The sequence below is a fragment of the Sminthopsis crassicaudata genome, chromosome 1, assembly GCF_048593235.1.
Source record: "Sminthopsis crassicaudata isolate SCR6 chromosome 1, ASM4859323v1, whole genome shotgun sequence".
Classification (NCBI taxonomy): Eukaryota; Metazoa; Chordata; class Mammalia; order Dasyuromorphia; family Dasyuridae; genus Sminthopsis; species Sminthopsis crassicaudata.
In genome coordinates this window covers 273016169-273088257 of record NC_133617.1, presented here as the reverse complement: position 1 = coordinate 273088257, position 72089 = coordinate 273016169, and the positions used below count along the sequence as shown (strand labels likewise).

The following is a 72089-nucleotide window of genomic DNA, read 5'->3' as shown; positions in this document are numbered from 1 at the left end:
TTTCTTTCTTTTCTTTCTTTCTTCCTTTCTTTCTTTCTTTCTTTTCTTTCTTTCTTTCTTTCTTTCTTTCTTCTTTCTTTCTTTTCTTCTTTCTTTCTTTCTTTCTTTCTTCTTTCTTTCTTTCTTTCTTTCTTTCCTTCTTTTCTTTTCTTTCTTCTTCTTTCTCTTTCTTTCTTTCTTTTCTTTCTTTCTTTCTTTCTTTCTTTCTTTTCTTTCTTTCTTTCTTTCCTTTCTTTCTTTCTTTCCTTTTCTTTCTTCTTTCTTTCTTTCTTCTTTCTTTCTTTCTTTCTTTCTTTTCTTTCTTTCTTTCTTTCTTCCTTCCTTCCTTCTTCCTTTTCTGTCTTTCTGTCTTCCTTCCTTCCTTCCTTTCTTTCTTTCTTTCTTTCTGTCTTCCTTCCTTCCTTCCTTCCTTCCTTCCTTTCTTTCTCTTTCCTTTCTTTCTTTCTTTCTTTTCTTTCTTTCTTTCTTTCTTTCTTTCTTTCCTTTCTTTCTTTCTTTCTTTCTTTCTTTCTTTCTTTCTTCTTTCTTTCTTTCTTTCTTTCTTTCTTTCTTTCTTTCTTTCTTCCTTCTTCCTTCTTCCTTCCTCCTTCCTTCTTCTTCCTTTCCTTCCTTCCTTCCTTCTTTCTTTCTTTCTTTCTTTCTTTTCTTTCTTTCTTTCTCTCTTTCTTTCTTTCTTTCTTTCTTTCTTTCTTTCTTTCTTTCTTTCTTCTTTCTTTCTTTCTTTCTTTCTTTCTTTCTTTCTTTCTTTCTTCCTTCTTCCTTCCTTCCTTCCTTCCTTCCTTCTTCCTTCCTTCCTTCCTTCCTTCCTTCCTTCCTTCCTTCCTTCCTTCTCCTTCCTTCTTTCTTTCTTTCTTTCTTTTCTTTCTTTCTTTCTTTCTTTCTTTCTTTCTTTCTTTCTTTCTTTCTTTCTTTCTTTCTTTCTTTCTTTCTTCTTTCCTTCCTTCCTTCCTTCCTTCTTCCTTCCTTCCTTCCTTCCCTTCCTTCCTTCCTTCCTTCCTTCCTTCCTTCCTTCCTTCCTTCCTTCCTTCCTTTCCTTTCTTTCTTTTCTTTCTTTCTTTTCTTTCTTTCTTTCTTTCTTTCTTTCTTTCTTTCTTTCTTTCTTTCTTTCTTTCTTTCTTTCTTTCTTTCTTTCTTTCTTTCTTTCTTTCTTTCTTTCTTTCTTTCTTTCTTTCTTTCTTTCTTTCTTATCTAGGTCTCTGCCCTCCTGTATTACTGCCTTATTGTGGTGAAAGGACTTACACAGTTCAATGAAACTATAAACTGTGACATATAAGGTTACCTAAGATCATAGTAGAATATTCTGACAAAAGATGATCCACTAGAGAAGGAAATGGAAAACCACTCTAGTATCTTTGCCGAGAAAACTCTATGGACAGGATTCAAATGATAAATGATATGGCACTGGAAGATGAGTCTCTCAGTTGGATAGTGTACAAACCATTACTGGGTAAGATCACAGCACAGATATAAGTTGTTGTTGATGTTGTCTCTTATACTCAAAGAGGAATAATAATATAATTTTTGGGTCAAGGTACAGTGTATTAACTGTTGTTGATTAATCCAAAATGAGCTCAGAAGTCTCTACTACAGATTGGGTACAAGTAATCTGTTTCAACATTTTAGATGGAAATGGTCTCTAATTTTGTATATCTGCATTTCCTTTGTACTACTATAATTCTGCTTATCGGAGCTCTAGAAAGAACGTTGTTGGGTCATTGCAGAAAGGATACTTAGTTGTGGACATAGCTGGTGACAAAAGAAAATTTTGTTTCTGTAAAGGTCTATATTGCATAGGAACCTAGGATATAAGATCTATGAATAAAGAGTAAGCTGCAGGTGGTCAAGCAAGAAATGGAAAGGTTAAACACTGATATTTCAGTAAACTTAATGAATAGAAATGGGTGAATTTAATTCAGGTTAATTATATCTACTAGTACAAGCAGGAATCTTTTAGAAGAAATGGGGTAGTTTTTATAATCAGTCAAAGGGTGAGAAAAACAGCCTCAGAAATGACAGTGGTGTCTGATCCAAATTGTTCAACAATACAGTAATAGAAAGTTAAGGAGGACAAAGTTTCTTAATTCTATGAAGACCTAGAATATATTTTTGAAATAACATCAAAAAAAGATATTACATTCATCACAGGGGATTGAAATGCTAGGAAGTCAAAAAATAATTGGAATAACAAGCAAGTTTGGCCTTGGAATACAAAATGAAGGAAAGCAGAGTCCAATAGAAGTTTGTCAAGATAACCAGCTGGTCATAGCAAACATTCTTTTTCAACAATATAATAGTTGACTTTACATGTGGACAGTGCCAGATGGTTCATATTGAAATCAGTTTTACTTTGCAGTCAAAGGTGGAGAAATTCTATACAATCAGTTAAGACAACATTTGAAGCTGATTTGGCTCACATTATGAGCTTCTTATTGAAAAATTCAGACAATTTGAAGAAAGTAGAGAAAACCATCATTCCAAATAGGCATGAGCTAAATCTTTTATTAATATGAAATGACAATGATGAATAGACTTAAGGGGTTAGATCTGATAGATAGAATACCAGAAGAATAATGGACCTCTAGAGATTCAAAAAATATATAGGAGGCAGCAACAAAAAATCCCAAATAAAAAGAAGATAAAGAAAGCAAAATGACTGTGTGGTAAGGTTTTATAAATAGTTGATGAAAGAAGGAAAGGAAAATGAGAAATGGAAAGACAACTGAAAGTAGAATTCCAGAGATTAGCAAAGATAAGGTTTCCTTAAATAAGCGATGCAAAGAAATAGAAGAAAACATTAAACTGGAAAAGAAGTTTCTTCAATAAAATTAGGACTATCAAGAGAATATGTAAAAATGGGCATAATAACAGACAAAATGGTACAGATTTAACAGAAGTAGAAGAAATAAGAAGAGGTGGCAAGAATATACAAAACTGTATATTGTAAAGTCTTAATATCACTGATAAATATGATATGATTACTGATCTAGAGCCGTATATCCTGAAGAATCAAATCAAATGGGTCTTAGGAAGCATTGCTAACAATAAAGCTAATGAAAGTGAAGGAATTCCAGCTGAGCTATTTAAAATCCTAAAAGATGATGAACATAAACAACTAATTGGTTTAAGATTAGAAAAAGAGTATGATAAAACCTTATTTATTTAACTTATATGTAGAGTACATGCCAGGTTGGATGAGTCAAACACCAGAATTAAGGTTACCAGGAGAAATGTCAGCAATCTCAGATGTGCAGATGATACCACTCTGATGGCAAAAGTGAAGGAGATAAAGAAGCCTCTTGATGAGGTGAAAGAGGAGAGCACAAAATCTTGCTTAATGCTTAATATTTTAAAAAACCCAAACTCTAAGATTATGCCAATTGGTCCCATAGTTTCCTGGCAAATAGAAGGAAAATATATGGAAGCAGTGTTAGATTTAATATTAATAAGTAATATTTTTACATTCAAAGATCATTGCAGACAGTGACTGTAGACATGAAAGTAAAAGATGTTTGCTTCTGGGAAGGAAAACTGTGACAAATCTGGATAGCATATTAAAAAGGAGAGATATTAACTTGTTGACAAACTCCATATAGTCCAAGATGGGGTTTTTTAATAGTAAAGTATGATTGTGAGAATTGGACTATCCACCACAGAATTGATGCTTTCAAATTGTGGTGCTAGGAGCCCTTTGGACAGCAAGGAGATCAAATCAGTAAATATTTAAAGAAATTAATTCAGACCCCTTACTGGAAGAACAAATAGTGAAGCTGAAACTTAAGCATTTTGGCCACATAATGAAGAGACAGGACTTGTTGGAAAACACCCTGAGGTGGAAAAGACTGAAGAAAAAAAGGGGATGGGGTTAACAGAGCATGAGATAGATAGATAAGGCCATGGAAATAAAAAAAAATCTGAGTTTGGAGACCCTTTGGAAGAAAGTATAGGATAGAAGGGACTGACATGCTATAATCTCTGGGATCATGAAAAGTTGGATACGACAATGAATGGACAATCTGTGATTTCTGTTTTGTAGGTAATTCCTAGTGTCGGAATTCCCTTTCCCAATTCAAATTGACAGTTGTCTTTCATATAGTCATAGAGTCTCCTGAGTCATCATGGAATTAAGTGACTTGCCCAGAGTTACATTAGTTATATGGGTTGGAGCAAGATTTAAACTTATACTTTAAAACTCCAAGTCTAGCTTTCTATTCATTATAAAGCATAATTTCTTAGTACCATAAGTGGTAAGCTGAAAGTATTTTTAAAAGCTTTAATGAAAGGAACTTTTATATGTCTTTTATATAAGAAAGGGTTCTGATGCTGTAAAAACTTATATTTGAATAGATTTAAACAAATAGTTGCTATTCAAATATTGCTTCTCAGTCTCTGACATCCCACATTTATTTCTTATGGTTTTGTTCCATCATCAGACTTTCTGACTCATCACAAAAATTTTGAGATTGACTGAAGAGCTGCTTGCAGTGCAAAGCCCACTCAGTAGAAAACTATTGAAAATGATTGCAAAGCATTTTGGAAAAATACAATCATAAGCAGTAGTAATAGGCAGCAAGCCTTTTCTGCACCATTAAACAACCCCCATTAATCGACACAGATTCTAGCTTCTCATTCCAAACAGCTCTGCTGAGCTTTATGAGACATTTCTGTTTCCCAATGTGGAGTCATTTGCTGGGAACCACTATACCCATTTATAAGTCAGGCATTAACAGAGTCCTTGGTTATAGGCAAGTGGACAGAATATGATAATATATATAAGAAATTCTGAAAAAAATGTTGTTGACAATATTATATCAAGATCAATTTTGATGGGCGTGGCTCTTTTCAACAATGAGATGATTCAGGCCAGTTCCAATGATCTTGTGATGAAGAGAGCCATCTGCACTCAGAGAGAGGACTGTGGAAACTGAGGGTGGATCAGAACATAGCATTTTCACTCATTTTGTGTTTGCTTGCATTTTGTTTTCTTTCTCATTTTCTTTCCTTTTTGATCTGATTTTTATTTTGCAGCATAATAATTGTATAAATATGTATATATCTTATACATGTTTAAAATGTAATTTTAAAAATTATATTTATTTATTATTATTATTAGGAAAAAAAGGAAAAAATGTTGTTAAGCCATCACTAGAGGAAGTTTTATAGGGGCAAAAAAAAGTATAGGATTCCATACTTTGGAGTCAAATGAAGCTTCTCTAGTGATTGAAATGACTAGATGGAGAAAGTAGAGACAGGTCATAGCAATAAAATAATTAAGCAATACTATTCCTGTCACCAAGTCAATGTGACCTTACTGTATTTCTATCTATAGCTATGGAATTTTTCTCCAGATTATACTCTGGTAGGGAAGATATCATACTAATTTTATTCAGATTTTACCCATATAAAACATATTAAGGAGTGAAAGGGGACCTTTAAATATTTTTTTCCTAAATTCTTCATCCTTCTTGACTAGAGATTTAATTCAATTCAGAAAACATTTATTAAAACCCCATAATGTGCATAATATGATGATAGGCATTGGATATAAGGATGAAAATAATTTATCTTGCCCCTAAGAAATTTATAACATTTGGAAAAATAATTTATCTTATCCCTAAGAAATTCATAACATTTGCAAAAGGTGTGGAGAGTAGTAAAGAGCATAGTTGCAGGAATCCTGGACCAAGTTCTTTTACTCCATCCTATGTTTCCAGGTTCACTTTGTAAAGCTCCAGGGTAATTTGAATGGAAGGATTGAAGGTAGAAAGCATTTATTATACATAAATATGTATTTATTTAATGTATACAATGGCCTGTTGCCTCATGCTTACAGCCTCAGATAGAATTCACATACCGGCCTTTTTCTTCTCTAAAATAGATGCTTTATAAAGATTATTTCATTCTATTATCACAACTCTGGGAGGAAGGTGCTATTATTATTATTTCCCTCTTGTAATTAAGGAAACTGAGGCAGAGTGATTTGTCCAGGATGACACACTTAGTGGGTATATAAGGTAGGATTTTAACTCAGTGCTGACTTCCAGCCCAATGCTCTATCACTATATCAGTTACCCATCTCTAATCTGTCCCTAGAACTAACAGGATTCCTGCAACTATATTCTTTACTACTCTTCACAATGTTGCAAATGCTATAAATTTCTTAAGAATAACATAAATTATTTTTCCAAATGTTATAAATTTCTTAGGGATAAGATAAATTGTTTTTCAAATAGGAGTACAACTATTAAGTAGGTCTGGGCACTTCCCAATTGGGGGCACAAAGAGTAGTCAAAAAGATATGGTGGACGAATATGGCTAAGTTATAGATCACAGAAGATCTAAAGATTCCTTGAATTCATGGTCTGGTCCACCAAAGGAGAGCAAAGTCCTTGTGGGTCTGAAATGATGTAACTTCTGCAGTTCAATGGTGAGCCTGCAGATGGCAATAGTAGTTTAGCCGAGAAGTGTAGTTGGCAGCTCATTGGAGAAAGGGGCTAGGCAGATGACATCAGCATCTCCTCTGGGTGTTCAGAGGGAATGAGGGGTTCAGTTGGGATGCAACACTGGGAGTACGCTAGGCTGCAAGAGTCCCACTAGTGATATGGATATCTGTGGGAAGGTGTGGTTGTATGTAGGAGATGTTCTTTTTTAATTACTCTGATATTAGGCTATGTTTTGAATTAATCTATCCTTTGGTTTCATCTGGTAAAAGGGAAATATTGCATGGGAGCTTGTGAGCTGTGGTTTTGAACAGATGCTGAGTGCAAGAGTTCTTGGAACCTAACTGGGTCATGTAGAAGGGGGCAGATCTAGGAGAAGTCAAGATAAAACTAGAGGAAATTTGGGAGAAAGGAATCTATTTTAGCTGGGAAGAACTTCATGGACAAGGTGGCAGATTTTTCAGTCAGTCATTGAAAGAAGAAAAAAGATTTCCACAAATGCAGATGTACACATTATGTGTTATAGTGCACAAGCAATGGCTTATAGGAAAGCAAAACGGCAGAAGAGATCAGGATGAGATTGAGGAAATAGTTCTATTTCCTTGGAATTGAAGGTATGGAAAAGAAAAATAGGAAATGGAAGTAAGGCTAGAAATATAAGTTGGATTCCAATTATGGAGGACCTGAATGTCAGTATAGTGACATTTATCATAGAGGCGACACAGAGGCAGTCAAATGTCCTGTTTCTCTCTCTCTAAATAATGTATATTTTTCTGGATTCTTTCCCTCTGCCTTTGGGTATAGATACATTCCTAGTTTTAAGAAGCCATCATTATCCTTCAGCTGTGATTCTTTTGCTCTTGTCTGTTCCTAAGGTAAAAATTGCTAGTAAGTGAAAGAGCTGGACTTTAATCATAAATATGTATATATAAACATGTATACCTATATTGGATTTAACATATTTTTCAAACATGTTTAAAAATATAGTTAAAATTATAAATATGTAATAAATAGTTATGATCTTTTAATTTCATATCTTGGAAGTGGGTTATGAACTCATTTTTTGGTTTCAACATCATATCTCTCAGATTGGCTAAGATTATAGGAAAAGATAATGATAAAAGGTTGTAGGGGATGTGGGAAAACTGTGACACTTATGCATTGTTGGTGGAGTTGTGAAATGATCCAACTATTCTTGTTAAGGGACAGGTCAATTCACTGAGAGCCTCCACAGCTGTGGATCATAACATCTAAAGGAGTTACAGGACGGCCTTTGCTGACACAACTGTTGAGATAAATTGGAGGCAGAGGGAAGGGGAGACAGGACAGAAAACACAACAGCCTCTCAGTCAGAGAGGTCAGAGAACAGCAACCGCTTTTCAGTCTTCTTGTATCATCCACTCACAAGAGGGTTGGATCTTCAGCAGCCACTGTCAGGTGGCTCCCAAGTATTCCAACAGCTCCCATGTATTACAACATATTCTGAAGAACAATTTGGAACTACGCCCAAAGATCTATAAAACTCTGCATACCCTTTGATCCAGCAGTGTCTCTACTGCGTCTGTATCCCAAAGAGATTATAAAGGAGGAGAAAGGACCCACATGTACAAAAAATGCTTGTACAACTCTTTTTGTAGTAGTAAAGAATTGTAAATTGAGATACCCATCAGTTGAAGAATGGCTACATAAGTTATGATATATGAATGTAATGGAATCATTGTTCTATAATAAGCAGGATAATTTCAGAAAAGTCTGCAGACTTATATGAACTGATCATCATGAAGTGAGCAAAACCAGGAGAACACTGTACACAATAACAACAAGATTATGTGATGATTAACTGTTATATACTTGACTCAAATTACTTGCTGTTTTGGGGAGGGAGGAACAGAAGGAACAGAAGGAGGAAGAAAAAAATTAGAATTCAGAATCTCAAAGGCATGAGGAATGAGTTGGGAGCTGTCTTTGTATATAATTGAATTGAATTAAAAATAATAATAAAAAAAGATTAATAATACCACCTAATAGAGTCATTGTGGAAAAAAAAATCATTGATGATAATGATGATAATGTTGGGACAAAAGCCAGATCTCAGAAAATCAGTGGTAATTCAGGTATATGAAACCAAAGTGAAATAGGACTTTAAGGTTTATACAATACTTTGTTAAATTTTCAATATAGTATTTATACCTCAAAATTGGGGCTTGATGTATTATTTTGTCGATTGTTGATTGTTTATTTAAAAAAGTAATAAACATATTGATCATGCAGATTACACTTAAAAGCAGATTATGATCAGGCATTTTGGTTTTTGTTTCAGAGAGTCAGTTGTTAAATATTTGCCAACACATCACTACCAACATCCCTGTGAAGTAGTTAGAACAAATATTTTTTATCTCTGTTTTACAGATAAAGAAAATGAGGGACTCTAATAAGTTAGATGACTTGTGCAAGGTTACACAACTCCTAAAGATCAAGATCAGAATTCACATCTGACTCAGCATTCAAACCAATACTATCCTGTAATATACAGTAGAATAAGTCAGTTACACAGTGCTGAATTAATGATGCCATAGCATTTCATAGTGTTTGGGATATAGGTGCTTAATAAGTAACAATCAACAAAATAATACATCAAGCCCCAATTTTGAGGTATAAATACTACTATACCCAAAGGCAGAGTGAAAGAATAGAAAATCAAGTTAATAGAAAAGCAAAAACAGTTGAAGTTCTTTGGCCTAACTAATAATCTGCATTAAATAAAACTTTAAGGTTTATACAATACTTTTTTTTCACAATGACTTTATTAGGTGGTATTATTAATCTATTTTAATTAGTCAACATGCATTTATGAAATAGCTATTATGCATCAGGCAAAGTGCTAAGTGTTAAGTGTATATATATATATACATATACATATATATACATATACATATATATACATATACACATATATATATACATATACATATATATATACATATACATATATATACATATACACACATATATATATATATACATATATATATACACACACACACACACATATATATATATATATAACTTTGCTTTCTGCCTTAAAGGCTCTAACAGGGAGGCAATATAAAGATAATTATGTCCACATAACATGTATACAGTGTAAATAGGAGATGATCTGGGGGAAGACAATGGTGGTGGAGTTAGGTGGAGGAAGGAAACTGTTGTGAAAACCTTCTGCAGAAGGTGAGGATTGAGCCCAGTCAAGAAAACCTGGAGATGAAGGAGTGTAGAGAGGATCTTGTAAGGGCAGACCCTGAGAAATAAGATAATGGAGCTGATGGGGAGTTGTGTTTGGAGATAGCAAATAGGCCTTGGTACCTGAGAGGAGAAAAATATGAAGAAACTCGGGGAGAGTTTAAGCAGTGCCAAGCACAGAATTTTATAGATAAGGAAATGACAATGACCAAGGTGATACACATAACTGTTGAGTGATCTAGGACTGAAACCTTTGTTCTCTGACTTCAGATACAAACCAGCTATTCCACTCTAAGAATACAATGAAAAGTTCTTTAATAATTTTTTAAGAAGAGGAAGAATGATGATATAAGGGGATAATTTCCAGGTATTTGTCCAGGTAACTCTTTCCCAGGTAATCAGATGACGAAATTAATGAATGAGAGTTTAAAATGCTAATAGAAGACTTAAATAAGATACCAGAAAATGCTTCCTGATATTTGTTTGATTATTTAAGTCTGACTCTTTGTGATCCTATGGACCATAATTGATCCTATGGACCATAGTCAAATAGGCTCTTTTATCCTCCACTATCACTTAGTCTGTCCAAGCTCCTGTGTGTTGCTTCCATGACACTATCTATTCATATCATTCTTTGCTGTCACCTTTTCCTTTTGCCTTCAATTTTTCCCAGTATCAGGGTCTTTTCCAATAAACCTATTTTCTTATTATATGGCCAAAGTATGAAGCTTAAGTCAATATTTGACTATCCTGTGAATAACCTGAATTTAATTTCTTTAAGTTAAACAGACTGATCTTGTTGTCCCAGAGACTCTCAAATTTTCTCCAGCCCCTCAATTTGAAAGCATTGAATTCTGTGGCACTTAGCTTCCTGTGTAGTCCTGTAATGTTCTATTGTCTCCAGAAACTGCAGATCTCTCTCTAGGAGGAGATCTGCTGTCTCAACTCTGTCCTAGAGTAAACTGACTCCAGGCTCAATGTTGTCTTCTTTTATCCTCCCAGAGAATGGGCGGGTGAGAACTCAGAGGCTTGTGGGAAAATTACTTCAACCAATGAATTTGCTCCTTTTAAAGGTTGTGTAAATTCATTTTCATATGTAAACTCCTCCTCAGAAGTTCAAAGGAGTAAACTCCCCTTAAAGGCAGGAACCAAAGGTGTGAACTAGAGAATTGTTAAGTACTGACTTAGCACTTAGTAAGAACCTAATATCTCCCCCTTTCTTTTGATTTAGAACATAGGGTGGTCATGCCCTTGAAACATAAATCCATCAATATGGGAGGTATTACACATAATTACATAAATTACATAAATACATAGTAACATAATACATGCTACAAGTGATGTAACAATAACATGATCATAAATTGAAAATTTATGAATGTCTATAAGTCCACTGTCCATTAGTCTCATCTTGTGTTAGAAAATCCAATGATTCCTGCTGCTTTTAAAGTTCTTTAACAGTCTTCTTATTAGCCATGCTCTTTCAGTGTCAGATGTTTCTTAGATTTTCTCCTTTGTTTTGAGGTCTTTCTCTTTTTCTGTCTCTCTCTGATGGACAAGGCAAATACGACTCATTGGCACCCATCTGATTCCTTCTCCATCTGAAGAAATACAAGCAAACCCTCTCCCCCAAGCAGTTAATCTATCTGGTCCCTTCCATTCACCACTTTCTGGGTCTCTCCACATCACCTGGCGATTATCTAAGGACAGTGGAGCTGCTTGCACTGGTCATTGCCCTTCTGGTGGGTTATAAATCCTGTCTGCTGGAGCCAGTGCATCTTTGTCAAAAATTAGAAAATTAATGGTATAGAGAATTAAATTTAGAAGTTCTCTAGGGTTACCTGTGGCTCCTCCTTTCTTTTGTTTTTGGAGGAGTGTCTTAATGTCTCTGTTTCTTCTCTCTACTATTGCCTGACCTTGTGGATTGAAAGGTATGCCAATGGTATATAAAATCTTATACTGTGCACAAAAGTGTGCAAAATGTTTAGAAGAATATGCAGGTCCATTATCTGTTTTTATTTCTTGTGGCACACCCATAATTGCAAATGCTTGGATAAGGAATAAAGTGACCACTTGGGCTGTCTCTTTTGCTGTTGGCACTGCAAAAGTGAAACCACGTGGATAAAAGACAGACAACCAAAAGCTTTTTAGTGGGTCACACCCATTTGCCAGATTTCATTGGGTCTCAAACCATGAGGATTCTTCCCTGGAGGGAGTGTAGGAGAGTGGAAAAGAAGGCAAGCTGTACAGCTTTTTACTATGCTCCTAGCTTCCTCTCTTGTGATTCCAAATTGTAAATGTAAAGCTCAAGCAGGCTGATGATAATTAAAATGAGATTCTTGAGATTCTTGTGCTTCCTGAAATAAAGGACTACTGGCTAACATGGTTAAAAGGCTATCTGCCTTTGAATTTCCATCAAAAATAGGACCTGGAAGTCCACTATGTGAGTGGACATGCAAGATATAAATCTTGCCTAGATGCTTTCTCACTTGCTCTTGAAGTTCCTTAAAGAGCTGATAAATATTAGAGGTTGCAAATTTTATCTGGGCTGTGGCAATTCTTTGTACTACACCTACTGAATAGGCTGAATCAGTAATTATATTTACGTCTCCTGGGTAATAAGTAAGAGCTAGCATGATAGCAAACAATTCATTCTGCTGAGTAGACTGAAAAGGAATCCTGACTACTCTCTTTATGGTTAAATCATGAGAGTATACAGCACAAATATTTTCTTTGGAGGCGTCTGTAAAGATTGTTGGTCCTTTAAGAGGAACCTTAGAAATCTTTTCTTCAAAAATCCATTGCCAATTATGGAGTAGCCGGGTTATCTTTAATGGAGACCCATGTGCAAAATTTGGAGCTGTGGCAAATAAAATTTGCCATTCTGGGATGGTCTCACAGCATACATTAATTTGTGTGTTAGTATAGAATGTGTATATTTTTTTCAGGACTTATCCCAGATAATTGTATTACTCTCTTAATGGCCTTTAATAAAATTCTAGCCACAAGCATTGGGTAAGGAGTAAGGCTTTGTTCTGGTTGTGCTGGGAGGTTCACCCACTCAATCACACTGTCTCCTTGATGAAGGACTGCTGTGGGTGCCTCTTTTGTAGCAAAAACTTATATTTCCAAGGGTTTTTGAGTGACTCTTTCAACCACATTGGATAAAGCCAGTTCAACTTCTCTTAAAGCCTCTTGTGCTTCTTTTGTAAGCTGGTGTGGTGAATTTAAAGCACTGTCTCCCCTTAAAATGTCACATAGAGGTTGCAGTTGATTGGTAGTTAAGCCTAACACTGGACACATACATTGGGTATCTCTTATTAATTTTTGGAAATCATTTAAGGTGTCCAACTTCTCTGTTCTTAAAGAAAGCTTTTGTACTGTGAGTGTCTTAGGATATATTTCATATCCTAAATATTGAAAAGGAGAATGTCTTTGAATCTTTTCTGAAGCTATGTGCAATTTATAATTCCTTAGTGTTTCTATGGTTTTTTGTATACATGCTTCTAACATTTGTTCCTCAGGTGCACATCCCAAAATATCATCCATGTAATGTAATAACATTACTTTTGGAAATGCTTTTCTTACCGGAGTAAGAGCAGCAGCAACATACATTTGACACATAGGAGGGCTATTTTTCATTCCCTGTGGCAAAACTGTCCATTCATATCTTTTATAAGGCTTAGCTAAGTTAACGCTGGGCAATGAAAAGGCAAATCTTTTCATATCCTCCTTATCTAGAGGGATAGAATAGAAACAATCCTTAATGTCTATAACCCAAAGAGGCCATTCTCTTAGCAATGGGGTAGGAGATGGAAGTCCAGGTTGAAGAGTTCCCATAGTTTCCATCTGTTCATTTACTCTTCTTAGATCAGTTAACATCCTCCATTTTCTAGATTTCTATTTCACCACAAATACTGGGGAATTCCAAGGACTTAGAGAAGGCCGCAAGTGCCCTTGGTCAAATTGTTTTTGCACTATGTCTAATAAGGCCTGAATTTTATCAGTTCTTAAGGGCCACTGTTCTACCCACACTGGTGAATCAGTCTTCCACTGAATAGGAGCTGGTGAAAATGCAGGTAGGCCTTCAACAGCAGCCCTGCCTAAAAAGCCAAAGTGCTTATTTGTAATCCTATCTTATGTAAAATGTCTCTTCCCCACAGATTCATGGGGATTTTTTTCAACTACAAAAGGAGTAAAAACTCCTGTTTCACCTTCAAATATCCATCTCAAAGGCCTAGCACTAACTTCTGCTGCTATTGATCCTCCCACCCCAGACATGTAGGTGTCTGCCTTAATCTTTGGCCAGTGACTGGGCCAATTGGCACCTCTAATAACTGTACAATCTGCACCCATGTCTACCAATCCTTCAAATGGTATTCCATTTATATAAATAGTAAGCATAGTTTGGTCAGCTGTCACAGCTGCTGTCCAATATATTCCTGGATTTTGTTCACTGGAGTCAGAATCTGGGCAACTGTCACCAGGTTGCTTATTAGGGGCATGTAACAATAAGCCTGATGCTACTACTTTTCCTGATTGATAAATCACACGTTGTCTACCTGTGTTAGTGACTGGGATATTAGCTACACGTTCTCCAGTTTCCCACATCAGTGTATGGATGGACACTGTTTTGTAAACACTCTCAGAAGGTGAAATGGCCAAGCCTACTGTGACTGGAGGCAAAGGATCCATAGGCTGAACAGGAATAGATTTCACTTCTCCAGGGAATATCTCAGTAGTCTCTACTGCATACAATTTTATTTTTCCTAATTTCAATCTCTTTCTTCCATCTGATTGCCTTTTGGCTGATTGATCATGTCTTAAATTTCTCTGGATTTAACCTTGGCTGCCATCATGCCCCACTTGGGAGGCTGAAGCTGGGCCCCACCTGTCATTTCCCTGGGTCAATCTACATTCGGAGGCCCAGTGGAGAGCCTTGTGGCATTTTGGACATGGAGTTTTAGGTCTTCTCTCATCCTGTCTTCTCATTCTATCTCCATATCTACACTGAGCTCTTAGATGTCCAATTTTTCCACATTGGAAACATCTACGAATTTCTCTAGCAGTCCTTTGCCAGGAGGAACCCTGTCTTTCCATGTTCATCAAAGTCTGGGTGTAAAAAGCATTTGTTCCCACTGTAGCACATCGTCTTATGATCTCCTCTAAAGGAGCATCTTTGTCTAATCCCCATATAATTCTTTTGCAAATCTCATTGGCATTTTCCTTAGCCAGATGTCTGGTCATTATTTCTGTAGCTGCATTTTCTCCAATAGTTCTTTTGACAGCAGTTTGCAAACGTCCCACAAAATCCGCAAAAGGTTCATTGGGACCTTGCTCTATTTTAGTGAAAGCCTCTCCACGATCTTTCTGTCTGGGGAGGGAACCCCAAACTTTTATTGCAGCCTTAGCAATTTGCTCATACACTGTCATGGGATAATTAATCTGTTCTGAATTCTCTCCATACCGACCTTCACCAGCTAATTGCTCAAAAGTGAATTGTGTGTTAACTCCTATTTCCAAATTGCATCTGACTTGGATCTTACATAATTCATGAAACTCCACAAGCCACAACAGATTTTGCCCAGGTTCTAAACATGTCCTTGCTATGAATTTCCAATCATTTGGGGTTAGGACTTCATAAGACAAACCATTTAGTAACATTTTAACATAAGCTGATGTAGCCCCATAAAGGGTACAACCTTTTTTCAAATCTTTAATTTTATTCATATCTAAAGGTGCATATTTTTTCCTTTTTTTGACCTACAGAGTCAATCCCTTCAATCACAGTTTATGCATGTATAAAATCACTTATATCCTGTCCTTCTCTCTTAGCCTTAATCAATGCTTTTTCTAATCTTGTCATAGGCTGCTTCACAGGTGATTCTGTTTGTGTTTCTGGCTCTTCCCCTCCTCCTTCACCCCAGAAGGTGGAGTTGATCTAGGCCTGTCAATAATCTGCTCTCTAGGCAGGGTTGAAGCTTCTTCAAGAGAATCAGAGTCTTCACATCCTAATTCCTCATTTAAATCCCCTGGCCCTTTTTTTCCTCACACTTCCTCCTCTGTTCATTTTTAAAACTTTTCCTTCTACAACTTGCTCGATAGTTTAAGGCTCATTGAACTATGTTGTATATATAAAATACCTCTGCAGAAATTGAATGAGGCCTATTTTTTTGTGTGAAATTCTTTCATTTCAAGTCCCACTAGCTTCCAGTTATCTACATTTAGTTTTTCTTCCTCTAAGAACCAAAGGGACGTGTGTTTTAATGCACCCAAGAGTTTAACAATCTGTACCCAGGTTACAACTATCTTAATTATACTCTCTATAGCACCACTCTTGGGTGGGGCTGGAGCTGGGCTGGAGCTGAGTCGGCTGAGGTTGAGGGAATGTCTTTAGCTAACATCTGCCCCATTTCAGCTATAAGAGACTGCTGGTTTAGCCCTTAACAAGGTAAGTTCCTTATTTGTCTATTAGAACACTCACCTAATGGAGGACTTCAATGGAGGTAGGGTGTCTGTCCCTGTTTGGGCGCCAAAGTATGAAGTTTCCAGGCTAGCTCCTCTGAAGGGCTCAGAATAAGTCCTTGTCAGGACAAACAAAAGTCTTTGCCCCACATTGGGCGCCAAAATGTAATGTTCTGTTGTCTCTAGAAACTGCCAATTGCTCTCTGGGACCAGATCTGCTGTCTCAACTCAATCCCAGACTAGACTCTTCTTCCTCCAGAGAGCCGTCCCAACTCTGTCCTAGAGTAGGCTGACTCCAGCCTCAATGTTGTCTTCTTTTATCCTCCCAGAGAATGGGCGGGTGAGAACTCAGAGGCTTGTGGGAAAATTACTTCAACCAATGAACTTGCTCCTTTTAAAGGTTGTGTAAACTCCTTTTCATAAACTCCTCCTCAGAAGTTCAAAGGGGTAAACTCCCCTTAAAGGCAAGAACAAAAGGTGTGAACTAGAGAATTGTTAAGTACCGACTTAGTAAGAACCTAACATAATCCCAACTTTCATAGTCATTCATTATTATTGAAAAAAATCATAGTTTTGTTGTCAAAGTGATATCTCTACTTTTTAGCATGCTGTTCTGATGGTAAGAGAAACCAACTAAAAGATCAGCCTGAACTATTCTATTCACCTGATTTTTACTAGAGTTAAAAAAAAGAAGGAATTGTCCTTCATATAATGGATAATATATTTTTCATCCTGAGAGAAGTCTTAGAAGCCTCAGGTCTAAGACAGAATTTCATGTGGCCTCTGAAACATGATTTCCTATTTGGTTATATTTTATCATTTTCTGCTATGATTATTAAACATTTTTACTATTATTTATAGTTAAGAAAAAATAGAGTAGATTTTTCTCTTTTCCTTTGATGAACTGACTCCCTGGTGGTCCCCCCCTGTCATCTCCTCTGTGCCCTGATCCTCACAAAAGTAGGGAACATTTCTACCTTTTTAGGTAGTTTCTTCTGGTGGGCAAACCCAAGGGAGGAGAGAAAATCACAGAGATGAAAATTAACATCAAATAGAAGCAAAATTAGAGTGCATTTTAAAGTATCAGTAAATTGCAGTTGTGGAAAGGAATCATCCCTTTGCTGAATTTTTGTGGTTGCTTGGAATTGACTTCTTTCCCGCCTCCCTTTTTAGTATATACCATAGCTACATTATGTTTCAGGGCTTAAAATAACACAAATTGAGCACATACTTTTTTGGAATCTGTACAGTCTCTTCATACCTGCTCTTCCTAATTTTATTGCAAGCATACTAGGACAAAAAAATCTGTTTTAAAAATCTGTTTGCTCTGTGATGAAAATTGTAACTAGAAAACATACTGTAATAATGAGGATGAGCCTTTTCAATCCAATTGGCATTTTGTATATATCCTTACCTATAAGTTTGAGTATGGCAAGCTTTAATGTCTTTTTAAAAAGAATAAATATGTTAAAGATTGTGATATTTTAAAGGATTAGAGAGACATAGTTACTGAGAAATTTAATTATTCTATTAATAAGGCCAGCTGCTCATTAATAAAAGCATGGTCATTTGGCCTTTCTCTTTGACCAAAGGCAATCATGACAGCAAAATCACAGTTTATAATACTTCAAAACAGTAGTCTATCAAATCTAACTGGCTAATGGGATTGGAGATGCTATATTAAAATGAAAGTTCTAGTATCTCTTGGATACAGGAAGTATCTATCTCCAAACCAGATTACCCTTAGCTTTAGGATGCCATTTATGTGTTTTTCAACTGGGGGGGCTGAGAGTGAGTATTATCAGAGAAATTACCTCTACTCAGGCCCCTCCCACTTTCAAGTTATCTAGACAAAAGGATCTGTCTCCATCCAAATTTGAGAACATTATAGATTTCCCTACCCTAGATTAAATTCCTTACCAGGTTGGGTGGGGTCTAATAAAGATAGAGAATAGTCAATGGGATCTCATTATCAGTGATCACATTCAAGAAAAGCCAGGCTTTTAGAAGAAAGGGTGGGCTCTGAATCTACCCAAGACATTGGTTATTAATGATCATTTCTCACAAAATATTTCCACTGAAAGTTTGGATAGAGTCATTCAGGATGCCAGATCTATTATTATTTTTAGTAGATATGAAGAGAAGGGAACAGAAAATTTAACATTTGGACAAATTGTTGAGTAGGGAGGGCCATACCTTTTGTTTAAGCACTTCTGTATTTATATAATAAAGTAGAAATTGAAGGTACACACAAACATGAGGCAATAAGTATAATAATAATAATAGTTAACATGTATTTATATAATGCTTTAAGATTTGCAAAACATCAATGTGGGATGTTATAAAATCTTTGGAATTTTTAAAATAAAAGCTTCTTGTATATATGAAGGGTTTCTTTGGTGTGTGTGTGTGTGTCTGGGAGAGAGAGAGAGAGAGAGAGAGAGAGAGAGAGAGAGAGAGAGAGAGAGAGAGAGAGAGAGAGAGAGAGAGAGAGAGAGAGAGAGAGAGAGAGAGAGAGAGAGAGAGAGAGAGAGAGAGAGAGAGAGAGAAATGGATGGTAACATGGCTGTGCCCAAACCCAAATCATCTTGTCAGTTTCTTTTATTGGATGAACATGGAAAGAGATGAATAATAGCTGAGATTAGAATTAGTCTGGGGAAAATTAGGGGAGGATATGAACATTTAACAGAGAAAGGAGAGAGGAACCTACAGACAAAATGATTATCAGTCTGGAGGCAATTTGCTTGCTTCCTGCCCTCATCACTTTTCCTGTGATAAGATTTTAATAGCCAAGTTGGGCTTTTGGCACATGAGTAGGCTTATATGACAATGAGAAGTGAGAAATATAACCAGAACAGAATGATTGATTAATCAATCAGTTAACATTTATTAAGGCAGTGCCTGCCCCCAAGAAGCTCCCAGTCTCATGGAGGAGAATAGATAAATACAAATAATTAATAGAAAGCAGTAGAATGTATCAAGAGGGATTCGGAAAAAAGCACTTTAATTGGGACTTAAAGGAAGCCAAGGAAGGCAGGGGACAGAATTGAGAGAAAAGGAAGAGGGTTTCAGATATGGGCAACAGCTAAAGAAAGTTCCTAGAGTAGTCAGCTGTAGAATGAACAGTGATGGGAGGAATATATCTTATTTACTGGTAGAGCTGAGGAAAGACAGAAAACAAATTGGGGCAACCAAGATTCTATGGTGACCTTAATGGATTGGATGCAACTTCTGGGAGGTTTGACCATGAATGAAGTCATTACAATGACTACTATAGCTTCTAGCTTAAGGACCAGGTTTTTATATTTCTAGGGGCTCTCTAGTACCTGATGGGATTGCCTTCAGGCTCTCTATTTCTATCACTGGTACAAGCTCTCACTGATTATGTTTCTTCAATTTGTGGGGATCCAAGCACTCCAATTCCATATCAAATGGATTATCTTTTATAAAGGAATATTAACTTTAAAGTTATAATTAGAGTGAACCTAAAAGTACTTGTCTAGCACCTTTGTTTTGCTTTTACCTTACTTTGGTATCTGATAAAAGATATGGCATACCCCTTAGTTGTTAAATGGCTTTTAATGGATCTGTCTGACATAATTTTTATTAAGATTGCTTAAATGTGCTCACCTGTTTTCCTTTGAGTTCAAAATTTTCCCAGTATTTTCATTTTTTGATAGTTTTCTATCTGAGCTTTACTGGCTAAACGTGTAATTAAGAACCATGTTCTTTCTGTCTGCTCAGTCACAATGATTATTCCTTCAACCCATCACTAGAGAGAGCTCTGGATCAACTGCCAAGCTCCCTCTGACTAAGAAAGCTAACTACCTTTCTCTTTGCTTTTACCTCTTTTGGGACTTCTGCAATAATTTTGCTAATCTAATAGTTTAGAATGTATAGATTTATTCAATAAGATGATGGACTCAACTATTATTCACTAGAAAACTCCACCCTTTTCTAATCTACTATTTTTAAATTAAAATAAAAATATGAAAAGGAATTAAATCCAACTGGGAGCCAGTCTCTCCCAAAGCAGGAAGTTCCAAGCCCTCTTTAGTCTATGGAATCTAGAAGCTCAAAGAAATAAAATTGAGATACTCAAATTTTCTTTCTTTTGAAGGCAATACAAAACTCATAGAATTTGGTTCCTCCTCCAGCCAATCTCAACGAGATTATAATACAATTACAGACAAACCTTCTGAAAGGTTAATATCTACTTGGTATGAGCTTGAAATGTAGAGTCTTTGCTCTCCTTGAAGGCTATTTAGGTCCTAATTGGTTATTGTTCTGTTTCAATTCTTTCTTTCTCGTGACTGTATACATCCACAGCTGGACTTGAGCCCTGAGCCCCGAGCCTGCTCATGACCAGGGGATGCAGCTGCGATATTGCAGTTTTATAATCCTTGGGAATTAGCCCATGTAATCTGTCATGTTCTGATGGTGGGTTCCATCTTCAATCAGATATTAGAAGCAATATTTTTGCTACATTGACCATGAATGTGAATTATGTAAGGTCTTTGTCTCTGATAGGTAAATTTTCGCCTTCTGTTGCCTGGAATTATGCTATCACCAATACTTCCCAATTATTTCCAAATCTGCCCTCCAGCTTTTCTCCTTCTTCTCCAGTTTCTGGGATCCAAGACTCTGATAGATCAGATTTTACTTTATTTAGCTTGGAATCAGGCCACTACTTCACTTTCCAGCATCATCAGATCATGATGACACTAGTGTAGCTTCTGCTAACTACTTCCCTTTCCAACTCTTCCTCAACTATTATCTTCCCCTTTTAGAATGTAACCTCCTTGAGGACAGGGACCATCTTGTGTCTACATTTGTATCTTTAGCACTTAGGCCTGGTGCATAGTAAGTGCATAATAAATGCTTTTAAAAATTCATTAATTGCCAATTTATGTTTCACAAGCACATGTTAGAATAGTCTCTTAATTAGTATCCATGTCTACAACCATTCCCTTCTATAATCCATCCTTCAAATAGAAAAGTGGTTTTTTTTTTAAAGATATAGATCTGAATATATCACTCTCCTGCTGAAAAACAAAAACAAAAACAAAAGAACACATCAATAATTCCCCATTGTCTACAATAAAATGCAAACCTTTCAGTCTGACATATAAGGCTTGCCACAATCTGGATCTAACCTATATTTTCAGTCTCATTTCATATAACTTCCCTTCTTGTACACCATGTTTCAGTCAAAAAATTGTTCTTTCAACTCCATCTCTCCTTTTTTCTGACTCCATATGTCTGAACAAACCATTTCCCATGTTGAGAATGTACTTCTTAAAAATCTCTTTTAGAAGATTCAACTCACATGCTCTCTCCTCAGTGTATCCTTCTCCTGTTTTGTTTTTCCTTTTTCAAAGTCCTATGTCTTTTTCTATGAATCTACTCTCTACCTATCTCTATATATCTATCTACTATCTATGGAGCTATTTCTCTCTGTCTCTGTCTCTCTGTCTCTGTCTCTCTCTCTCTGTCTCTGTCTCTCTCTCTCTCTCTCTCTCTCTCTCTCTCTCTCTCTCTCTCTCTCTCTCTCTCTCTCTCTTTCTCTTCCCCCCCTCTGTTTCCTTCTGTCTCTCTGTCTTTCTCTGTCTCTGTATCTTTCTCTGTTTCTCTGTCTCTCTGTCTCTCTCTCCCCCTCTCTCTGTCTGTCTCTCTGTTTTTCTGTCTCTCTCTGTCTCTGTCTCTCTCTCTCCCCCTCTCTCTGTCTGTCTCTCTGTTTTTCTCTGTCTCTCTGTCTCTCTCTCTCTTTCTCTTCCCCCCCTCTGTTTCCTTTTCTGTCTCTCTGTCTTTCTCTGTCTCTGTATCTTTCTCTGTTTCTCTGTCTCTGTCTCTCTGTCTTTCTCTCCCCCTCTCTCTGTCTGTCTCTCTGTTTTTCTCTGTCTCTGTCTCTCTCTGTCTCTCTCTTTCTCTGTGTCTCTCTCCCCCTCTTTCTGTCTCTGTCCCTGTCTCTGTCTCTCTATAAGTGTTCTTGTGGTAGAGGCTTGATTAATGTTTGTTGTTTGATTGATTTTATTGTACCTGATATTGGTGAAAACAAACATTTTTCTTATTGTAAAACTTAAATAGTTCATGCCCCATACCTTACAACAGAATATGTGATTTCAGTGGCAGAAACTCTATGCTTTATCACCTGAGAGATCTTAGAAAGTTGTTTGGGTCATATAGAGGTGAAGTGTTTTTTGCAAGGTTATCCAGCTAGTAAGCACCAGAGGTAGAATCTGAACCCAGGTCTTCAAGCCTAGCTCTCTGTCTGCTCTCTCCACATTGCTTTTATATCTTAATATGTATAAAAAAACCTTAACAAACTACAAGATGTTTGCCTGTTAGATAGAATATTGATCTAAAGATTTGGCAAATCTATAGATTTGGCAAACCAGTAATGATGTATCATATACTTATATGTCAATATTCTTTACTAACCAAAGATGATGACTGTAGCTGCTGTATGTTTTTTGCTATACATACTGTGAGAGAAGAAGCAAAATTTACATTTTGACTGAATGCAAAAAGAGCAATATTTTGTTTCAGTGAACAGACTTTCCTGAAGCCCTATTGTCACTTTCATACTCTGGTAGCAGCACTTTAGTTGCAAGGAATTCTTGTCACATCGAGCACACACCACCCAATGGAACAGAAGTGCAAAGTGGGGTTTTCTGTTTCACTAAATAGCCACCATTTGACATCTGGCGGAAATAGCAATGAAGCACCCTTTATTCTCTCCAGTTTACATCCATGAGATTCTAAAGTTGAAAAACTGCCCTGGTTGGGAAGGAAGTACATGAAAGAAACATTACTATTAGTCCTCCTTAGTTGTGAATGTCTGGAAATTTCACATCTAAAGTCTGTAGTTATTATAGGGTTTGGTGTGTGGGTGGCTGAAAATATGGTACTTGGCCTTTTGGTGCCAAACTTTCAGGCAGCATCAGCTGTCTTTATACAAAAGATGTGGCAGAATGTGTTGCCTTACTTTTAATATTCAGAATTGTTTGCCTTGCCAATAGGATGGAGTGTATGTGGATGATACTTTGAATCATATATATTCAGCTTTTCTCATGGAATCTTCATTGTTGAAAATTCATTTGGGAACAAGATAAAAGCTTGTGGGTGGGTGGAAGAGATCACTTACTAAAAGTTTACAAATGAGAGACTGCTACCCTGGGAACCATTTTCTTCTCCCTACCTCAACCCACATTTTGGTTGAAATAATAGTCTTTCCTTCTCCTGGTTTAAATAATCTCTTTGAGAATCTCTCATCTAACATCTTCCTCATTGGGAAATGTTACTGGACAAAGAAGTTTTAATATCAATTCTTTACACAATACAAGGTTATCTATTAGTTGACATTTCCTTTGTAGCCTGTTTTTGTTTTTGCCTTTTTTTGTATCCCTAGTGCTTAGTATGGTGTCTGGCACATAATAAGAATTTAATAAATGACCATTGACTCCCTGATTGACACTGTAAGTGATTAAAGCTTAACAAAAGGATTAGTTTATGAACTAATTAGCTTAGAAACCTCCTACTTTTGGCTAGCAGTCCCTGGAAACATTGAAGTCAAAAGGCAATGACCCTGAACTGAGAACGAGGGTGGCTGATTTCTCTCTTTGACTTCATTATTTGATTCCTTTTCTTTTTTTCTTTTTTTTTTACTCTCTCTCCCTCCCTCCCTTCCTTCCTTCTTCCCTCCCTTTCTCCCTTCCTTCCTCTCTCCCTTCCTTTCTTCCTTCCTCCTTTCCTTTTTTCTTCCTTTCTTTCTTTGTTTTCTTCCTTCCTTCCTTCCTTGTTTCCTTCTTCCCCGATTTCTCTTCTTTCTCCACTGATAGTTTTGACCATTTCTCTTATGATCTCTTCTTATTTTTTCCCTTTTATTTTTATTCTCTCCTCTATTTCTCTTTCTCTTAGTTTCATCTGTCTATTGAATGGGAGAAATACTATCAGTTTCCCAGTCTTCTCTCCAGGAAATTGTGAGAACTAATGAAATGCCAAAAATGTAAAATGCCCAAAAGATATACTTTTGTGTTCATTTTCTACATTTAAAAGTGTAAAAATATAAGAAGTTTTTTATATTAAGGCAAGGAGCTGATTGAATCCTAGATATGATTAAGGAACATAGTTCTTCATTTTTCCATTGCTAGTGGTTCTGAATAGTGGTTCCTATGTAGAGAACATGGAATAGTGACATCCTCATCAGGTTTTTTTTTGAAAAGGTGCTTTTGAAAGGAAAAGAAAAGTTTAGCTTGAGAATTGATGAGGTCCTGTTGGCACATTAGTTGGATTGACTTAATATGAATGTCAAAAAGGCTACCTGGGGTGGTATAATTGCAGGAATGGTCCAGGAAAGCAATTTTCAACTTTTTTTTTCATTCTGGATATCTGGCAGCATCCTTCAGTAAGGCTCATCAGCATTTAGCACAATGTGTGGCACACAGTAATAGCTTAATAAATGCTTATTTATTAATTGACTAGCCCACATATATGGGGTAACTTGGGCTGACATTGAAAGATTCCCACTATAGTTCAGAGTTCAAAGTCTTAAGAGCTCTTTCTAATTCAGTATAGCAGAAGGACAATCATGGTTAGATCAAGGGTAGAAAGAACATATAGGAGGAGACAGAGAAGGAAGCAGAACCAGTACTATAAGAAATCACCTCAAAGAACACTTGGTGAGAAAGGAGAACACTAGATTCTATCTTTCATATTGACCCTAATTTTCTATGTGATATTAGACAAATCATTTGCCTCTTTTCCTCTTAGTTTCATTTGTCAAATGGGAATGTTAATTACTAATTTGTATAGTTCACAAGACTGTTGTGAGGGAAAATAAAAAATAAAATAATTTCAAATAAGAAAATGTAAGGTATTTGTTCATCTATCTATCTAATATAAATATATATTGATGCAATACATCCAGATTATCTGTAAGGGAATGACAGTATACTTGGTAGCTGTGCATAACGAGAAAGAAAAGAGTCATATGACCTGGTTATGGAATCAGGTCAGCTAATGATTTCAATATTATATATTTTTATGTCTTTCACACTCAGTTTTCTTTACTTCTAGTTCTCTGTTTACAAGTGCCCTGAATGAGCAGTAAAATGTAATTCACTTTGTGTTTTTCACTGGTTTCACATTCATATAACACTCTAAAGTTTACAAAATCTTTTTTCACAGCACATTGTGAGGCATTATTATTAATAGCATTATTTCCCCCATTTTACAGGCCAAAAAAAATCAAGGCTCAAAGATGGTCAGAGCCGGGATTCAAAACCAGTTCTCCTCACTCCAAGTATAGGTTTTCATCTCTTCTTACACTATAAATGTAGGAATTACCTTTATTTATTTCTATCATAATTGTGGGATGACATTGTGATTACTCCATTGTTTTCAAAGTTAAAAGACTATAATTGCCTTAAAAGGATGGGAAAATGGATGGTTTTTACTTATTTTTCTTTTAGAAGTTGCCAGTGATGTCAGTGAAATCTCCATTGGAGCATTTGAAGCATCACAGAATTTTAAGGTTAGAAGTGACTTGGTAGCCATTAAGTTCTTTTCTACCTATGTCTAAGTAATTCTTATTATAACATACTATGCTTGTACACATGTATATGTATATATAAAATAAATATAACTATATATAATGTGCTATAATGTTAAAGTCATTATGTAGACTCTGCTTGAAGATCACTATTGAAAGGAAACTCACTAATTTCCAAGGCAACACATTTCACTTTTGAATAGTTCATTGTTAGGAAGCTTTTCTTGATATCAACTAAGATTACTTCATTATTTATTTATTTATTACATTGTTTTTTTTTGCCCATTATTCCTAGTTTTGCATTTTGTGGTCAAAAGTAATTTAATCCCTCTTCAAAATGGGAGACTTTCAAATACTTAAAAACAGATATTTTGCTTCCTATAAGTCCAGGGTACTCACTTGGGAGCAGAATTAAGTAAGTAATTTGGAGACCCTTATTCCACTTATGATAAGGTGAAAGCTTGCCTTTTTGAGACCAGGGATCTAGAGGTGGAATCCAAGTTTCTGATGGGATGGATATGGCCAGAGAATAGGGTCCTGGGGATTATATATCCAGGAAGCATCTGGGAGGTCTGTGATCTGCCAAGATAAGATAAAAACTCATCTGTCAGAAACAGTAGACTCAGGAATGGAGTCCAGATTTCCAGAGGAGTAGAGATAGTCAGAAAATCAATTCCACATTTATTCAATTGTACTATCATCTAGACAAGTGTTCCCAGTATTTTTTGGTCAGTAAAATTAAAAAAAAATCCCCTGTTATGTATATGTTTTATTTATAAATTCTGGAACATGTACTACTAGACTAATAATCATATGTAACATTTATACAAATATAAAAAATAAAGAAGAGGAGATAAAGATGAAATGATATTTAATTAGCCAATAGGGGATCATTGCAGTTATTGGTAGGAAAGTCATGAACAGACTTGACCTTTAGGAAAATCACTTTGGCAGGTCTGTGGGGATAGATAGGATGAAGTGAGCAAAGACTTGAGGCAGAGAATCCAATTAGGAGACTCTTGCAACAGTTCAGGTGAAAGGTAATTAGGAATTGAAATGAATTGGTGACTGTGAGAGTGGGGAGAAGGGGATGGATGATGAAAAAAAAAATTTGGATTTTATTGGATATGGATGGGTGTCAGGGTGGAGAAGAAAAGAAAGGAATTAGAGTATAACAAATCCATGGTTATCATCTTCTGTGACTCAACCTAAGCAGAAAAATTTAAAAGAGGAGAATATTGGGGAGGGGGAGAGATGAATAACATAATCACAACCCATCCATGTTAGTTCATTCTGTGTTATTCTTTCTTACAACTTCTCCTCCTCCCCAATCCAAACTAAAACCAAACTAGAAAACCCCAAAGTAGAACAACTATGTGGTGTAGTGAATAGAGAGTTGAGTCTGGAGTCAGGAAGATTTGAGTTCAAATTTAGCCTCAGACAACTTTCTAATTGTGAGACTATAGACAAATCATGATTTGCCTCAAGTGTGAAAATGGAATAATAATATCACCTACCCCCCAGGTTAACTATGAGGATCAAATGGCATAATAATGGTAAAACATAATGACTGGCACATAGTGATGTAAATGTTAGCTATTACACATAGTTTTGCATGTGTCTGAGGTTTACTCACTAATCAATGCTCCAGAGTGAAGAAATAGCCACTAAAGAGTACCTACTTTAGTAGTCCTGAGGTAATGGGTGGGCAAGGTACTGGGGCTTAGAGAATTACAGGGAATTTTTTCTACTATGGCAATTTTTGGTTTGTGAACTAGAATAGATTATAACTTCCCTGAGAATCCCAACTCTTCCAGAACATTTGAAAGGAAAGGTGGGAGGGGACAGAGTGAAAAACTGCTTAAGGAATCAGGGTATGTAATTATGTTAGAGACTATCTTGTGATTGACTATGGGATGAATATGATCCATCTTCTCGGCTTCCCATTGGTTGGTTGATCACACACTTCTTGGTGTTAAGCCACATTTAAGGGTTATTTCTCTGCTTGGTTCCCACTTTGGAAAGCACTGGTTAATGAATATTTCTCTAGCTTTTTACAGGAATACAATGGGATTCTTTATCAAACACTTTACTAATATCGGGTGAAATATATCCATAGCATTCTCCTGATCTAGTAGTTTGATAACACTGTGAAAAAGGAAAAACAAAATTACTCTGTCATGATCTCTTCTTGTGGACTCTGTTCTGCTTTTTTTTGAGATCAATACTAGATATGCAAATATGTATTTATATATGTACACTTATATACACAATATATTTTTAATATATTCATACACACATATGTACAGTACACACACACACACATAAAACGTGTGTGTGCATGCATGCATTGTTGGTGTTGTTTAATTATGTCCAACTCTTTGTGACTCCATTTAGGGTTTTCTTGGCAAAGGCTTCCCAACAGCCTGATCTAATGATTAATTGGCCTTGACCAGTTCCATTTCTGATGTATGTTAGATTTCTTTTTCTTTGTGGCCCTCACTACCAAGGGCTCACCTTAGTAATGCTGAACTCAGTGTGGATACCCAGTTAGCTTTTGTTCCTTTCATTCAGAATTCCCTGACTCGAGTCTTTCATCTATAGCTTCTCCAATAGTTGGAATTACAGGTATGCTTAATTGTCTCTTTAACACTACATTTGGAATACATTTGAAGCCCTAATCCAGCTTTGTGATGCCCCTTCTGTTTTCCATGATTTTTCAAATGTTGACAGTAGCTCAGTCATCACATCTGTTGGGACAGAACAATGTGGATAATCTGACTTCATCATGGCTAGATGTTCTTATTCTCACCTTATCTTGTTTATCAACTTCCTATTAACTTTGTTCTCTGCTTTCCTGTCCATAGGCCATCTTCTGTTGCATAACAAATAGAAATAAAATGAAAATTGAGTAACTCTGCCTTTTTTCTGTAGTAAGTTGTGATCACCCATCCTATGCACTCTGAGCATCAGGAGCCCTACTACAACTTACTGCCTCAGATCCTTCTGAACTTCAGTACTCCTGATATTATTCATAAAGAGCTACACTATATCTTTGTATTCATCCTTGGTTATCTATTCTTCCTCCATCTTAATAAATAGAATCTAAATTGGTAGGAGAATTTGTGCATTTATTTAGTCTTTTCATACAACTCCCATCCCATCCCATGTCCCACTGGAATTGTATTCTTTTGTGTCTTCAGACCCTTTGTTCTTGAGAGTTTCCCATTCCACTTGGGTTAACTTCTCTTGTCGAATTTTAGACTTTTCTATCTTACATATACTTATGAGTCAATCTAGGGTGCATGTCAGACAGGGTCTCACTTTCCATTCCTTTTGGAAAAGTGTTTATCTTCCCACAAGGTCCCCATCATTCCAACTCTAATGCCAGTAACCAAATTGAATATAGAATTTTCCCTTGTTGTTTACTGGGCATTATGAAGAATGGCATTAAGTCAAGTCAAGAAATGATTAACTATTCTGCTTTTGGCAGAGAAAGGTCAAGCAGAAAGATGTCTGGGAAACTGAAACCCCAAAGATTAATATATTAGGTTTTTGTCCAAATTTTTCATCCCCCCTCCCAGTTTATGCATTTAAGGCAGGAAGAGAAGTTTTGGATCCTCTCATTCTGTCCTCTCATTTAATTGAGAAAACTGAGGCCTGGAGTGATTAAGTGACTTAGTCACACAAATAGTAAGTAGTATTCTGAATCCAGGTTCTTTGACTCAAAACCTAGTATTTTTAAAAACTATATTCTGTTGCTTTTTCTTTTTTCATTCCACAATGCAGTTTGTTCCTTACCTAGTTTCTCTTTTTGTCTGTATTATCTATAGAATATTTTGATGAAAAAATTGTTTCTCCCTCCATTGACCTTAACCCATTTTCCTTAAGTGAATATATCTTCTTAATATACGGTATCACCAATCCTACTCCAATTTTTACTTATCCTATTTCTTGATAAGGGTATGTTCATCCTGTCATATTTTAATAAAGATGTTTTCTATTTTTATTCTTTATTATAAGGATGTCTATCTGGGAGGGCTGAAAGATACACTGGGAAATGAAAGTGATGCAAAAACAAAATTTATCAGCAAAATGTTAAAATGTTCTCAGCAAGTACAAGTCACCTGTGATTTAAAAAAAAGAAGAAATAGGGAAAAGATTCCTATAAAATCACTTTAATATATTTGGAATAAAATTTTCTTCCTTGTATTATGACTTTAATTGCCTTTTGCCTAAATTCTGGGCATTTGGGTGTTAGTACTGAGGCTCTTTTTCTTAGATACTGTCTCTTAGAAACTTCTGAGTGTCTTCTTTCTCCATGGTATATCTAGCTTTATAGGGTATACATAGGCAGTTTTCTTCTTCTTCAATCCATTTTTAATTTAAAACTCTTTTACTTTGCTTTACAAGGCACTAGATGAATACTTTTGTTAGATTTACTCTATCTTTGGCTAGGAGCCTGTCATATTATATTTTAAACTGGGGTCCAGAAATCCAAATCTTATTCCTGGATAATATTTTAGTTAACTGTTTTCTTCCTAAATCAGTTTCTCTCTTTTGTGTCCCTTGTCTCTGGTAGGCAGCAGTGATAGAAAAAACCTCCTATACCCCAATGATCTGATTGTCCTCCATGCCTATAATTCTTGCCCTCTTCATCTCTGCCAACCAGCTCCCATAATTTGTTTCAAGTCTCAGGTAAAGTCCCAGTCCTTCTTTCCTATGCCTTCTTTCAGAGATTCTTTTCAGTTCATTCTTTATTTATCTTGTTTGTACTTAGTTGTTTACACATTTTCTTCTCCATTGGACTGTGAGCTTCTTGAGAACAGTGACTGTTTTCTTTTCTTTGAATTCCCAGCATTTAGCACAGTATCTGGCAGCTAATAGATGCCAATCAATAATTTATCAAGTTTATTAACTTGGTTCTTCAGTTTATTGCCCAAGTTTTGTAAACTTCTACTGCTCTACATTCCTTTCAAGAGTATTATTTGTACCCATATGAATCTCTTTGAACATAGCTAACAGATACTTGTTTGCCAAAACAAATATTGCACATTCAGGGCAAGTCACTACAAACTTTTCTCAACTCAGCCTTTATATTTCAAACTATTGTCACTATTCAATAATGTACTTTTTTAATTCACAAGAGGACATTAAAAGAATCTTCTTTGCACTTCTCCTTAAAAACAAGTAGACAAAATGGTAAAGGTGATTTGCATCTGCTGAAAATATTTAACCATTTTATTGCTATCTTTTATTTTTGCATCATCTTCATTTCTCAATATATCCAACTCCCAGAGAACCATTCTTATATTGTTGTTTAGTCATTTTCCACTCTTCATTGACATCATTTGAGTTTTTCCTGGCAGAGATTACTGGAGTGGTTTGTCATTTCCTTCTTCAGCTCATTTAAAAAAGTGGAGACAAACAGTATTAATTGATTTGCCTAGGTTCACATTGCTTGTGTCTAAAACCAAATTTGAACTTAAAGATGAATCTTCCTCTCTCCTGGCCTGATAATCTATCCACCACACCAGCTCAATGACCTATCTTTACATTATAAGAATATTATAAAAATGGAGGAAAACAATTCGATAAAACCAACATATTGGAAAGATCAGACATCATATATGGAATTGCATGCTTAAAGTCCTTAAGCTTTGCAAAGAGGATGACATAAATGCATTCTCATAATTGTAAAAGGCTTAGTACAATGTCTGGCCCCCAAGAGGCACTTAAATACTTATCCGTATTTCTTTCCCCTATCCCCCTTCTTTGGGACGGAATTTGGTCAATTTAATTTTGTAATATCCAGGTTTCATTACTGCTTTTTTCACTCATTATGTTGCAGTCATTATGTGTGTTATTCTCTTTGTCCTGCTTATTTCATCTTCCCTCAATTCATATAAATTTTCCAGTGCTTCTCTGTCTCTATACTTCTCCTTGAAGTGCTGGAGATAGGATGCAGGACCTTTTGTTCTTCCTATTGGCAATATCTTTAAACAGTCTGGCAATGAAAACTAGTCTATAGCTACACAGTGGGGGGAAAAAAAGCCAAAGAGGGTAAGAAAAGAGCCAAAGAGAGAATATTTTTCTTGAAGAAAACATCCTGTGCACTTTAAAATTTAGAAAAGGACCATTTTCCCCCCCAGAAAAAAACTGTTCTTTATTTCTCTCTGTAGCAAAGCATATTGCTGCTTAACCAGAGCTTTCATAAACTTCAAGTGGGCCATTTAAACAGCTTTACCGCTGGTTAATGTCCTGAATTGTGCTCACTCTTTCTACAATACCTAGCTAGTGTTTTGTTTTTATTAGAAATTCACCTATCCTTGTCTACTGAGGAGGAAAAAAAAAAGAAATTACACTACAGAGCCCTGCTGTGAGCCCATAAAATGGCAGAGTTTCCTAAAGAAGACTGGCCTGAAACGGAAACCTCTGGCTGCCTGTGCTGTAATGAAATGCATGACTACAGGAGATAATAATAATTGCAGCAATAGCTCGTTACAGCTCCCAGATGATTTGGTGCTGTCAGGAGAGCACTGTCCTCTGACATCCCAAGAGGCGAGCAGCATCACTGACTGCAGGCCCTGATTGGTGCAGTGAAATATTGCTGGCAAAAATTAAAAGGTCCCAGTGTCAAAATAATTCATGATATGCATATCTTCCATTCTGATGAAACGGCTGATATCCGGATTAGCAAGATAATAAAACTGATCAGGCTACAGTTAAACAATTTAAGTTGGAGAGCTGTTCATTTTGTAGGTGTCACTTGTCAGATCAAGGGGTCAGAGCAGAATGAAAGTCTCTCCCCGGTAACCTTCTGATGGTGAGGATGGGGAATGTTCTTCATGATTTGTCCAAAGTTTTCATCACTGTGCTGCCTCCTAGCATTACCACAGCAGGCTGTATTCTGACATTCAAATCCTGGGAATGACAGGTTATTAGGAGAAGAGAACTGGCTGCACATACATTAAGCACCATATCTCTGACCTGTAATTTGAACTGATAGTGATATTGTAATTGAGTGAGTTTTAAAAAAAAAAGGCAGAGGAGGGGACATGGAGATTCTTTATTAAAACCTGGGGAAGAAAAAAGGACCGGTTCCCCCCCCGCCCCAGGCGATTTGTGTGTTCATAAAATAAGCTTTTCGGTGATGATTTATTTTCCATTTCTAAAAGGCTGAACAGTGTGCATGGTGTTTATTTGGGATAACAGTTATTTAGCTGAGATAACAAAGCCTTCCCTCAGCCTTCTCTCCACATGCTGAGCATGCACAGATCAAAAGAGATTTGTCCCATAAAGGGAATCCATGGTTCTAAATAAAGGAGCTTAAAAATATAACAACAACATTGCTAATAAAATAGATCAGCAGACCAGTCCAAGGCCAGTTCTATGACTGGTAGTGTTGGGTTCCCATCCTACTCTTTTCCATGATAGATAGTCACCTGTGCCTAGTGGAGGAGGATGGTGATGGGGGAGCCCTCTATAATTGAAGTCATGAACTTCATTGTGGACCAGTATCATATACCTTCAGGACTAACTAATGGGTCTTCAAGGTCTTTTTTAAATTATAAGCTAGTCTGTGGGAGCATGGCAGGGTGAGGGAAGTAGGGCAAAGAGCACTAGAAATTTGAATTCATTCTTAAGACTAATATATTTTCTCTTCCCCCCACTAAAATATATAAAGGAGTTTCCATTTTCTGGTTTCTCTGAAGAAATTCAGTATATGTTCCTTTGTAGAGGATCCATAGCTTTTGTAAGTGATTCAGCCTGGGGGACAAATTATCAGGTGTTTAGAAAAGTAAAATCTGTTGGAAGAAAAGAACTTTAAAGTCAATGGCCTTGGATTCTAGCCTTTTTCTATTATTAAGTTATTGTGGAATCACTAATCAAAGATTTGTAGATTTAGAATTGCAAGTAACTTGGGAAGCCATGGAAGCCCCCTAATTTAACACATGAGGAGACAGAATCACAAGATGATAAGTGATTTGCCTAGGGTCACACAGATGGTCTTCCTGACTGTCCAGTAATCTAGCTTTCAAATAAGGACAAGACTAGCTAACTGTACCTCAAAGAGTTGTTGAGAGAATCAAGTGAAATAACATGAAAGGGATCACTGACTAAAAAGTATTAATCACAATACAAGAAATTATTTTTATCTTCTAAAATGCTTCTCAAAGTTTATTTTAATCAATTTACTTCCTTTGAATCATTTCTTTTGCAAAGAATATATAGAGTGAAATGTGGTAGTTCTGGGAAGTTAAGCTATACCTAGAAAAATCACTTAAAATTTCTATTTAGTTGAATCATTAGAATTTTTCTTTCATTTCATTTTTTTATCTTAATTCCTAAATCAAACTGTACAAACAGAAATTTACTAACACTTTTCTGTGTTATTGCTTGCTACATTTTATAACTAGTGAAGCCAAAATAGAAAGCATGAAGATTATTTAAAATGAATTGAAGATGAAAGTAGGAAAAGACAGAGAGTTATTCCAACTTGAGTCTTCAGTTACAAATTGTATAACTCAAGTCTAGAGATTCTGGTAAGGCTAAATTCAATCTTGGAGGCTTTTTTGGAAAATCTCCTTAACTAATTTTGCTCTGTGAATGTCATAAGAACATAGGATCATAAACTATAAGCTGGCAGGAATATTGCATGTTATCTAGATCAATTCCCTTACTTTAAAGATGAGAAAATTTTGATCTAGAGATGTTGAAGAAATGAAGGTAGCACAGATTATAATTGACAAAGTCAGGATTTGAATGCAGGTGCCCTGACTATAAATCTAGTATCTTTCTATCAGGGTTCAAATAAGGTCTCAAACACTTTAGTTGTATGAGCAATCTCTGATTCCTCATCTAGAAAATAGATAATAATGGCACCTACTTCTCAAGATTGTTATGAGGATCAAATGTACTGATACTTGTATAACATTTGGCTCGGTGCCTGGCATATAGTCATATACTTTATTCATTTGTTCCCTCAAACCTAGGTAAAAGGATATTGTTTAGCTCAGGGTTATAAATATTAACTATTATATTATTGTTTATATTTTGTGTCTAGGATCTTCAGCTTCCATCCAAGCATTCATGTTAATAAGATATCAAATGTAGGAGAGACTTTATTTAATTTGACAAGAAACACAAAAGGCTTAAACTGAACCCATAACAATTAAGAAACTTTCCTTTCCCTTCCTAGTGGGCCTTTCTCTTCTCTAGTGGCCTACATAATTCTGTAGACATTACCCTATCTTGGAGAGACAAAGGGTAAACATGGAGAATGCTATGGAGACAGTATCATACAATGGAAAAATGTTAAACTTGGAGTCACAAGACCTGAATTCTAATTCTGGCTCTGCTACTTACTGTCCAGGTGACTTTAAGGCAGTGTTTTAATTTTTCTGGGCCTCAGTTTACTCATTTGCAATATGTGGGAGTTGGATGAAGTCTTTACAACTCTAGATTTAAAGTCTTTGCTATTAGGTTGTCTCTAAAATCACTTTCATTTCTAAGCTTCATGATATAGAGGAGTACAAATTGGAAATCTAAGTGTTGAGGGAACACAGAAGAAAGAATAATTCGTTTGAGAATGGGGTTAATTAGAAAATGCTTCTTGAAAAACATATATACATATGTCATACACACACATATACATACACAGATATATATGGGGGTAGAAAGGAACTAAGAGCAAGAAATTCTATGGGAAAACATTTTGAGTCAAATATGCTTATGGTTAACCCATAAACACAAATTTGCATGAAAATCTTTCCAAAGGAAAATATTATTTATTATTATAGTACAATTAAATTGAGGAGAAGGGGTGGGCTGGAGGCACTTGATAGGAGGTTAAAGAAGATTCCACACAGTTAATGTTTTGAGGTTATTTGCTAGGATAGTTTGAGTCAAATGTTTATATGATATAGAGTTCAAGTTCCCTTAAAGTAATTCATCCTCAATGAAATGCAAAGTAATCATAGTTACTCAACAATTCTATCCTGAGGATAATTTTCACATACTTAGAACTTTGCACAACCAAGAGTCCAACAATTACAAATTTTGGTTTATCTAGTAATTTCCACAGTATAATTATATAATCCTGTTGACACAAATATGGTTTGGAGGAACAATTGATAAGAATGAGATGGCCTGATAAAAATTATATTGGTGAATAAAATATTTTGTGGGTCAATAGATTTTTTTGAATCTTTGAAACTTTGAAAATTATGTAATAATTTACTATTTTCATTGGTAAGACAAGAGATTTGGGCTCTATTTCTTCTAACATCTTGCTATAAGGATATAGACTCATCTGAAGTATCAGTGGAAATATATTAATGTAACCCCCTTTAAAGTGCCACCAAAAGACATGGAATAAAGTTAAGACTAGACAAGTGGAACTATATATTTGCATTTATTTTTAGCATTTCTTAAGCAACTGGAGGCTTAAAACCATCTAGAATACAGCTGATCTTGAACTTGATTCTCATGTTTGCTCCCACCTTAGGAAAAAGGATTTATAGTTTGGAAAAAGGGAAAGCCAGCTTCTTTGTCTTTAATGAAGGTTGGAGCCAGAACAGTATTCTAAAGACTAATGATAAATTCTGTGGTTCTCTCTGGTGCTGAATTTAAATATGCCCTCCAAAATGAAAAAAATATGCAAAATGAAATCCTCAAGACTTTGTTTTGGTGTCTTCTACAAATATAAATAGTATTGAATGTGTGTATGTATATGTATGTTTGTGCACATAGGTGTGCATTTGTATATACATGTATGTGTGTATGTAAGATAAGCTGTGAGAAAAGAAGAAGCTATAATTGACTAGTTGGACAACATACATGCTATGGTTGAGATGTTTCTACACCAAGTCCCATTATCATTTGATTGGTAGGTTTTAGAAAGAGGAGTGGTTAATCTCACTGCCATTGGTTCCGGGTGAGCTGAGACCATCAAGCTTCAACTCACTTGAATTTATGTACTCTGCTATTTACTTAGGGTTAATTATGATGTCCAGAGACTTGAAAATGAACTAGAAAGAAAGTATTGCAGGTGATCAGCTTTTTTCATATTTCATATTGACAGTAGAAGGAGGTAAAATACCTAGTGAAATGACTTGTAGGAAGAATATGGCAGCAACACTAATGTGTTTATAAGTGAGTCTATAATGCCATTTTATTAAAATACAGAAAGTCTTTTATTTCCCAAATTATGCTGCTTACTAATTCCTAATTCCTTAGAGGTAAAATGAGGTTAGACTACAACAAGATATCTTAACCTAGGGTTAATTTGTTTTTCAAATATTTTAATAATTGCATTTAAATATAATTTGGTTTCTTTTGTGACCTGTTTATCTTATTTATGCATTTACAAATATCATTCTGAGAAAATATCCTCTAAAATTCACCAGGCTGCCAAAAACATCCATTTTTCTCTCCTCTCTCTCTTTCTTTCCCCCTCTCTTTCATACCTACCTCTACACTCTCCCCTCCCCTATAAGAACCTCAGGACCAAATGATCTTTAAACTGAAGTCCAGTTTATGAACAACAAAATTCAATATACAATTCTTTAGGAAAATCTTCAATGCATTTAAGTATTTGTATTATGTTAGGAGTTCTTGCATTGCATTAGTATGACAAAATAGCATGGAAAACTATTTAGAATGAGACAGTTAAAATAGTAACATCATATGCTTTCAAAATTTCATCTGAAGCATTTCAGACTTTTCCAGAATGGAAATCAAGTCCTAGTGATTCTAGACCAAATCCTAAAGTTTTAGAGTTTAAAAGGATCTCAGAGGCTACTCAGTTGAACTTGAATCTGCATCACACTGACAAGTGACCATCTAACAAAGAACACACTGCTTTTCTAGATAGTTAATCCATTTCATTTTTGGACAGCTCTAATTGCTAAGCAAGTTCTCCTTACATCAGACACAAATCTGCTTCTTTACATCTTCATCCTCTCTGCTCCCCAGGGTCAATAAGAAAAATTTAACTTACCTTTCATGTTATAGTCTTTCATAAAATTGAAAAGAAGTATAAGTTCCTTTCTAAATTTTTCTTCCATAAACTAACCATCCCCATCTTTATGTGGCACAATGGATATAGTGCCAGTCTTGGAGTCAGAAAGACCTGAGCTCCAATTTGGTCTCAAATACTCACTAGCTGTGTCATTCTGGACAAATCACTCAACCCTGTTTGTCTCAGTTTCTCATTTGTGAAATACGCTGGAGTAGAAAATGCCAAAACATTCCAGTCAAGAAAACCCCAACTGGGGTCATATATGACTGAACAGCAAAATCTCTTTCGATAAATCCTAATGTGAACTGACTCTAAGCCCTTTATTACTCTAATCACCCTTTTTCTGGGAGCTCTGTAGTTTATCAATATCCTACTTAAATTGTAAGACCAAGAACTGAACACAATGACTTGTGAATGGTATGACCAATTAGAGTAAAATGAGACTATCCTATTCTTTAGTCAGAGACTATGACTCCTTTAAAACAATTTCATCATATACTTGAAGATAGAAGAAAATCTGTAATGTAATCTATCATTAGATGTAGTTTTGCTTTATTATAGTATTATACCTTGTAGTTCTATTACAATAAGATTCCTTTCCACATTCCTGATATTTTTCAGATGAATTGTGCAGCAATACCTCTTCCATGTTGAACTTGTAAAGTTGGCATTTTGAATCCAATTATACAATGGTGCTTGAATTATTTGGGACAAATAATAATTTTGGCATGAGTTCATTTTGTGATTGCACTTTTATTTATTTCTCCTACTTGGCTGACTCAGAACATCTGATCTTGACTAGATAACACTAGAATGAGGTGGTTTTTTCATCTTTAGTTCTTTGTCAGTAAATTATTGGGTTTTTGCCATACACACATGTTATCGCTCTCTTTTGTTATGTCTTTTATTGAATGACTTTAAAGAATGGTTATTTCTCTAAAGAAATGTCCAAATATTGTAGTTCTAACAGAACACATTTCAATGACTGTTAGAGATATTTTAATGGCATTATTGTGGGGAAATCAAGCACTTTAAGGACAATTCAAGGTACACAATGAACCAGACCAGTTGAATGAAACAGAAAGGAAAGCATGGTTGAAAATGAAAAAATATTAAGAATTAATAAATGACTGCTGCTGAATTAATACTAGAAAATAAGAAATGACCTTCATAAAGATCTGACAACCGAAGGTAGAAGATTGATATTGATTCCCCTACAGGCTAGTGTTGACTTTTTTGAAGTTGGAACAGACAGAAGACCATTAAGAACAGCTTCTAGTATTATTGTTATGAAGAAGAAATACTTGTCATGGGCAGGGTTGTACAAAAACTCACACACTAGAAATTTTGCTAACCTCACTTTATTCTTTACTTGTTTGTTTGTTTCTTTCTTAGAAAACTGTCTGTCGAATTTGTTGTCAATGCTCCAATTCTCTATGGTATTTCTATGTGTATTCTATATGATATTTATCTTGTATCTATCTGATGTCTTTTTTTTTTGGTAGCAACACTGTATAATGATAAAAAGTATTGGAGTTGGAATCAGGAGAAATCTGGGTTCAAATCCAGCCCCTGATACTTATAGGTCATATGAACACAGGTGTATAAAGTATAAAAGCATATACTTTTTTGGGGCCCTAGCTTCCTTTTCTGTATGAAACTTTTGTGCCAGACATGTCTTATTATGAAAAAGGGCTGAGTACATTTTAGTTGATTTTTTTTCACCCTTTTGACTGAAATTCATTTCCAACAAATCTGAGAAAATGTATATTTTGTAAAAGGTTTCTCTTTGTCCAACTCCTTATTTACAAATACATAGAAAAAACATTTTTAAAGCATCTATTTTTAAGTGCTTTACAAATTTACAAATATTTATTCTAGGGACATAGGGGCTATTATTATTCATATTTTACATTTAAGGAAACTGAGGCAAACAGAAGTTAAACAGCTGGTTATACAGCTGGTAAAGTGTTTGAGATTGGCTTTGACTTAGGATTTCCTGACTTTTGGTTCAAAAGTCTATTTATTGAGCTATCTAACTATCTCTATCATTACAGAAGAAAGTTTTTAAGAAAAAGAGAAAAACACAACAGAATCCCTTAAGAGCAAACTTTAATCTGAAAAAATGCATGTAAATTTCTAGAGCCACACATCCCTAATATGAGGGATACTCTAGCAAAAGTCCCCTCCTCAGTTTTGTCTTGCCTCTTTGTTCTCTGTCTGTTTCAAATAAAAGATAGGGTGGTATTAGATTCAGTCTCTCCAACCTCCAATCATTGATTGTGATAATCTAAGCTTTCTTTCCCTAAACATCCTCAGTTCCTTTGACTGATCTCTAAATCTTTTCTTATCCTGGTCATCTTCTTGGGGTTCTCTAATCGTAAAGAATATAGAGATAGGTGGATCATCCATAGTGTGACTCTCCAGTCCAACAGTTTACGAAATGAGTAAATGAGACTTATTTCATAAATGAAACCAAGACAAGGATCATCTTCCTGTGGCATATTCCTCATGGGAGATAAAAACAAAATCCTCAAGAACCCTTCTCTTCTCTACTAGCTTTCCCTTCTTTTCTCTTTTCTTCAATATCTTCTAGATGTCAAGACTATCCATTATCAGACATTATCCTGGGGGTTAGCATACTTCATTTCCTCCACTTTCTCAAATGTGAGGAGGAAAGAAAAAAGAGAGACAACCTCTATATATAAATGAAGAAAAAGGGAATCTTTCTCCCAATGAACAAAACTAGAGAATTTGAAGGCGATTCCAAAAAGATACTCAAATAATTTTTGAGCAAAGCATTATTGGAATATGTATACAGTGTATAAGAGGAAAATGTTGAATTTGATGGGGAGAGCATTCATTTGGATGTACAAAAGTTTATGTTGAAATGTTAAAATATTTGAATATTTAAAAGTCAGTCCCAGTATTAAGTAATTACACATTGTTTTTGCAAAAAATGTTTAAGTGTGATATATTAAAAAGAGCTTTAGAATTGGAATGATAAGATCTGAATTTGGATATCATCCTGCCACTCACTAGCTGTATGCCTTCATGGAACTATTCCTTATCTCTTTCCTATTAGGGTGTCTCACAATTACCATCTATCTTATATTACAAATATACAACATATGTAATTATATTATGTGTTATACTTACACGAATATGTTATGTGTTACACATACTTGTTTATTATATATATTAATATATATTATTATGTCAATCTATGTAACATGTTATATAATATATAAGTATATAAATATAACATAATATGTAATTATGATAAAGTTATATTAGTTGTAATATATTAATAATTATATATCATATATTTATATACATGTACCCATTATGTCCTCCTATAATATATAAGCTTATTGAAGACAAGAACTGTATCATGTTTATTTTTTTATCTCCAACACTTAGCGCAGTTCTTGGTATTTAGCAAACACTTAATAAATACTTGTCTATTGATTGACTGATAGACCATAAGGAAGTAATTTTGTATTTCTAAGTTTCAATTTCTTCATCTGCAAAATGAAAATTGGATGGGTATTCTTTCAGCTCACTAAATCTTTGTAAAAAAAAAAACAATACTTCCTCACTGTTAATTCTGTATGTGACCAGTGTCATTCTGCTGCCCCCTCCAACCTGCTGTGGGAATGATTTATAGCTCTACCATTGTCTCAGGGACTAATGCCCTGTGGGGGCAGGAAGACAATATAGATAATGGAGTTACAAACTGGAACCACACTTCAATCAAAATCAAAAAACAAAAACAAACAAAAAAGCTTAAACTGCAATTATTGATCTTTATCACCATGTTTTTCCCTGTCCCACTTTCTGAGAGTTCCTTTGCCTGGGATGTGAGATTGGTCAGGCTTGTTTGTCATTTTGAATACATCACTTTTTTGTTTTGATTTGTTTTGCTTTTAAGTCATCCCTAATTTATTTTATTGTTCTTTTCATAAATGGTGTACATGAATGTGTCTATGTGTATGTGTTTGTAGGAGACAGGTTTAGTTGTCTCTTTCGATCTAAAAGATGCATTTTGGGGATGCTTAAGATGGCTCAAAGGCTGAGTAAACCCACCATGGGTCATTTTCCTCCCACATGAGACTTATGTGTCTGTCTACCCACTCCTAATTTTTCATTAGAACATAATGATGGCCAGAGGAAAGGGGGGTTTGATATGTGATTTATTTCATTGTGTTCTTATGGTAAGGGTAAGATCTAAAGTGGGAGAGAGCTTCACTAATTTTTTTGGCACAGTAATTTATTCTGCAGTATTTAAATGTTGTAATTTTCACACTGAGGCACACGCTGCCACATCTATCTTCCCCTGGACCAGTCTGTCTTGCTCTTTCTTTTTCATCTGTTTTGTTTTTGCATTTTTTTTTCATAAATTCGACAGATGGCCTCTTGATGAATCCTTGATAATACTGTCATGTAAAGCAGCTAAGACTAGAAATCATCTCACTACAATTTTTCATTGCAAAGAGAAAATTGAACAGAGACAAACATCACTACGTCCATAACAACAGCGACAAAATACCTACTTCATGTAAATAAAGAGGACAAGCTTGCCTCATAATACTGAAACACAAATGCCAGCATCCTTTTAAAGCCCTTTGAATATTTTATGCTGCATTTTGTTCCTCTTTCCAGCCTTGGGTTTGTTTAGGATTTTGTTGATGATTTTTGTTTCCAATTCAGAATGATAGGTTTTAAAAATATTATTATTTTTACAGGCTCTTTCCCATGCCCTCCTCCCCCCTTTTAGGTCTTTATAATTGTGGATCAGGTGAAGTTTGCTTCCCCTCATTTCAAGGTCATGCACCAGTAGGACCATTTTCCTGACTCAGAGGGCACGTAATTTCACAGCCGTGTACTCCTCATTAATCCACCCTGAGTGGGTGCTCAGGAAGTTCCAGATCACAGATTTGTTTTTGTCTTGTTCTCTGACTCAGTGCTTCACAAAAGGATTAGATTAACCCCTTTTGATTGTATTTATATCTTACTGCATCATATTAGAAATAAAGTGATTTCTCCTTTTCTCCCTTTCCTCCCTCTCCTTTCACTTTGTGTCCCCACATCATACACACACACACACACACACACACACACACACACACACACAAACATTTACACATTTACATATATGTGTATATATATACATATACATATATGCATACATACAGAGTATACATATATACGTATATATACACACATATATGTGTATGAATGTATATCTTTAAGCAAATAGGCTGTTGTTGGTTAAATAAAGGCAGGGGTGATTGTTCATTTGCCTGCTGGTAATTGTAGCTTTCCTGTCTGCTTCTCTCTTCCCATCTCTGTTTCAGAGGATTGCCTATTAACATCCTACAATTGCCATTCAGATAAAAACTCGTTGCAATCCAATGGGCTTGAACTGGAACTCATCTGGGTTTGAAGTATTGTGGTACCAAAAGATTAGAATGGCTGAGAAATAGGGAATAATTGCTTTGTTTTGTTTCCCAATATAGGCTTCTAGGCACAGGCTCAGGCTTTTGAGCAGGGAATCAACTCCATCTTTCCTCTTCTCTTTCCCTTATTTTTGGCCCTGAATACTCCTCATTCCGCTAAAGGATTATTGAATAGGTTTATGTGGCGCTTTTTGTAATGGGAGAAATATTTATGTGTGGTATCCTTTCTATGTTAGTTCATAGGAACCATAGCAAGTCCATTTATCTAGACCTTAATGCTACTGAGAAAAGCAATAGAGGAGCAAAAACAAAATACCAGTTTTCCTACTTTTCCTCTATTTCTAGCACCCCAGTGGCTAGTTTGAAATAATTGACTCAGGCTCAAGTTTATACATAGCATACATTAGGATCAGAAACATCTACAAGATGGGAGACAATATGGTGTGATGTGGTGTGCCATGAAAAATAATAGCATTAGAGTCAAAGGATTAGGCTCAAGTCTACTCAATGACTTCTGAGTAAGTTCCCTTAACTATCTGAGCCTCAATTTCTTTGTCCGTAAAATGGCAATAGTGATACACGCACAATTAACCTCATTAGGGTTGTCATGAGGATATAATGATGTTTTGTACATAATTTCTATATAAACAAGAGTTGCAAAGCCCACCATCAGTTCTCTATTTTTTATTCTCTGCAAAGTATACCAATAAAAATCCCAAAGTTTTCCATAAAGATTTTAGAAAAAGAATCTGCAAAAGAATACTTCTAGTTTTGGCATTAGTGGATCTGCCTGGATTAAAATTCAGGCTCTGCCACTTATTAGATATATGAACTTGGATAAGTTAGAATGAGATTGAACTAGATCAGGAGTTTTTAAACTTTTGTGTCATGGAACTCTGACTGTGGGCTGAAACCTATGGACACCTTCTCAGAATAATGTTTTTAAATGTATACAATAAAATACAATGGATCACAAAGGAAATCACTAATACTGAAATACAAATGTAATTTTTTCCTACCTAATATTCCAGACCTCTTAAAATTTGATCACATACCCCACATTAAGAAACCCTGTACTGAAGGATCTATAGATACTTTCTAGTCTTAATTTAATTTAAAATTATTCATTTTCTATACCTTTTGCCTTTCCTTTCACACTAGTCTATCCCAATATCTCTTTTCATTAATTAAAAAGAACCAGGAATTTACATTTTAAAGCCTGGTTGGCAGGGACTGTATTTAATTTCATGTTTAGTCCAGGATTTGTATAGAGTTCTAGTAGAGGAGAAAACAAGTCAAAAAAAAAAAGGTCATGTGACCAGCTGGGTTGGCAGTAGCCAATGGGTATGATAAGGTAAGATATCTGCCATTATTTTATAGGTTTGGGTTTACACAGTCTAAACTCTGGTGGTTCTTTCTCTGTAATTAGGGCAAGTTGCCACTAGGTGATAATGTTAACTTGGTGATGGTGATAACTTGGCCTTTTGGGACCAATACAGTATGGTACCCCCCCCCCCCCATCTCCTTTTTTGAATCTGATAGTAGCACATGGATTCATGCAAATTTGAACAATCATCAGTTTGAAACCAGTAGGTGGGATGCTAAAAGTAGATGGAACCTGTGGATTTGGAATTCACATATCAACTCCACTGCTGGTTTTCTTTGGCAAACCAATTAATCTCTCTATCCCTTAGTCTATTTTAATTTGTCAATTGTGACAGTAATACTGATTTTTCCACATAGGAATGCTGATATAAATAACTTCTAAAAATGACACCCCTTTATTTCCCCCCAACCCCTTACCATATACCAATTCTAAATAACTAGGATTGTGTTAATATGATTACTCTTCCCTCAGGTGAAAATGCATCAGGCACAAAGAAAACAATTACAGTCCCTGTTACAATAACATCACTATTTTAATTTGTTGACTGACTAAATTTCTACTTGGGAATTTACATCCCTTTTGAAGAAGTTGTCTTTTGTAGTTCTGTCTTCCTTTGAGATTTTTCTGCTTTTTTGTTTTTATAACCTAGAAACATATATAGGAAATGTTTCCTTGACACAGGATATGTACGAAATTTGACTATTTCTATTTTCAGGAAATCTAAATTCTTCAGGGGTTGCCATTATTCCATATTTACAAATGAATTAACGTGTGTATATATATATATATATATGCATTTATGTATATATACATATAAATATATGCACACACACACACACACACACACATATATATATATGTAATAATTCCTGATTAGGATGCAATGCATTGAAAAAAAATTTTCTACTCAAACCATTTTTATTTTTTTCTTTTCTTTGAACTCCTAGATGAGTTTTGCAGGAAAGTATTAGTGAGTTTTCCAGCAGAAAGTTAAGAATGCCCATTTTATGTTCCAAGAGAGGCAGAGGCATCAGCTGTTTGCAGCTGTCCCTTTGGGATCACAAAAATCAAACAACAATATCTCTGATATGGACAAGGCCTGGGCTTCAATTATTCAGGAAGAATCAGTGAGGAAAAGAAAGCAATATGCCAGAGTGGACTGGACACAGGATTGAGAGTGAAAAACTCCAAATTGTAATCCCTGTTCTATCTTCAATTTATTATATGACATTCTGCAAGTCACTTAACCTTTCTATGTCTATTACCTCAGCTGCAAAAAAGCCTCTTGCCATGTGGTGGAAAATATGGAAAGTGTTCCCTTAATCCTCTACCTGTTCAGTTTTATTGGGTTTAGGCAACCCTTAAGAGATTTTAAGACTTTGAATCACAATGAGTCAGTTAATCAAGCAGCATTTACTGAGTGTTTACTATTTACCTGATACTTGGTTCTGGAGAAACAGAACAAAAAAAAAAAGGTGAAACTAATTCTTCCTTCAAGGAGCTTATATTCTATGGGAAAGGGTGAGCCACATTGCAAAATATACAGAGAATTGACTCTAATTTATAAGAAATCAATCCATTCTCCAATTGATAAATGGTCAAAGAATATGAACAGACAATTTTCGGATAAAAAAATTGAAACTATTTCTAGTCATATGAAAAGGTGTTCCAAATCATTGTTGATCAGAGAAATTCAAATTAAGACAACTCTGAGATACCACAACACACTTGTCAGATTGGCTAAGATGACAGGAAAAGATAATGATGAATGTTGGAGAGGATGTGGGAAAACTGGGACACTGATGCATTGTTGATGGAACTGTGAACAGATCCAACCATTCTGGAGAGCAGTTTGGAATTATGCTCAAAAAGTTATCAAACTGTGCATACCCTTTAACCCAGCAGTGTTACTACTGGGCTTATATCCCAAAGAGATATTAAAGAAGGGAAAGGGACCCCTATATGCAAGAACGTTTGTGGCAGCCCTTTAGTAGTGATTACAAACTGGAAATTGAAGGGATGCCCATCAATTGGAGAATGGCTGAATAAATTATGGCATATGAATGTTATGAAATATTATTGTTCTGTAAGAAATGATAAGCAGGATGAATACAGGGAGGTTTGGAGAGACATACATGAACTGAGGCTAAGTAAGGAGATCATTATACATTTCAACAACAGTACTACATGATGATCAATTCTGATGGACTTGGCTCTCTTCAACAATGAGAGGATCCAAATCAATTCCAATTGATCTGTGATGAACAGAACCAGCTACACCCAGAGAAAGAACACTGGGAAATTAGTATGGACCACAACATAACATTTCCACTCTGTTACTGTTTGCTTGCATTTTTATTTTTTTCCCTCAGGTTATTTTTACCTTCTTTCTAAATCCAATCTTTCCTGGGCAACAAGATAACTGTATAAATATGTATACATATATTTAACATATACTTTGACATATTTAACATGTGTTGGACTACTTGCCATCTAGAGGAGGGGGTGGGGGGAAGGAGGGGAAAAGTTAGAACAAAAGGTTTTGCAAGGGTCAGTGTTGAAAAATTACCCATGCATATGCTTTATATATAAAAAGCTGTAATTAAAAAATAAAATAATAAAAAAAGAAAAGGGTGAGCCATATGTACGGTAAATTCAAATAAATACAAAATAACTTTGGGGGAAGAGAGTCATTAGTAAATGGCAGGATTAAGAAAAGGCTTAGTGAAAGAGGTAAGACTTGAACTGAATGTTGGCGGAAGCTAAGTATTTCAAGAGGGTAGAAATAAGAAGGAGAGTATCAGGATGAGGGAACAGTGTATACAAAGGTATAAAGATTAGAGATAGATTTTTGTAGGAAAATAAAGGGGCCCAACTGGGAACATAGAACTCACTAAATGAAGTTCTACATAATAAAACTGGAAAGGTAAGCCAAAACCAGACTGTAAGGGATTTGAATGTCAAACTAAGGTGCTTGAATTTCATCCTAGAAGCAACAGGGAGTCCCTGAAACTTTTTTGATTAGGGGGGGATACCAATGATAAGATCTGTGGTTTAATAATTTCACTTAGGCAACTAAGTAGAGAATGTATTGGAGAAGGGAGAGACAAGACAGGGAGACCAGTTATGAAACTGTTATCATAGTCCAAGAGATGGGTGGATATTTTAGAGGAGAGAAGCGGTTGGATATAAAAGATATGGAGGCAGAACTGACAAGGCTTCGTGACTAATTGCACATGGGCAAAGGGCAAAGAGCAAAGGTTGTGAATCTGGGTGCCTAAAAAGATGATGGTACTTTTGATAGATATAGGAAAATTAGAAGGAAGGGTGGACTTGGGGTGAATGGTAATGTTATGCTTTGGATATGCTGAGATATACAATAGGAAATTAATAATGCAACATTGCTGCTCAAGATAGAGACTAAGAATGAATTTATAGATCCAGGAGTCATTTGTCAAAATAATTGAAGTTTTAAGAGCTGATAAAATCATGGAGAGAGAATTTAGAGAGATTAGAAAAGTTTAGGATAGACTCTTGGAAATATACCCACAAAGGGAAAGAACATATTGATCCCAGAAAAAAGATGGAGAAGGAGCAGACATTTAGGTAGGAATAGAACTAAGAAGATATAGTGTCATAAAAATCCAAAGAGAAAAGTATTTAGGAAGAGAGGATGGCTAACAGCTGCTGGGATGTTCAAAGGATGAGGATTGAGAAATTAATCTAGATTGACTTCCTAATTTTATTCATAAAGAATTGGGTATTCAGAGACATAAACTACTAATTGAGTTCATACAGGTTAGTAAGTTGTAGCACTGGAATTCAAGTCATATCTACTCTAAAAAAATCTTCATTCATTCATTGATTTATTTATTTCACATTATTATAGTTTCCTCCAGTATTTCTCTTCCTCCTAAGAAACCATCCCATAAAGCAAGTAACATCTATTAAAGGAAAAAAAAAGGAAAAGAAAATAAGCATAACTGATCAATACATAAATAAAGTTGAAAATATACTCAAGGTAAAATATTTGTTGACCTTCCACATCTGCAAAGGATTGCAGTGGAAATGTCTCTTCATATCTCTTCTTTTGAATCATGCTTGTTCTTTTTAATTTTGCAATATTCCACAACTTTTGATTTTTCTTGTAGTTGCTCTTTTTGTTTATTTTGTTGTAGTTATCATGTATGTTATCAAACTTAGAACTCTTTTCATCATGCCAAATGAAATAATAATTGTAAAAGAATTTAATGCACATAGTACAACCTACTATATTAGTTGTTTTTATTACCATGCTAATTCTCTTTGTCACTCTCTTTTCTAAATGCTTTCCTCTGTTGACCCCTCCTAAAGTAGACAAATCTTAACTTTCATAATCCTTCTGAAATTGTCATTTTCAAAGTCTAGTTATTTACACAGCCCAGATGATAAACTCTAGAGAGCCCCAAATTATCCCTAAACAAATCTTATAACTTCTTGATCTTGCATGTAATCATGTAGATCAAGTTCTAAAGATCTTGACATTTATACCAAATAGTCATCTTCTCTCATCTCTTTTTACATATTGATGGACAGCCAAGATGAATTTTCCCATGTATCACTGGAATTTGGTGGTTGTTTCTTTGTCAAAAGATATATTGGTTTATCTATTCAACCCCTACTCTCTTAGGGGGACTGTGACTTGGGTCCATAAAACAAGGAGCTTTCCCCCCTTCAAATGAAAACTTATTTTATGTGTATATATATATATATGTATATATATACATATATATATATATACACATACATACATATACTTTTCCACTCATTACCATTTTCCTTTCAAACTTACATTTCATTGTTTTGTATAGTATATATGGTCTTGAAATTATTTTAGAAATTTAAATGCCTGGATAATAATATAAATATTATATTGATTATATTTATATGGTGTTTTACAGTTTTTAAGGTATTTTTTCTCATCATAATTGCAGGTCATAGGTAGAACAAGAATTAGTCTATTTTACAAATGAGGAAACTGAGTCCCAGAGTTAAGTAACTTTCTTCTGACATTCTATATTTCAACCAAATTAATTTACATGATATTCCTGGCATGTCATCTCCAGTTTTTGGATCTTTCTATAGACTGTTCTTCATGTCTACACTATCTCTCTTTTCATATCAGAATTTTTAATTCCAATCAAGGCTTGACTAATATACTATTTCTTAAATGAAACTTTTCCTGTATCTGAATCATTAACATTTTCCTCCCCCTGAAATTACTTTGCATATATTTTATTTTTATTTGTCTATTTCTTTGCCTTCCAAAGCAAGCTCCTTGAGATCAAGGACTACTTTCATTTTTTTTTCTCTTTATATTTCTTGTACCTAGGAAAATGCCTGGCACATAATATATACTATATATACATGTACATATGTATGTATTTTTAGGTATATATACATACATGTGTTTGTATATACATGTATGTATATATATATAAATGTGTATGTATGTATGTATGTATATAAATAAAAATATAAAATCTATTATAAGATTAATTAGTGTGAAAGGCAGGGATTGGTAATCATGGAACAAGGATTACCATGGTTAGCCTCATTACTCATGGTTAGTTTCATCACTAACTAATCAATCAATAAGCATTTATTAAGTGCTTACTATGTTTCAGTCATTTTACTAAGCCTTAGAAATTTAAAAAAAAAAGAAAAAAGAAAAAAGGAAAAGAAAAGGTAAGCAAACACAAAACCTCATACCCAAATCCAAAACAAAGTAATCCCTTATCTCAGGAAGAGATAACTTTCAAAGCAACATCTGCAAAGGCTACTTTGCAACTCCTTCAAGTGTTAGGATCCACAGTGGAGGCTCTCAGAGAATTGACCTGCCCCTTCACTTAAGCACGATCCTTAACAGTGTACACAGCATTTCTTTGTGAGAAGGACTAAGATTTTGGAGGACTGGAAAGCCTTCTTCTACAAGGTGGGAATTTGAGATTTAAAAGAAAATAGAGAAACCAGGAGACAGAAATGAGGAGGGAGAGAATTCTATGCATGGGGACAGTCATAGAAAAAATAGAGAAAAAAATGTAAAATTGGGAGAGGAAACTAGGAGCCAGGAAAACTTCTGAAATTTACTAGCTATATGACCCTGGACAAGTCACAACCTCTGTTTGCCTGTTTCCCTAACCATAAAATGGGGATAATAATAACATCCATCTCAATGGTTTTTTTGTGAGAATCAAATAAGATAATAATTGCAAAATACTTAGTACAGTGCCTGGCACATAGGAAGCATTACTATAGAATATTATTATTGGATAATTTGAGAAGAGCTCAGGATTTGTTTTTTTTGTTTTTTTTTTTTTTTTTTTTTTTTTTTTTTTTGAGGGGGGATGGAGACTTCATCTTAATTTCTACTTGAATAATGTAGGCTTTTATATATATATATATACATACATATATATATATGTATGTATATATATATATATTTTTTTTTTTCCTCATCTAAAGTCAATGTATATAAGAATTTTCTACTTGGAAATTCTTGCCAAATAAGGCAAAACTGTAAAGTAGAGGTTTGCCTTTAACCACCTTCTATCTTTCTTTCTCTGATGATTTGCAAAGCTTCAGCTACTAAATAGATCTGTTATCTAAAGTCCTCAGTTTTTTTTTCCAGGTTTCTAGATTTCTTCTCCCTACTCCAACTCTGGGAAGTGCTTTCTCTCCAGATTATTTCCTCCTTTTTCCTTCTATATTCCCTAATATTTCTTTCCTTTAGGTAGTTGTTAGAAAAAAAATCTTATGATAAAAGGAATTTTCACTAGGCTGTAAATGATCCATTTAATGTTAAATCTCTTTGAATATTTGCTTTTTAACAAAGCAGTTTGTTTGCAAAAAGAAATGAATCTTTAATGACTAAATTTTGCATAAAGGATTTTTTCAAATTAGTTAACTATTTTGGCGACAATTGAAGTTAGTCCAAATTTTGGATCTGATCCTACTATGGGGAAGAGAAAGAGAATAAGCATTTATGTGGTTCCTACTATGTGCCAGGCCCTGTCCTAATTATTTTGGGAGTAATATCTCATTTGATCCTCACAACAGCTCTATTAGGCAAGTGCTGTTAATATTCCTTTTTCACAATCTGGCAAAATGAGGCAAACAAAGATAAAGTATCTAAGGCCATATTTGAACTCAGGTCTTCCTGACTCTAGACTCAATGCAAGTCACTTAAATTCTCTAGGTCTCAGTTTCCTCATTTTTAAACCAGGAAGTTGGATTAGTGTACCTCTCAATCCTCATTTTATTCTCTTGTCCATTATTTATTTTTCTTCCTTTTATTTGAATTGTTTAGTACCTGGCTTGATATAGGGACCTCCCAGTGAGGAAACACCTTGCTTTGAAATTTAGAATTTTAGAGAGCTTCCCTGGAACCTTAAGAAATTAAGCTGCTTACTTGGTCAAGGTTGTGCCATCAGAAAACATGAGATTGGATCTGAAGTTTTTCTAAGCAACGGCTCTGTATCTTCTATCTTTCTTATTGTCTTAGACTTAGAGTTAGCATCATGTAAATATTAGCTATTACCATTTGAAGATTTTGTTATTAAACTTTTAAAAACATTATGTTTTAGTTCCCCAATTAGACTATAAATTTCTTGAGGACAGGGATTATTGTCCACCTAGCAGTAAATGCAATTTTCTGTGCAAAGGAAGTGCATAATAAATGCTTGTGAACAAATGGAAAAATTTGGGGACTTTATATCAAGAGGTAAGGAAGATAATTTTTTGATAGTAGGTTGAGGGAGAATTCCCCAAATCTGCCAAATATTTTTAAGATTTTACTTTATAAATGGAACTTGTGGGTTTGACCATTCCATCCACAAAAGCAGGACACGACCCCATTGTACTTCATATTCTCATACCATTCTTGTCCCTATGGGGCTACAAAATCTTCAGAGGATCTACCCAATATATTGATATCTTCATTTGGTTCTTTTAATATTGTAAGGATGTTTGGTTTTTCCCCTTTTGATATGATTTTTCTTGCAAAGCTTGATGAATATGGAAATATGTTTAAAGAATTGCACATGTTTTGTTTAAGGGTGTCTGTGACATCCCTTTTTATGGTGGTAGGGAACTGGAAACTGAGTGAATGCCCATCAATTGGGGAATGGCTGAATAAGTGATGGTACATGAATGTAATGAAATATTATTGTTCTATAAGAAATGAAGAGCAGGCTGATTTCAGAAAGTCCTGGAGAGTCTTTCATGAACTCATGCTAAATGAAGTGAGAAGAACTAAGAGAACCTGGTACTCAGCAGCAAGAAGATTATGTGATGATCAGCTGTTATACACTTAGATTTTTTTCACCAATGAGGTATTTCAGGAAAATTCTAATAGTCTTGAGATGAAAAGACATCTGCATTTAGAGAGAGAATTATGGGAACTGAATATAGATCATAACATAGTATTTTCACTTTTTTTGTTGTTGTTTGCTTGCTTGTTTTTTCTTTCTCATTTTTTCCTCCTTTGATCTGATTTTTCTTGTGCAGAATGATAAATGTAGAAATATGTTTAGAAGAATTGCACAAGGTTAACTTTTATTGTATTGCTTGCTGTCTTGGGAAAGTGAGAGAGGGGAAAAAATCTGGAACATAAGGTTTTGGAAAGGTAAATATTTAAAACTATCTTTGCATGTATTCTGAAAAATAAAAAAGCTATTATTATTAAACATAAATAAACAAAAAGACAAAAAATTGCACATGTTTAACTTATATTGTATTGCTTGTTGTCTTAGGGAAGGGAGAGAGGAGGTTTTGGAAACAAGGTTTTGGAAAGATGAAAGTTGGAAACTATATTTGTATATATTTTGTAAAGTAAAAAGCTGTTATTATTAAACATAAATAAATAAGTAAATAAATAAATAAATAAATAAATGAAAAGACAAAAAAATTGCCCACATTGCCCACAAATTGCCCACATGCAAGATGAAAGTTGAAAACTATCTTTACATATATTTTGAAAAAAAAACAACATGTTTAACCTATATTGGATTGCTTGCTGTCTTGGGGAAGGGAGAGAGAGGGAGAGAGAGGGAGAGAAAGAGAGGGAGAAAAATTTGGAATGCAAGGCTCTGGAAAGTAAATATTGAAAATTATCTTTGCATGTATTTTGAAAAATTAAATACTTTATGAGTACTACTCAAATAACCACTGATTGTATAATTCCTTTTTATTAAATGCCTGACTCATCTTCATTTCTAGGTATACTCATCTCCAATAACATTCTCAATGCCGCTTTTCCTATACACATTATCACTGGGATCAAATTATATAGGCTACTTACACTCCCTATGGTAAGATATTTGCCATGTCTTCATCAATATAATTAATAGTAATGAAAATGTAAGAAGATATTTAGGTCTAATGTAAGAAGATGTTTAGGTCTGAACACTGGTTGTAAAGACAATGGAATCAGTCTCATTCTGAGGTTTTCTTTCTATGTGACCTTAGCATAACATCCATGAGACTACAAGGCTCCTTGTATATAATATAAGATATTGGATAAGTGTGTCTCTCAATCCCTTTCAGCTCTAGATTTGAAATCCTTATAATCCTCATTGGGTATCTAGGTGGTGAAATGAATACAATACTGGTCTGGGAATCAGAAAAATGACTTCCTGAATTCAAAGGTGCTGTAAGATACTAATTGTGTGACCCTGGACAAGTCACTTAACCTTGTTTGCCTTGGTTTCCTCATCTATAAAATGAGCTGGAGGAGAACAAAGGCAAACCACTCCAGAATCTTTGCCAAGAAAACTCCAAAAGACGTCATAAAGAGATACAAATGAAAAACAATTGAACAAAATTTTTATTTTCATTGCAAAAATAATATGGCTCTTTAAGATTAGCCAAGATTAACAGCTATTTGGGCAAAGATTTTGTTGAGGGAATTTGGATATTGTTAATTTTTTAATCAGAAGTAATTGTAAAACAGAATATTAGAAAACTAGGAATTTCTTTCCCTTCCAAGGTGTCATGAAGTGATGAAAAAAGAAAGAATAGGATATAAAATACAAAATAATTTAATTCAACAGATAATTATTATAGGCAAAACATTATAGGACACTGTGAAATAAACAAAAGTAAATGTCTTTCTCCTGTTTTTAAGAAATTTAAAATTCAAAAAATTAAACTCAAGCTCAATAAAAATATAGGTATAGAATGGAAGGCAGAGTTTGATAGAATGAAGAATGGAAGAAAAAGACAATTCCATAATGGAAAGAAGCCTGTCTTCCCTAAACTGAATATCTTTGTTAGCACCTAGCACAGTGCTCTGTCAATGTACTTTATAATTGAGAGATTTAGGATTTTGTGAGTTTGAATACTCCTTCCAATTGTATATTGTGGTTTAAAAAATTGTCTTTTGAGTAGTTAAACCAGTGATGAGTTTCTGAGTTCTGGATTTAGCCAGGCTGGCCCTTGAACAGATACACATTCTATCTATGTATTCTAAGCTTTTCCAGTTTGATAAAACCTGCTAGCTAGGGCTACATAGGCATTTTGTGAAAGAACACAGTGACAATGCAAAAATTGATGGTAGACTAATTTTGGTCATTTGGCTATAATTTGGTAATCTCTTCATTATAGCTTATTTCTCTTCTGTAGTCAACAAAATACCATTCTTGAGAGAGATTGAGTTTCACAAAGCATATATTATAGTGTTTGTAATCTTTGCCTTTGTTTCATTAACCAAATTGAAATAGAAGACAGTGTGGAAAGTAAAGAGACCTAAGATCTAGACCCACTGCCACTAACTAGCTATATTACCTTGAATCTTTTACTTAAACTGACTGGATCTCACTAACTGGGACAGCTAAGTGGCATAGTGGATAGAATAGATCTGGAGTCAGGAAGATCTGAATTCTAATCTAGCCTCAGACACTTACTAGCTGTGTGATCCTGGGCAAATAACTTAACCCAGTTTATCTCAGCTGGAACTGGATAGAAAAATGGCAAAGCACTTTCAGTATCCTTGCCAAGAAAACCCCAAAAGGGGTCATGAAGAGGCAGACACAATTGAAAATGACTACATAACAGGAATGTAATAGATATTGGGCTACATCATCTCTAAAACTCTAAACATTGTCTAAATTCCCTCTCTCCCAAATATTCTAGAATTTCTTGAGACTTTCCAGGGAAACTTTTTCCTTGTGATTTTAAAAAATAAGTAGTTTTTTTTGGAAGCCCATAAATGAATGAAATCTTTTTAATATTGTGTACTCATCCATCTACCCTGATTATTGAATCTGAATATTGATTTTATTTCCCTTTAAAATATTCAAGCCAAAAATATTTCCCTTCAAATAATATTTAAAAATATCTGTGGTAACTCTTGAATATCTCTGTAAAGTTTGTGAAGGGGTGGGGAGGAAAGAATTCAAAATGGATCATGTTATATAGGCTTTCTTAAAAATTATGTGTAGAGTCTTATGAAACAATGTCATGTGGGAAAAGCCCCAATTTTACTTTTACAGTATAAACACTCTTTTTCATAAGTCATAATTACTTAGATGTTAATGCCAACTATATTTTTAAAACACAAAAAAATACTTGCTCGCATTGGGGAGTTGTGTCTTAAAAATATGTTTATCTATCTTAGTGAAATTGCTTTCTGTAATCCTGGAAAGCACTTTTTCTTTTTCTTTTCTTTTTTTTTTTTTGAAGCACTTAAGCAAAACAGCTAATGGAAGATCGTGTATTTAAATAATTTACCCTTCCATCTGCTTTGAAGAACACCAGGTGGAGATTGCTTTTCGGGATGAGTCTGCTAAGTGGAAGGAAATCTTTGCTTAAAATAAATGAAAGGCAAGCATTTTACAAACCACATTTTATTGCCCACAGACCTAGACCCTTCTTTCAGTAGTCCACAGGTCCTGCACTCTTGCCTACCACATTCAGATCATTCTGATGAGGGTATGAGAAGGATGAGCAACTGGATGACTTTTTCATTCATTTGATTCTTTCCTCATCCTAGTCTTTTGATCATAAGCACTTTTTGTCTCCTTTTCTACTCCCTTCTGCTTGTCAACCTAAAATCAAAAGGGGCTGCCCCCTTTTCATGGGAGAGAGAGAGGAAGCTGAGCCTCCTGGATGTAGTTCTCCTTGTTGTTGGGCCAGCTGGCAAATTTTATGTTTCCCACTGAGTGTCACAGTGTGTTGTCAAAGGCTTGTTTTTGTGAGTCAACTTCTGATAGGCACTTACTGCATCTTACCTGTCAACTCCACGGTGGACTTCCTCATTTACAGCATGTGGTTTGCAAGCACAGACCAGATCCTTCTAGCCAAGGAGAGTCCAACAGGGCACATGGCTCCACTCTCTCATGCTTTCCAGTTCCTTTTCACTGCAGTTGTCAGACACATTTTTCCCTGCTTGGAGGGGTGTATATGTATCTATGTTTCTGTGTGTTCACCAAAGCAATGTGCATGTGTATTGTTTTAAATAGTAGACTGAAAATTCAGAGATTTTTTATGCTATTTTTCTTAAAAATTCCAAGAAAAGAAGAATTACATTCTTTAGTTTGGTAAAATAAATGTAGTGCAGGTATTACAAAATCTACATGGCAAACTCCATATTGTACCAGTAATATAGTCTTCACTTACTCTGTCTTTAGACTTGTTAGGGATGAAAAATCAACAAAATCTGCAATAGTTCCAAAGTCACATTTTCCAGAGTCAATGGAAGACAAGTTTCAAGAATCTCAAATTTTATTCTAAGCTTAGAAATTAAAATTTTAAGATTACATTCCAAATTTGATAGTATCCTTTCTTTGTTAGAAACAAAAATTAAATTTTGAGGATACCGATTCTGATGAATGTGGGCACCATGAAACTTGTTGACCAGCTCTGTTAGGTTCTTACTAAGTGCAAATGAGATAATGACACATTAGGTTCTTACTAAGTGCTAAGTTGGTACTTAACAATTCTCTAGTTCTGGCCTTTAAAGGGAGTTTTACCTCTTTGAACTTCTGGGGAGGAGCTTAATGTTTAAAAGGAGCAAGTTCATTGGTAGAAGTAATCTTCCCACAAGCCCTTGCATTATCCCATGCCCATTCTCTGGGAGGATAAAAGAGGGCAGCACTCTGGAGGAGGAAAAGTCTACTCTAGGTCAGAGTTGGTGGCAGTTGAGACAGCAAATCTCCTCCCAGAGAGCTATCGGCAGTTTCTGGAGACAACAGAACTTAACACAGCTCTACCTTGGAAAATCATACAAATAGGAGAAAAGTTTACTCGATTTGGATTGGGACTATCACAGATACCACCATGACCATTCTTTTGAAACTGACAGTGGCCATTTCTCTCCCAATATTGCTACTCTGATCATTTTTGTGACATGCTGCTACATTCTATACTTTGCCTTTGATCAGACATTCCAACTCCTGATTGATGAGTTCCTCATTTCTAGGCCCATTAAAATGATCATTTTCCTTGATTGATAAGAGTTCACTATATCTAAGTGTTCCCAGACCCATCACAATGACTGTCTATCTACTATGCATATCGCACCTACTCAGCCCCACTTTCCTGTCTTGCTCTGGAAGCAGTAACAAAGACTACTTTTTTTGAGAGAAAACATTAATTGGTTGTCCAATGTTTCCACTCACCATCACTAGCACTTCCCAGATCAAAACACCCCTTACTATCTACCTTCTGCTATTTTCTCTCCATTAAAATGTAAACTTCTTAGGGCAGGGACTGACAGTACTGTTATTACTTTGCATTTGTTTTCTCACTGCTTAGCACATAACAAGTCTTAATAAATCCTTTCATTCATTCATTCATTTCAGCTAACTCCTGGTTATACATCTTGATTTGGGCTAGGGAGCAAGCCAAATTTGAGCGTAACATGTGTAGACAGAGCTCATTGGGACCTCATTACTACCTTAGTCTGTCTTGAAAGTGACAATTGTATGATTCACTTAGAGTTCCAGCTTGCTCTTGCTCAGTAATTTAAATCACTGCTAGAAATATGGACACGTGGCTGAGGATTTCTATTAAAAAACATAAAAAACCCAACCAAACAAGAATCAAGTTAGTGGATTTAGCACTGCAGCTATAGATTTGTGGTATAAAAAACAAATCTGTATGTATTTATGACAATTCTAATCTATATGGCCCCACAGAGGATCAACTTTATCTTAATGAAATGCTGCAAATATCTTTCATTTCTGTTATCTCTCTTGTACATATTTTCATTTCACTATTGACTTCACAAGAAAAAGAAATAATAATTACTGGATTTGAAATTGGGAGCCTGGGTTTGTACCTTGGCATTGTCTCTTGCTTCTTGTTTGACCTTAGGAAAGTCATTTAACCTATCTGTGCCTCAGATAAAATAAAATAATTGATTGAGATCATCTCTTAGGTCTCTTCTAGTTAGAATATATGATCTTGTTATTAGAACCTTAAGTCAATATTAGGATCAATGGAACGAACTGGGTTTGAAGACTTAGGGGACATGATAATTTTCTTCGGGCATTTTAAGAAATGACAGAGAGAAGAGATTAGATTTGTTCTGTTTGGGCTTCTAGGAAAAAAAAAACAGGAACATTTATGTTAAAAGAAAAAATCCCTACTGAATAGAATTGTCTGAAATACAAAAAGCTGTTTAAAGAAGGGGAAGGTTTCCAAGAAGAGGGTGGTTTACCATTTTTGAATATGTTAGACTGAGATTTATTTTGTCTAGGTCATATTACATGGCTGCTGATGTCTCTTCTAGCTTTTCATAATGCTATGATCCAAGGAGGCATTAATTAAATGATTTAGTTAATCAACTGCATTACATACATTGTCTCCTTTGTATCTTGCAATAATTCTCAGGTAGGTGTTATTATCCATATTTTAGATGACATAAACCATTTAAATCTAAATTCTCCAACTGTTGTTCAATTTTCTACATTCCTTTTTGATTATCTTTGTGTTAGATTTGTTCAATTCTGAGAGAAGGACATTAAAGTCTCCTACTATTATGTTACTATCTAAGACTTTTTATAATTCAGTTAATTTTTTCTTCATAAATTTGTCTACTATGCCATTTGGAGCATAGAAATATAATAATGATATTATTTTGTTATCAATAGTTGTAAATATAATGTAACTTCTTGTTTGTCTCTCTGTTTATTCTGTGAAATTTTTATTTTTACTTTGGCTGATAACATGATTGAAACTCTTGCTTTTTAAAAAGTTTACTAATGTATAGCAAAATTTCCCCTTAGACTCTCATTTTGATTCTATCAGTGTAGGCCATTGTGATTTAGATGTGTTACTTAATCCATTTATATTTAGATAATATTTAATGCCAGTATTACATTTTCTCTGAAATTATATAAAAGAAAATTGTAAAAATTGTATAAAAACAATTTTTAGGATTCATTCATTTCTCATTTCCCTTTTAAATTTTGTCCCTATAATTGGTTTTGATTAAATTAGTTTGATGCAGCTCTAATCTCACTAACACTCTCCCTCTGTTTCTTTTTCTATTTGTCAACTGTTTTGCTGATTTTGGAGGATCTCTTAAATTATTGATTTATATTGGCAATTAAGGGATTGTTTGTCAAGTAGGGAATGGCTAAAGAAATTATGGTATGTTATTATGATAGAATATTATTATGTTATAAGAAATGATGAGCAGGATAGTTTCAGAAAAACCTAAAAAGACTTCCATGAGCTTATGCAAAGTGAAATGTATCAAGTACAAAATAACAACAATATTGTAAGATGATCAATTGTGAAAACCTTTGCTAGTCTCAGCAATACAATGATCCAAAACAACTTTGAAGGATTTATGATAAAAAATGCTATACAGATCTAGGAATTGTGTTTAAATACAGATTGAAGCATACTTTTATTTTGTACTTTATTTTTTGAGGGTTTTTTTTGGGGGTGGAAGAGGGATCTATATTTTATTTCACAGCATGACTTTTATGAAAATGTTTTGCATGACTTTATATGTGCTTTCTTAATAGGGTGAAGTAGGGGAAATATGAAGAAAGGATCTGGAACTCAGTTTTTAAAAATATTAAAAAATTGTTTTATATATAGCTGGGAAAAGCAAAATATTAAATTAAAAAAGGAAAAAAGTTAGTGATTTCTTTTCTGTCTTGTATTAAGATATTTAATACTTACCTTCTTTTTCTCTACTTTCCTTCCCTTTCAGTTACTAGTTAGTTTAAAATCTTTCTTCTCCTACTTGTTTGTTAGCTTTTTTTGTACTCTTTTCTAAGAAAGATTTTTTTTTTATTTTATTCTCTTCATTAATTTTCCTCTCTTCATATCTATTCTGAATTATTCTTTGAAAGATGGGTGATATTCTTATTTATTCTTTTGTTTATTTCTTTTTGTTCCTCCCTAGATTAAAGGTAGTCAGATTCTTCCTTCTCTTTTGACTGGGCAGAATCTGTGTCTGGTTTTTGTTTCAATGGGTTAAGGAAGAGTTTTAGAGTGGGAGGTGCCAGCCAATTATCTCTAGCATGAGCAGAATACTTGTGTGTGTCTCAGGCACAAGTTGATAGGGTTTGTGTCTCTGCTTGAACATAGAGACTGATTTAGGAGGGAAACTGAGTGAATGGACAGTGCGCTTAACGTGTTAATTCATAAGGATTTTTTCTTTTTTTAGACTTTTTGCTTATCCTGCCCTTTGAATTTAACTATTCCATACCTGGCATTTAATTCTTCCTTAAAGGGTCAAAAGCTTTTGAGAACTGAGGAAAAATTTTGTTGACCCTGTGTTTCACCTTCATGATCTTTCAGAGAGATTGGATAAGTGGGTCTCTCAATCCCTTTCAGCTCTAGATTTGAAATCCTTATCATCCTCATTGGATAGTTAGGTGGTGAAATGAATACAATACTGGTCTGATAATCAGGAAGATGACTCTTCCTGAATTCACAGGTGCTCAATAGTCACATACTCTAAGTTCTAGTAATATGAATTCCTTTTGGGCACTTAAATTCCTATTTTCTCCTCACTTCTTCTGGGCTTCAATTCCCTGTTAAACAAATTAATTTTCTATGTCTTTTTTAGTCCAAAGAACATTTTTTCCCATAGAGGAGAAAAAAAATTAGGAAAAGATGGAATAATGTTGTCTACTTACTGTTATTCCTGATCACTGTCCAACAGTCCCTAAGAGGCAATTCTATCTATTCCTTCATTGATATTCCTCTTGTTTTCAAATATCCACCAAAAGCATTTTTGTAATTTTAGCATTCCTAACCAGCCTCAGCTTATTCTGAGATTTAATTAATTTGATTTGTGGCTCAGAATGGAAGCTCCATGTTAACATGGACCAAGTTCAATCTTAGAGGCCTTCTCATTTCTCTCTTTGGAATTCTTGATCCTCCCCTTGTTTTTCCATGGATAGCATTAGAATTTGGCTTTTTTTTTTTGTCCTCATTCAGTAGTCTTCCTGAAAGCATCAACATTTACTTTTTATCTAGTTTTTCACAAAAGATTAAAGATGTTCTAAGTACTTTGCCTAACAATACACTAAATACAAATTGGGCTTTATTTTACCCAACATAAAATGTGAGCACAAAAAGAGCACCCAAATACATAAACAAATGAAATGATTCTTCTACCCTCTTCAGAGTGTTCTCATCTTCTCTTGGGACATAATCTTTTAGATTTATATTACTATTCTATGTCTGGATTATGTAAAGGAAAAAAAAACACTGAGGGGTTTCTGGAGAATTTATTTCTTTCTCTCTACCTCCAGGTTTGATATAATTCTAGAATAGAAATGAAAGAAAAGATGTGAATTTATATTTTTACAGCGTTTGGCATTTCCTTATTCTCACTTTGCAACTTGCTTGGTTTGATAACGCAGTATTATCTGTCTACTAGCACCATTTCAGGCACTAGAGACCTGGTCTCAGAATTTCTTTTTTTTATTCAAGAGCTGCTTCATTGCCATTAGCTGGTCTATCTGCAATTTGTGCCATGGCCCAAGAACAGAATTTATGTCTTTGCTTCGTTATTCCCATTAACTTCTTTTTCTGGGGCCCCTTCATTTCCTGATACATGTGTTTTCATTGATTTTATGGCCCATGGGGCCATCTAGGTTTCAATTTCATTCCCCCAATACTACTTCCTCATTAAAAAATATAAAGAAATAAAATAAGGGGGAAAAACCCTGTGGGATGATAAAACTGGGACCTTGAGGAGGTGATTGGGAAGAACTGAGTGAAGCAGATCTTTCTGATGTTCCAGAATATATGAAATAAGGGGCATCTTCCCCAATTTAGAGAAATGTTGCTTTCTAAGATTGATTGCAATAATTGAATTTTATGAATTCTTGAAGGAAAGGGAAAGAAGTTTTGAACTAATTGACCAAAGAGTGAATACAAGCACATGAAAATCTGGGTGAAAAATGCCTTTTTTTCCTTCTCTTTCTTTTCTTCTATTGACAAGGGAATAAATAGCATTCTGCTCTGAGAAGTTAAGTCAATAAAGAAAAAACCCTAGAGCCCAGTTTCTTAAATTATAGGATATGACCCCAGATAAGGTCTTATAATTGAATATGGGAGTTATGAAATTCTGATTTATTATCAGTTAATGTTGGATTTGTATACCTATTTTATATAACTATATACTTGGAGTCAATTAAAAATGTCCTGGGTGAAAAGGAGTTGTGAGTGGAAAAAGTTTTAGAAGTTTTGCTCTAGAGTATATCTGTTCTTGCCCTACAGCATATACAATAATTTGCTCAGTCCTAGAGTTATACCAACTTCCTAGGGGTTCTCTAAATCTTGATATAGAGAAAAATTTCCCTAAAATTTAAAAGTATCCATGGGTGAAATAGATTGCCTTGGGAGGTAGTAAGCTCTCTCTCAGTAGAATCACAGACCTAGAGCTAGACAATTTTAGAGGTCATCTAGTTGAATTCAATCATTTTGTAGATGAGGAAAATAAGTCACAAAGAGATTAATTGATTTTCCCAAAGTCTTATAAGTAGTAAGTAGAACCAGGTCCTATGACTTTGTATTTTAAGCCTTTGCTACTATGCCATACAGTCTCTTCACTTGAAGCCATGGAATAGGGAACATTACTTGGAAGGAAAGAATTATTGGTTGGTAAAAACCTATTAAAGGATACCAGAGATAGTCATATTCTTATGGTAGATTTTATATTGCTACAACTCATTAACTAAATTTTGCTTCTGTTAGAAATAGACTATCTCTGACCTCAATGCTGTGCCATTGATTGGGGGAGAATCATGGAAATATACTTGTTAATTACAATTTCTTGCTTTTAACATCCACTATTTTTTTTATAAACAACCTCTACAATGCCTCATTAATAACAAGAATTCACAGGGTATGCTTTGGAGGCAGGAGCATAGCTGAAAGGCTCTTCATCTGTACACATGAAGGAATCTTCCTATTTCACATTTACATCTTAAGATTCTTTGCTGCAGTAATACTGAAGAGGTAACTTTCAATAATTATTTCCCCCTTCCTTTCTGCCCCTTTCTGAAGGGAGACCATGATGTTTCTATGGAGAAACCATAATCTCTTGGAAAGAAAAAAATATTCTGCACAAAATCATTGAAGGTAAGTAAACTAATAACACATAGATTTAAATGTTTACTGGTTTGTGTCAGTGTCTGGTAATACAATGAATAATTCATATCAAACTAGTAGAATGTAACATTTACATAAAATAATACTTTGCAAATTTATGGTAAGTACTAATTACTTGCCTTATTTGCCATGACTATGATATTAAATATTCATAAAAATGTGATTATTTCTTTGATTTGGCAGGCATTTAGATTTCTCTACAGCTTTTCACACTGCTAATTTTAATCCAGTAAATTATCTGGAAGAAAACAGTATGCAGCCTCAAAACTGTTCAAAATTCACTCCAACATTGAACACATTATGGACGTAATGATCCATTACAACCAAACTTCAAGAAGGTCTTACAAGAAAACTGAGAATTAAACAAAGAAATATGGAGGCTATCATCATTATTTATCAGATATTTTTATTAGTAGATTTTTTTTCTCTCTGTGCATCATGGACAACTTTTAGAAGTCTTACTTTGATATACATTAATGTCCCCTGAGCCATTTTGTTCCTGTCAGGTATCAGTTTCAGAGAATTTACCTGAATTGCATGGGTTTTCATTTCTTAGCTTGATATGCCCAGGGTTTATTTGTGTGTCACGTTAATGTGAGATCCTGAACTGTGTTTAAGTGCCCTAGAAATGTGTTCTTTATGGATACAGAGGAGGGGGAAACAATGTATTTAGTTCTCATCTCCTTTTGCTTGGGTTTCTCATTTTCAGGCCTCTTGAAACAATGTTGGAGTACTAAAGCAGAAGGCTCAAGTCAAAGGGGAAAAGATTAACATCAGTACTGTGAGACTTGTATGCTTTGCTTTCAGTGAAAGAAAAGAAAATAATATTCTTCTCCCTCTCTTCTCTTTCCTTTTTTCCTCCTCTCTGTATGGCTAATTGGAAGAGGCAGCTATGTGGCACAGTAGGCAGAGTACTGGCCCTAGAGTCAGAAGGACCTGAGTTCAAATGTGGACACAAGAGACTTGACCCTTCCTAGTTGAGTGACTCTGAGCAAGTAGCTTACTCTTATTGCTTTGCAAAAACAAAACAAACAAAAAAAAAACCCGAAAAAAAGGCTAACTGGAGTACTAAAGTGAACTGAAGCTATCTGATCATATTCAGCAATTTTTTTTAGTCCAAAATTAAAAAAAACAAACAAACCAACAACTAAAAAGTGAATGAATTTCAGGACCAAAGAGTATCTAAGAACAAGGGTAAAACATAAGAGGGCAAAGAAGAGATTGAGAAGCATGATTATTGTTCAGCAAGAAATATGTGAAGGGCATAGGATAGCCACATGAAAGGGACATAAACAGATAATCCTATTTATATCCTTGCTTAGAAGACAAAGAAGCCATTATTGCTATATATTTCATTGCTAAATTTGGGAAGTGGCACAGATCTTTAGTTGACTCCAAGCTTTTTTCTGAAACAAAAGCCATATGTGTTTAACAGCAATAGTCTTTCTATAGCTCTATGTCATGGAATGCTAGAGTCTCCAAAGAATTAAAGTTAGGGTTCACTCAAAGGACAATAGGACAGGTTGCAGCATATTATAATGGAGTGAAGAGTACAATTACACGAGAAGAATAATCTGAGGGATGTTACCAGAGGAGAGTTAGAGGAAATAAAATAACTCAAGTTCGATGTTATAACTTAGTGGAAGAGCAGGATGTCTCCCTTAATCTCCCAGATTGTGCCATACTGACATGCACTTTCCCAGCATTTCCTTCTCTGGAAGTGCTTTGAGTTTGATATCCAAATCCATTGGAAGTATTGAGTTTCACTAAGGAAGGAAACTATTGGAGTAAGATATGTGATTGTGCAGTGACTGTCTTTTGCAAGGATTCCACTGATTATAAAATCCTGATTGTAGGATAAAGCTTTCAAAAGTTTTACTGGTTGTCTTATCATAGCCAGTATAATATGTTGCTGTCATTGAATGGTAGGATATGTTAGCCTGGAAGGGCCTTAGAGATCATCTGGCTCAACCCTTTCATTTTATAAATGTGAATACCAAGGCTGCATAGTGAATTAATAGCAGAGCTAGGTCTCCTGACACCTCATCCAGTACTTGTTCTGCTATGCTCTATCAAACTCATAAACCAATCTTACATTTTCTTCTCCTTATCTTTCCATCTGCTTTAAGAAAATTTTACTCTCTATCACCTCTGATTCATCAGTTGAGGGCATTATTATTTTCTTTTATGTCTCTATACTATTAGTCAGGATAGTCTGTTCTTTATTCATCCATCCATCCATTCATTCATTCACCAAACATTTAATGAGGGTCTCATATGTGATATTGTACTGTAATGGAAGCAAAGACAAATGAAAAATAGTCCCTGACCTGAAGGTGCTTTCAATCTAGTGCCACTTTCTTTATAGATCCCACTCAGCCACTTTTGAGAGTTACTTTGGAGGAGAAAACTTTAAAATGGCAAGTGCAAAGATTCTTCAGTGCATTCTCTATTTCCCTTTGTAAAAGACTCATGGCCCACATGAATGATAGAAATGCTTTGTGATGGACAACATCCTGCCTCATGTAATAGGAAAATGATAATATACATAGAGCTTTTAAAGTGAAAGACTTTAATATTAAACTAATAAGTTGGGAAAATGAAATCTTGGTTAAAAATCTTTTATTTCCTACTAGCTAAAGCATCTTTGTTATATTGTTTTGTAAATTAAAAATGAAAGAGGAATATAATTTGCTAAAACTGAAGGCTATAAAAAAATCCCCTTAAAGAACACTAGTAGAGTGTGAAACTATTCTGACCCAATTTTTTACTTTCCTATCAAACCCACACAAAGTCCTCAGAAAATCTGCTGCAAGATGGTACAGTATAAAATAACTTTGTGCAAGTTAACCCCCCTTCTCTGTTAGGCCTACTCTTTGTAATTGGAAAATAGAAGCCTAGTTCTGCTCTTTTTACTTCTCTTTGAAGTGTACTTATAATGTATTGAAGTTGCTTTTCCAAGCAAAGGTAAGAGACTTCCTTTGTGTGCAGGTTTGCTAGGTTTGTGCAATATGAAACTGGGATGAAAGCTACCTTAAACCATCAGGACAAGTGATGGAACTTCTCCAAACTCTATCAGTGCTAATCTTAGAACTGGAGATAGTGCAGAAAGAGAGAGGAGGGGGAGATAGAAGGAGAAGAGATTAAGAAGAGAAAAGAGAGAGAAAAAGAGAGAGAGAGAGAGAGAGAGAGAGAGAGAGAGAGAGAGAGAGAGAGAGAGAAAGAGAGAGAGAGAGAGAGAGAGAGAGAGATAGAGAAAAAGAGAGAGAGAGACAAGAAGGAAGGAGCAAGGGATGGAAGAAATGGAAGAAAGAGGAGAGAGAGAAGAAGGTGATAGAGAAAGAAGAAGAGAAAGAAACACAGAGAGGTTTTTTTTTAGGTTTGTATGTGGGAGAAATATGGAGCCCAAATATCTATGATGTCTGAGATGCTATACACCATTTCCCTCTCATGGCAGTCAGAGTAGTGCTCCTCTAGTCCCTGAAAGCCAATTATTCTTTCCAAACAGACTAGGACTTGTATGTTCTGCAAGAGCAGCTCATTAATGTGGAGGGGGGAGATGGGAGGTGGTCGGGATGGGATGTGGAGGGAGGCTAACATTCTTCCTGAAGTCCTCAGGCAGCCAAAGGGAAATGGCACATAGAGGAGGTCAGAGCAGTTCATATGGGCTGTCAGCAGCTGTGTGCACCATCTGACAGATCCAAAGGCGACTTCTGAGCTGCCTGTACAATATGTGGAGCTTACCCCGAGATCTCGGCACTGCTGCTGTAATGTCATCTCCCATAAAGGAGCTGGCAGAATTGGCACTGGGTTCTGTCCTGGGCAACTGTGCCCATGGCCCATGTGCTGCCTTCATTAGCCCAAAGGCTCCAGAAGAGACACAAGAGGGAGGAAGGAGTTTGTTTCCTTTGTTAACACAGAGATAACACTGTTTGCCTCTGTTAATTTAAAAGGGGGATAGCAAGCATCAGACATCTGGTTTTTAAAAGTCAAATCTGCCCCTACATTGGAGTTCTTCATTTAATTGGGATATGATTAAAAACATAAACAAAGAAATAACAAGAGAAGTTGATTACGGCTTCTGCTTTTGCTTCTTCACATTTTCAGGGTTCAGATGTTTGCTGCATTCCGATACCTAGGGATCTAGTTACTGAAGCGAGTTAGTGCTATGAGCTCCTTGCTTCACTTTACGGGAATAATTATTTTCAAACATTTGAGTGTATTAACATCCCATTCATGTGGGTATTTTAACAAGGCAGAATGCAGCCCATCCATGCCTGTCATGCTGTGTGACTCATCCATACCCCACCATAAGTCACAATAAGGATGGGGATGGCATCCATTGTGTTGCCATTTCTTTCTTTCTCTTCCCATCAAGAGGTTACCAATGGAACATGGAGACTGTTCATCAGTTATCCCTAACTCTTTCCAGGAGACAGACCATTCTCTTTCCACTCATTCATTTCTTTGAGGAAGTTTTTTATTCTGGTGCTCTTTCATAATTTCTTATTTGTAATATGTAGCAGCCTGCTCACACCCACCACCCTCCTCTCTATTGCCCTGTGTGTGATACTCATTTTTAATTCTTCAGAGACTTCCCTGTCTCTCAGCCATACAACAGTTAACATTACCAAAGGAAAAGTGAGTCAGACGCCTTGATGGCTCCCTGTGATTGTCAGATATCTGGCTTCTGGGACATTTTTCCAACAGTGTTGAATGTATCAAACTGAGCTGCTTGAGGTGTTCTTGGCAACCGATTTGTGGACACAATGCCAATAGTACTGCAGTGAAGAATAGTGCTGTGCTTGCAGCTCTTAGGTGGTATTATCTAAGAGGCATTGAAAGGTCTGACTTATCCACTGCTTGAAATTTCTACCATTAAAGGGTCAAAAGATGCTACATATGGTGAATTCAAGGCAATGGCTCCTAAAGTGAAACCAACTATGTCTAATCAATGCAGGAGTCACTTTTGAATCAGCTTCCTGTAGAGAATGCAAGCTCATCGAGGGTATGTACTATTTTTAGTTCTGTCTATCACCTGTACTTGCTACAGTCTCTGCAACATAAAGGTGCTTAAAAATGAATGATACATAAAGCCAAACCTTTGACTTGTTAGAGCAAAGATCAATGTCAATACCAAATTCAAAGAAAGGATGAAGATGAAAAGATAAGACATGAAATTAAAATAGCTCCAGGCTATGATATACAGCTAGATAATAGTGAATTGGCTCTTCAAGTTTATGTTGGACAAACATTACAGGCACATGCAAGATTGAACTAAGATTGATAAGGAGGAAGAGTGTTAGATCTTGTTTAAAAATCTTCTCAACAATCAAAATTCTCCCTAAAGCAAGATCCAACTTTGTTTTAATGTCAATCTTTCTTTGATAATGTTGTGTCTATGAATCATATAATGTCATAATTTCTGAAGAATTATAACTCAGGCCACCTTGATAAGGTCTAGATTTAGGGAACCAAAATGAGATTAGGGTTTCTGGTGGTCAGAGAGTTAAATAATAAGGTCTATTGGCAGGTTCGTAGTTCAGGGAACCAAATGGAGAGGTTTGGCTCCCCTACACCCCCTTGGGTTTTGGCACAAAGATAGGGAGTTTTGGGGACTCCTTTCTGGTGGCACAGAGATTCTCTATAAAGGAATTTATAGACCCAAAAACCTAGATTGATAAAAGAGGTTTATTATAGAATTTGGGAGGTAAGGGTAGAAATCCTGACAGAGACATAACGTTTGATTAGGGAAATAGGTGAGGGTAGAGAGAGTGTGGCACTGGAAAAGAATATTCCAGTGTACAGAGGCCCTTGGCATAGCAAGCATGGCATAGCTGGCATGTTTAGAACCTCTGCAAAGAGAGGATTTTAGATTGGCTCTTTTGTAATAGGAGTTTTAGCTACAAGGTGAAGAGAACTCTCCAGTAGAGTTCTACAGTCTGGGATTCAGTTTGAGCTAAATTTGAATAGAATTCAATGAGTTTCAGGAGTGAACCTACTCCACCTAGATAACAAGGATAAAACTGTTTGTCCCTTGCGGCAGAGTTGAAGAAGGTTTATGGTGGCTAAAATGGGCTATGTTATAGTAGAAAAAAAACCCAAAAAAACAAAACACCCCACTGTGTGCTAGAAGTATAGTAAAGAATATCATTAAGTGGAATATACATACCATGAGGGCTGAGATTGTTACATTGTTATCTTAGTATCCTGGCACCCAATACAGTGCCTTGAACATTAGCTCACAATAGCACAGTTATACCACTAGGGTTATACAGGATGGATACTAATGAGGATCTGTGGTAGCAGCTTTCAAATCCTAGTTAATACTTTTTCTCTTGCATGGTCTTCTGCTCATTATCTGAACTCATTATCTTTCTCCTCAAACCCTTTCCTTTTCCAAAACTTCCCTATGACTGTTGAGGTTCGTCTTATCCTGCCAAGCACTAGGTTTAACCTAAATGTCATCCTCAACTTCTTAGTCTTTTACAGCTTCCCCTTTCCCATTTATTCCTTTGGTAGCCAAGACCTGATCAATTTTTTTCTAACATTTTTATAACATTTCTTGGATATGTCTCCTCTTCTCCTCTGATACTGTCACTGCCCTGGTGCAATCCATCTTCATTTCATGCATAGATGATTGAAATAGCTTTCTTACCTCAAAATCTCCTACTACAATCCATCCTTCACTCAACTAACAAGGTTGATCTTTCAAACATGCCTATTGGATCCTGACACCCTTAGACTTCATACTCAAAATATCCCGGTGGCTCCCTATGATCTCTAAGATAAAATATAAAATCCTGTTTTGGCTTTTAAAGTCCTTCATAATTTAGAAACTTCTTAACATTTTGTTTTCTCAAACTTGGCTCCTCTTCAAAACTCACCAGGAACCAGTGATACTGGTTATTTTTCTGTTCCTCACCCAAGACAATTTCTTCTCTCTACTCTAAATTTTTTTCCCTCTTTTTAAAAATTTTATAATTATAAATTTTTTGACAGTATATATGCATGAGTAATTTTTTTATAACATTATCCCTTGTATTCATTTTTCCAAATTATCCCCTTTCTCCCTCCACTCCCTCCCCCAGATGACAGGCAATCCCATACATTTTACATGTGTTACAGTATAATCTAGATACAATATATGTGTGTAAATCCAATTTTCTTATTGCACGTTAAGTATTAGATTCCGAAGGTATAAGTAACCTGGGTAGATAGACAGTAGTTCTAACAATTTACATTCACTTCCCAGTGTTCCTTCTCTGGGTGTAGTTGTTTTTGTCCATCATTGATCAACTGGAAGTGAGTTGGATCTTCTTTATGTTGAAGATATCCACTTCCATCAGAATACATCTTCATACAGCATTGAAGTGTACAGCGATCTTCTGGCTCTATTCATTTTACTCAGCATCAGTTGATGTAAGTCTTTCCAAACCTCTCTGTATTCATCCTGCTGGTCATTTCTTACAGAGCAATAATATTCCATAACCTTCATATACCATAATTTACCCAACCATTCTCCAATTGATGGACATCCATTCATCTTCCAGTTTCTAGCCACTATGAAAAGAGCTGCCACAAACATTTTGGCACATACAGGGCTCCCCTCTTTAGTATTTCTTTGGGATATAAGCCTAATAGCAGCAATGCTGGATCAAAGCATATGCACAGTTTGATAACTTTTTGGGGATAGTTCCAAATTGCTCTCCAGAATGGTTGGATTCTTTCACAACTCCACCAACAATGTATTAGTGTCCCAGTTTTCCCACATCCCCTCCCAACATTTCCACTCTAAATTTTCACTGGTTGTCCCTCATTCCTGAAATGTTCTCCCTTCTTATCTCCACCTACTAACTTCCCTAACTTTCTTCAAAACTCAATTCAAATT

General features: G+C 35.2%; 1 long non-coding RNA gene across 1 annotated transcript; it reads left to right on the top strand.

The window, feature by feature from the left end:
• Positions 1 to 27318: 27318 nt before the first annotated feature.
• LOC141553952 (uncharacterized) lies at positions 27319 to 64975 on the top strand. The gene is made up of 3 exons (XR_012485738.1): positions 27319 to 27389; positions 64094 to 64168; positions 64908 to 64975. It is a non-coding gene; the product is annotated as an uncharacterized LOC141553952 (long non-coding RNA).
• The last annotated feature ends 7114 nt before the right edge of the window (positions 64976 to 72089 follow it).